The following is a 72,089-nucleotide window of genomic DNA, read 5'->3' on the forward strand; positions in this document are numbered from 1 at the left end:
TAGAACTTTTTCCTCCGCCATGCTGTCACCACACCAGGGTAATCAACCACTAGCTAAAACATGCTACCTCAACGTATCCACAAGATGTAGACTAATTACCACGAATAGATCTAATCTTACTATGAACATATAGATGCATTACATATGAGAAAGAAAGCATGCATTGAAGTAGACCAAAGTCGAGACAACTAGAATAAAGAGTAGATTGATATCACCATCGTGTGTGTGCATACCCCGACGAATGTTGGGGATGACTCTCGAACCCCACCATGGCACAACCTCGCAGGGAGGCCATGGCGGCTAGGGGTGCCCTAAGCCATCTCCTAGGTACCCTCAAAGACTTGCGGCGGCCGTCGTCTCCCTCCGGTTTTAGCCCTAGGTTTTCGTCGAGTTCTTGGTGGATTGTATCCCCTCCCTTGGGCGCATAGGGGGTTGTATTTATTCCCTTGGGGAGCCTTGGGGCGTGTTCCACCTTGCCTTGCACGAGATCTTCCTTGGGAGAGAAGCAAACTTGGTTTCCATAAAATCAGCCTCGTCCAGATTTTCCTGTTTCGCAGCCCTTCCTTGCCGACGCCATATCTCCTATGTCCGGACTCTAAATAATGCAAATTCGGTGTCCAGATTGCGTGCCACGAAATTATCTCCAACTTTGGTATTCATTGCTTTCCTTGGAAACGAAGATAAGATCCCCAAAACAGCCTTGGAAGAAAATCTGTCTGATTTCGGACTTGTCTGCGCAGCAGGTATTTCGGGGGCCATACCTCCTAGCTCCTTAACCAGAATTGGGCCTTCCATTTGTCCAAATCGAAGCTCTCATCGAGGCCCACAACTTTGGTATTCAACCTTTTTCCATTAGACGCCGTTTAAGTCTCTGAATCCGCACCGAAAGATCATGCTGTTTGCGCAAATATCTCTCGGGCTGAGTTGATCTCATGGGTAAACCTCCAAATCTCAAGCCCATCTTCCTTCATGTGGCTTTTATCGACATTTTGACTTTCTTCACCTTTACATGTGGGTTTAGACGTCATTATCTCCGCGATTTAGATAGGGGTGCTTGTCGTCCAAGCTCCAGCATCTTCTGTTTAAGTCCCCAGAGTTTTACGGCTTCGTGCTTTGGTCCTTGGGCTCTCTTGGAAGGTGGATGTGCATGAATGGGCTTCGAATCAACATGGGCTTTGGTTCTTCCTTTGGGCTTTGACCTTCGTCTTTCTCCGTGTTAGCGCTCGATCACGGGCCTCATCATTTCATGCTCCAAAATAGGCCAAAAACCTACAAAAACAAAGTTCCTCCAAAATATATGTGCAAATGTGAAAATGACCAATAATTAGACCGGGGTTAGGACGGTTAGTGATTTTGATATTGAATTCATGCCATTATCAAGGATAAACAAGGGATAAAACGGGTACTTAAGGAGCGCCAACATTCCCCCCATGCTTAAACCTTGCTCGTCCTCGAGTAAGTCCAGGAGCTTTGCTTATAAAGAAATCAGCGTTGCCCCTCAATGTTCTCTCTGCACTTAGTCATACATAACAAGATATATTGCTCTCTCAAGTATTTAGTATTTAAGTTCATGTTGTGACCGGCTACTTTTTCATTATGGAAGATAGACTAGCAATTAAAGAACAAGCCACAATAATAGATAAATGCAATGCTCTCAAAATTAAGCGAACATCAAACCTTTACCTTGTTTCATCGTGAAGAGTTTTCAAAATAATGCATATCAAACATAAGTGAGGTTCTCTTGCAAAAGATCATGGAAATACTCATCTCATCAATTCTCTCAAGCCTACATTAGATTGTCTTCAACCTATTCTACTAATATATAAAAGTGGAAGACTTATGTGGAGCTTGGTAGGTAAAAACAATCCTAGCAAAACATTATATCTGAAATATTGTCAAACTAAGAGAGAGATCTAATGGAATTACCGAGACTAGTCAAAAAGACCATTGGAAAATAATGTTGGAGAGGGAGAAAGATGAAACACACACATTTAGATAGGTGGATATGTGCAAGTGGCAAATGGATGATCCCGAGATACAAATGAAGTTCTCGTTATCGGATTGAACATGGTTGGAAGATTTGAGTATGGAATAGTTCTTCAAAGTAATTTGGAAAATTAATGAAGCCAAAAAGAACTAAGGAGCATTTTATTCTTCTCTTTTTTTTCTTTTTTTCTCCTTTTTTTCTCTTTCTTTCTCTTTTTTTTCTTTCTTTTTACTCCTTAGAACTTTTGATAACATAGAATACTTACCCAGCCAGCCCCCCATGCTTGAACGAATACTCATCCTCGAGTATGAATAGTGGGAGAACCAACTAGCTAGGGTAAGTATCTCAAATTCACCTTCTTCTTCGTAGAACCTCTTGAATCTCCGGGGAGCCTTGTCTCCCAAAACTTTTCTTTATATGGTGCCCTTGATTCTTTTGATTCCGTCAAAATGATAATCCATACTCAAATTGGGTTGTGGTCAAGGAGGTAATCACAAAAAGATATTTTTGGTTTAGGGTGGATATCCAGCGAGGTTTGCAAAATTTCCGAAGTAGAAAATCACAATGTATGGATAAATAGGCTAGCAAAAAGAAGGTTACACAAAAAAAACGGAATGCCCAGCTTCTTAGTCTCGTACCAAAGAAATCAATCTTAATCCAACTCATCAAAATATAAGTTTGCAATCTAAAAGTTTCATCATGAAAGAATATGTATGTATAGGCTTTGGTAGGTAGAACTTTGCAAGTTATTCACAAATGTAGATAGCATAGGAATTAAGTTTTCAAATTAAACAACACATGGTGTAAGGTCATCGGTAGACTTAAATCAAAGAGCAACATAGAATATGTGGGTTTAGAATTTAGTCATTTAACCTCCACAAATAAAAGAGCCAGTATTTAATCATTTAAATTCTATTTAATTGAGAGCAAATGGTCAAGTCATATACAACATAGCGTAAGTAAAAAACAAAGTAGCAACTTTCATCACTTTTCCATAAGCAAGAGCATATAAGAATATCATCGTGGTGAGCTCAAGGTGATGGTGGTTATCATTCATTGAAAACAAAAACAAATCTAGGTTGTACTCCTAGTAGCCATGTTATTATACGGAGAGATATACAAAGGTTGCATCTTTGGTTGAAGGCATATATGTACAAGCATTTAGAAAAAGAGAGAGTTGAGGAAGAATTACCGTCCTTCTCGATGCTCGTAATGAAGTGTAGCGCGGCCTCCTCCATACTTAAGCATTGTGCTAAGCATGGAAGAAGAATCATGAGCATCTTATGGCAACCGTGATTATATTACTCCATGAGATCTTTCTTCCTTGTCCACAAAATCCTCCCCCATGCTTAGCATGATGCTAGGCGTGGAAGGAGAAGATGGACCATCTTGTAATTCTTGAAGTTCTTCCCTCATGTGTATGAATATCATCTTCAATGTATATTTACCTTTGTTGCCTTAATTTCCTTCAACCTCTTCTTGTACTAAATCATGGTCCCAACCCTTGCTTCTCATCGTCGTCGCCTCCTTCAATTCCTCGTTATCCCATTGCTGCCTCATCTTCACGAATTTTTCTTTCAATTTCCAGAACAGAACATATACTGAAACATTTCTCCATTGCGAAGTGCACGAATGTTTCTTTCCAATGAGTATTCATTCGCCTAAAAATTGATTCCGAATAAGAGAGTTATGTCCATTTTATCCCAGCGCTGCAATCTGTTCCGAATTTCAGAACGCGCAGCGTCCAAAGTTTTTGCCAGATCTCCTTGTACGGGTCTTCAAATTCATTGATCTTGGATGCGTTGGAATGGTAATTTCATGGAGCTTCTGAATATCAACTTTTTCTTCCTTGTATGTCTCTGTCCATGTGCAAAATTTGATGAAAACAGCGGGCCTTGCTCTCGAACTTTGGAGATGTTGACGAATTTGATTTATTCTTTGATCACGAATTCATGGGAACACTTTATCATGCCTGCAAAACAATTCAAGTGCACAGTCTACCCCCAAGGTGACGGTCGGGAGTAGAAACAAATGCCAACAAACCTACCATTCCTAAGATCTCAATTTGTAGCATAGCTAGCTTAGCGAAACTAGTGAGTGTACGTGTGTGCTAGTGTAAATGCAAATGAGAGGAAGGTATATAAACAAAGACAACGTTTACACCTAGTTCTAAACACCATGTTTACAACTAGGTTGCCGAACTTCTCCATAGCCAAAAAGACTTATTTAACCAAGGTCAAAACACCATGTCTATCCCAAGATCAATAGGCCTTCATAGCACAAGAAAAAAATAAAGCGCATTGCAAAGCTTATAAATCAACCAAATGCAACCTCATAGCTTGGTAACTAAATGATGATGGTCTTCAATCATGTCTAAACACCATGTTTACACAAGATTGCAAAAGGTAAATGCTATCATGATTAGCACTACATAGATAGGAAAGCACACATCAATAAGATTGAGACCAAGCTAGCAAAATGAGTGCATGAACAATGGAATGGATGCAAAGTGCAAATGCAAAGTAAACAAAAACTTGTGTTAGCAAGATTGAAAGGACCTTTCGATGTCGTTCCGCAACTAGCTTATTCAAAAACAATTGCTAAGAGTGACAAAAAGCCTTCGCGACACTTCATAAGAAGTGAGGTTTTTGTCAATGAAAAGGTTATTTATCGAAAAAGGATCAAGCAACCGAGCTAACAAGGTTTTAGAAGTAGGTTTATGGGTTTCCTATATTTTTGGCTTAAAACAAAAATTTTGAAGAGAGAGTGTTGGGTATAGAAATTCTATGTAAGGTGGTTTCAAAAAAACTAGGGAGAAACAAAAGTTAGATTTTTTTTTGAATGAAAAACATACCCTATGGTTTTGGGATTGCTCTATGAGTGGTTTTCCTAAGGGTTTTAGGATCTCAAAAGCGAGGCTAGTCAATGTATTTTTAGAAAAAATTTTTTTATGCAACATGCAATGCAATGCATGGGTGAGACGAACAACATGTTATGCAATTCAACACGGGGTGGGTAAACAAAATGATATGGCATGATGAGGTGGTCTAAAACAAAACAAAAAGTTAGCCTAAGTTAACTAGCCACAAGTTTAGAATCAAAGGGTGGTGCAATGCTTCATAAATCTCTCTAAAAAGACACAAAGAAAAAGATTCAAAACACTAATAGGCACACAAAAAGGTCTACATGTTTCCCAAGATCAAATAACAAAGTGCTCCCTCCATAACATTTAGAATGAACAACATGAAGTTGTGGTTTTTGTTAGAGCAATGGTACAATGTTACTTGATATTCCGATTAAAGAGTGCAATGTAGACGGTCATATTAATATATATATATATATAAAAAAATAAAAGATCGGGTTGCCACCCGCAAAGAGCTTCATTTAAAGTTATAGAGCTTGACTTTCTCACATACCTTCTAATTAATGCGAAGCCATGGTCCTTCATGCGAGAAACCGAAGTGTCCATGCAGCTTGATGTCGCCTCTTGTAATCCATCGTGGTTTGCTTGCAACATCTTCATTTGTCGAAAGTCGACCGCTTGTGGCTTCATTTGCCAATGTCATTGGGGTTCTTCCTCTGCTCTAAGCCTCTGAATTTTATCATGTACGCTTGATGAAAGCATCGCCCAAGCTCCCCTTCATTGTTGTCATCGTCATCTTCTCTATCTTGTTCTCATCGCGTTGCTCCTGCCTCTTCTTCATAGAATCTCTCCTGTATACTCAACAGAACATATACCAAAATATAGATCTATTGGAATGTTTATGAAATTACCTTTCCAACGAGTGGTCATTCATCTTAAACCAAGTCCAAACGAGAGAGTTATGACCGTTTTACTTTAGCGCTGCGTGCTGTCCAGAAAATTTCAGAGTGCACGACCTTCGATGTTTTGGCCATAACTTCTTGTAGGAAACTTTGATCGACTTCATTCTTGATCCGTTGGAACCGGAACTTCATGGGGCTTTTGAATATCCAAAAATATGCCGCTATTTGCTTCTGAGGTCGAGCTGGACATTGATGAGAATAATATCTTCTTGTGAATTCATCCGAAGATGTCAATGATCTCGATCATGTGGTCTTTGGAGCATAGTGTCGTGCGTCCCTAGGCTTCAAGGTTATCACCATTGATTACCAGAAAATATCGCGGCTTCAATAATGTGTCTTCTCCGTTGTTCTTGCTTTACCCAAGGTGTCGGGATTAGAAGATGCTCCTGTGCTTCGTGTTGATGATCCGAACGGTTTCCTTCCTTGATAGCATCACTTGATTAGAAGTATATCGAGCATCCCACTGGAGAAGATAGGTGGTGTCTTGGTTCTTCTAATCTTGTTGCCTCCAGCTTTGGTTAACTTCAAATCATCATCTTTTGTGTACACAGCCTTCCAATCATCCTTTGACATCATCATCACCTTCTTTGTCGGTTGCTACTGCCTCTGTCCTCGTTGAATTCCCCTTCAACCAGTGCAGAGAATGTACCAAACTTCTACTCCATTGCAAGGTGCATCAAATTATCTTTCCAACAAGTGGTTATTCACCCCGATTGGACCCCGGATAAAGAAGTTATGCTTGTTTTATTACTGCGCTGCAATCTGTCCACAGGGATTTCAGAACGCGCAGCGTTGAAAGATTTTATCATAACTCTTCACACCGATCTCCAAAGCTGATGGTTCTTGATCCGTTGGAAAGAAGACTTGATGGAGTTTCAAAATAATCTATTAATTTCTCATGGTACTTCTCTGATCTTGGACGAAAAACTCATCACAACAGTAACACTTCATAGATGATGATGATCACACGATTTTTTTCACGGGCATGCTTCATACCTATTGCTTGAACAAACAATTCTTCTCAAAAACATCAGTCTTTAAAATCAATTGATACGGCGGCGTACCTTATTTATCATCTTTTGCTTTGGGGAGTGGGGACTCGATAGCGGATGCTGGGCCACTAACAAAAGTTAGCACCTACTACTAAAGAGCGAATCTTGATGTTGTTGCCGTCATGTCGATGTGGACGTTGTCGATGTTCCATATCGAGGTTCCTCGATCATCTTGTTGACGATTGTTGAAATTTGTTGAAGTGGACTATAGACTTCTCGAAGTCCAAGTTTGGTGTCTAGCTTTTTCCACATGCTTTCAAGGACACAAACAAGAAAACAAGGGTATATGCAATAATAAAAATTAGGGTTAGTCCAAAAAAACTAGATAGATCGCCCTAGGGTTCAAGTTGCCGATCCCCGGCAATGGCACCAGAAAAGCTTGTTGACGCTTCTTAAAGCGCCAATTTACGTACCGCAAGCGCACGGATCGTGGTAGCTTTTCCCTTAGAGTACTCCCCCAAGGTTTATCATCCGTGGATCGGAAGCGAACCGACTAGGATTTACCATCTAATCTATCAAACATATCCTAAACATGAAGTGAAGATTGCATACAAAGTGAACACTTGATAGATATGAATGAAGCATAAGTGTTCATCACACCCACAACCGTAGATGAGATAACACAACCAAGGAGCTAGGACCTATCATCTCTAGGTACGGTTCTAGTGAAAAAAGTAATCAAAGCATAGATTGCATCTCGACTAAAGGTACACGAAATCATCTCTCAGAAAGGCAGCTCGCAAGCGCCCTACTTTCCCAAGGTCGCCGGTGTGAGGTGCGTGTCGACGCCTAAGGTTTCCCAAAGCTTTACCCCAAACTCCCATGGTACTCGCCATCGATCCTATTCCACATCATGTCGTCGCTAGAACTTTTCCCTCCGCCATGCTGTCACCACACCTAGGGTAATCAACCACTAGCTAAAACATGCTACCTCAACGTATCTACAAGATGTAGACTAATTACCACGAATAGATCTAATCTTACTATGAACATATGGATGCATTACATATGAGAAAGAAAGCATGCATTGAAGTAGACTAAAGTCGAGACAACTAGAATAAAGAGTAGATTGATATCACCATCGTGTGTGTACGTACCCCGACGAATGTTGGGGATGACTCTCGAACCCCACCATGGCACAACCTCGCGGGAGGCCATGGCGGCTAGGGGTGGCCTAAGCCATCTCCTAGGTACCCTCGAAGACTTGCGGCGGCCGTCGTCTCCCTCCGGTCTTAGCCCTAGGTTTTCGTCGAGTTCTTGGTGGATTGGATCCCCTCCCTCGGGCGCATAGGGGGTTGTATTTATGCCCTTGGGGAGCCTTGGGGCGTGTTCCACCTTGCCTTGCACGAGATCTTCCTTGGGAGAGAAGCAAACTTGGTTTCCATAAAATCAGCCTCGTCCAGATTTTCCTGTTTCGCAGCCCTTCCTTGCCGACGCCATATCTCCTATGTCCGGACTCTAAATAATGCAAATTCTGTGTCCAGATTGCGTGCCACGAAATTATCTCCAACTTTGGTATTCATTGCTTTCCTTGGAAACGAAGATAAGATCCCCAAAACAGCCTTGGAAGAAAATCTGTCTGATTTCGGACTTGTCTGCGCAGCAGGTATTTCGGGGGCCATATCTCCTAGCTCCTTAACCCGAATTGGGCCTTTCATATGTCCAAATCGAAGCTCTCATCGAGGCCCATAACTTTGGTATTCAACCTTTTTCCATTAGAGGCCGTTTAAGACTCTGAATCCGCACCGAAAGATCATGCTATTTGGGCAAATATCTCTCGGGCTGAGTTGATCTCATGGGTAAACCTCCAAATCTCAAGCCCATCTTCCTTCATGTGGCTTTTATCGACATTTTGACTTTCTTCACCTTTATATGTGGGCTTTAGATGTCATTATCTCCGCGATTTAGATAGGGGTGCTTGTCGTCCAAGCTCCAGCATCTTCTGTTTAAGTCCCTAGAGTTTTAGGGCTTCGTGGTTTTGTCCTTGGGCTCTCTTGGAAGGTGGATGTGCATGAATGGGCTTCGAATCAACATGGGCTTTAGTCCTTTCTTTGGGCTTTGACCTTCGTCTTTCTCCGTGTTAGCGCTCGATCACGGGCCTCATCATTTCATGCTCCAAAAGAGGCCAAAAACCTACAAAAACAAAGTTCCTCCAAAATATATGTGCAAATGTAAAAATGACCAATAATTAGGCCGGGGTTAGGATGGTTAGTGATTTTGATATTGAATTCATGCCATTATCAAGGATAAACAAGGGATAAAACGGGTACTTAAGGAGCGCCAACAATATGGAAACCTTATCCACGGGAAGGAGGTTGCTTAGGGGCTACTCCTCTCCAAGGTACACCTGGACTGATGCCTATTCAGGTTTGGCCGAACCTGGGAGTCGGCCGACCCCCATGTGAAGCTTCTGTTGGCAGCCAAAATTGGCAAGCACCGAGCCAATTGAGGGTTTTTTCTAACCACAATCGAATCAATACAATCTCGTTACTCTTTTTCTCAAACCCTAGCTTTTTCAACACTTTTGTTGTTCTTCTTGCACGGTGTCTGAGGGCATTCTAGATGTCCTGCTGACCCTAGAAAAATCCTAGATCTTTGAGTTTCGACGGGGTCCCTCCCGAGCTTGAGGTTCTAGGTCTTCGCGACTTCTCTGTGTTCAACTGGTCTGATCGATTGGCGGGACCGGTTTGACCAGTCTGCGAGGGGAAGCACTGGTGACTTGATCGTTGCGATCCGCGCATTCTCGCACTCGTGTGTTGACCAAGAATGCGTCAACATACTTTTTGGCGACTCCACTGGGGAAGAAGCAATCTGCATCGGTACCAATGGCCGGTGATAAGGGAGATCCTTCCAAGCTAGATCCATCTAAAGCCATCAACATCAGCTATGATAAGCTACCTGAGGAGCGTCGCCAAGAGTTCAAAGCCGAGCTCAAATGACAGAACGACAAGATGATGGCGAGGCTGCTGTCATGCTACGGGAAGATTCGGCAAGGTGTCGTCGAGAAGGAAAAATTCGTCATGCCGTCGATCCCATCTACTAGCCCGTCTACTTCTCCTGTCATCAATGTAAGCTCTTCTCCAAAAGATCTTTATGGTATGTTATTATCTGACCTTGGGAAGAAGATTCAGGATTCTCATCTATCCACGCAAAATATACTTCTTGATCATACTGAGCGTATGGATAGAATTGATAAGGGTAAATCTATAAATACTGCATATTCTACCAAAGATCTTACCCCTACTTCGGCAGTGCCTGCATTTACAGAGGTAGAGTATGGGATGCCACCGAATTATTTTGCTGGGTAGACACCACCGCCAGGCACAGTTCTGCCATCCAGGGCCGAACCGGCCAGGCCGGTCGCATCGACCGGTCAGATCGGTGTCTCGGCGGTAGGAGCCGTCGGACTGGTCAGCCCGACCGGTCAGACCGGTCGGCCTCGGTGCTTGCCAATTTTGGCTGCCAACATATGCCCCATGCCTTTTTGGTGAGCTTTGCAAGCTGAAAAGCAAGTACTAAACACACTCTAAAAATACAAAATTACAACATCAAGCACTGGCCTAAAAATAATGCTAAGGGCGATATTCAAATATCTACCATTTCCGTCTTCAAGCGTCTTGCCAAACACTTGGGTAGCATTTCTTCAAGTATCTTCCATTCAATGCCCTTGGTAGACGTTCACCTTGCAGCGTCTCCACCATATAAGAATTTCCGAAGATGACTTTGACAATCTTGTACGGTCCTTCCCAACTTGGCGACCACTTGCCGAATTTGTTGCTCTTCGTCCCGAGAGGTAGAGTTGTCTTCCAAATCAGCTCACCAACTTGAAAAGATTTGGCTCTTACCTTTTTGTTGTAAGCTCTAGCTACCCAAAGCTTGTCTTTTTCAATCTCCTTTAAAGCTTGCAACCGCTTGTCACTCACCTCATCAATATTATCCATCATCAAGTCATGATAATCAACAGCGGAAAGGTCATTTTGCTTAGCCAATCTATAAGTATCCAGATTTACCTCAACAGGCAAAACGGCCTCTTGACCATAAACATGCTCAAAAGGAGTAACTTTAGTAGCACCATGTCTAGATATATGATGAGCCCACAAAGCTTCAGATAAAACCTCATGCCACCTCCTAGGATTTTCTTCTATCTTCTTCTTGATGAGCTTTATCAAGATCTTATTACTAGACTCGGCCTGACCATTGGCCTGTGCATAATATGGAGATAAATTGAGTATCTTAATCTTGTAAGATTAGGCAAATTCTCGCACCTCTTTTAAAATAAATGATGATCCTTGATCCATTGTCAAAGTTTGAGGGATGCCGAATCAATGAATAGTATGCTCTGTAAGAAACTCAATTACCTCTCTATGTGTCATATTCTTCAAAGGAACCGCTTCAGTCTATTTAGTAAAATAATCCATCGCAACTAACATGAAGTGATGTCCCTTTGAAGAAGGAGGATTAATTTGACCAATGAAATTTGAACCCCATCCTCTGAACGGCCAAGGTTTAATGATAGGATGCAATAACGTAGCAGGCACCAACTAAATATCACCAAATTGCTGACATTCTTCACACCCCTTATAGTATCTAAAGCAATCTGAAATCATACTTGGCCAACAAAAACCGGCTCTCCTAAGCAACCATTTTATTTTAGGAGCCGATTGATGTGTACCACAGATGCCTTCATGAACTTCTCCCATAGCATCACGAGCCTGATCGGTACCCAAACATTTGAGAAGAACATCATCGGCGGTTCGACGATAAAGCTCATCGTCAACCAAAATATATTTAAACGCTAAACGCCGAATATTTCTCTCTGCACCACGACTAGCATCCTTCAAATATGCAATGATCGGCACTCTCCAATCTTGTAACTCGGTCTCAACTTTTTGATTAACTTTATTGGCCGAAGTACAGTTTTCACCGCCCTCGGCGGTCAAACCGGTCTCCTGACCGCTCAGTCCGGTCAGAGCGGTCAGACCGGTTTCTGCGACCGGTCGGACCTGTTCATCTAGAACCAGTGACTCGGCTTTAATTCGCATCGGCTTCCTAATGTTAAAATACTTCTTTGAAACACTATAGCCAGATGCTTGCTGATCCAGAGTGTTATTCTTTTCATTCTCTTCCCTTAGAATGTGTCGAATAACAAATTCATCAAAGTAAGAGATAATATCAAGGCATTTGTCAAGATACACATTTAAAATTCCATTATAACATTGGCATACCTTAGATATTTGCTGCACCACCAGAAGTGAATCACCAAAGGCTTCAATATTTTTCACGCCTATGAATTGCAAAAACTCCAAGCCAAATAGAAGTGCTTCATAATCAACTTGATTGTTTGTGCAAAATTCTTCCAATCGGTTTGATAATTCAAAAACAGCACCACTTGGAGAGATAAGAACATTACCAATACCAACTCCTCTCCCATCATCACAAACTGATCCATCAAAATATAATTTTCATAGTGTGCAAGTAATATAACTGACTTCTAAATCATGCTTATCATTAATCTGATGTTCAACAATGAGATCCGCTACAATTTGGCCTTTTACAAATTTTGAAGACTCATAGGCCAAATCATATTCCACAAGTGCATAAGCCCATTTACCGATTCTTCCACTTACAATCGGTTTTTGTAACATGTGCTTAATAACAATGGCTTGACAAGTAACTATGCAAGTACTAGATAAGAAATAATACCTCAATTTGGTACAAGCATAGTACAAGGATAAGCACAATTTTTCAATAAATGTATACCTTGTTTCTGCATCGATAAGTCGTCGGCTTATATATGTAATAATATACTCCTTTCTTTCGGTCTCTTGAGTCAAAACAGCGTCAATAACTCTATCTTTAGCAGCCACATAAAACCTGAAAGGAACCCCTCTCCTAGACACCTTAAGCACTGGCGGCGAAGATAAATAATTCTTGATCTTCTCAAATGATTCTTATTGTTCTGCCCCCCAAGTAAATTCAGCTTCATTCTTTAACCGAAGAATCAACCCCCTAAGGCACAAATCTCTACTCCTATAATGCAGCAGTAGTTCGTGCGTCGCTCCTCCCCGCACCCCGCCGCGTGGGCCGAACGCAGCCCACTCCCGGCCCACACAACCGGTCGCTCGCCTCGCCTCCTCGGCTGTCGCCCCCCCCCCCCCCCCCCGCATCTAGCTCTCCCTCGCGCCGACGACTCGCCCGGTCGCCCCTCGCCCGCCACGCCGCCCCTCGCCGTCCCTCGCTGTGCCGCGCCGCCGCCTCGCCCCTCGCCCGCCGCGCCGCCCCTCGCCGTCCCTCGCCTCGGATCTGAACCGCTCCTCGCGCTCGCCGATGCCTTACCACTCCCGCGCCCCACCGTACCTCGCCCACCGCGCAGCGGCTCGCCGTTCCTCGCCGGCCGGGATTCGACCACCATGGCACGGATCCGGCACGAGGAGGCTGCCAGCGCCAGCTCCCGCGCTAGCTCCCGCGCCAGCGCCCGCTCCCGCGCCAGTTACAGCTCCCCCACCACACGTCGCCCCCCACGTTGTTGGCAACCGCCGCCTTTACCGTGAGCCACGACCGTGAGCCACGACCGAGCGCACCCGCGAGCCGCGACAAGCCGCAGCTCTACTCAGTGTTCCCATGCTCCTCCGTCGCACACACGAAAGGTGCAGTTCCTCTCTTGCTTCTGTTCTCGTTCCCCCTCCCATGGTGGCGGCAGCTAATGCTTTGTTCCTGTTTATTCTTGATAGTTGTTCATCGGTGTGTCGCCTGCCCTCTTGGGATTGCCTGCTGCGTTGAGCAGGTGCCCCAGTTTCCCTGTCGCTTCTGTTCTGGTTCCCTCTCCCATGATGGCGGCAGCTAATGCTTTGTTCTCTGTTGATTCTTGATAGTGTGGTGCTTCGTTCATCGGTGTGTCCTCTTGTGATTGCCTGCTACGTTGAGAAGCTAACATCCAGGTGCCCAGTTTCTCTGCTTCATTGCTTAATTGATCCTGTGTGCATGCTATGATGTATACAAAAGCTCAGTTTCTCTGCTTGCTTGCTTAATTGATCCTGGTGTTTTTATGACCATGCTCTCTAAAAATTCACTAATTTTCTATCAGTTGCATAACCTTGACAATCTCAGGAAGAACCCAATAGCTGGTTTAAGACATATACCATGCTGATTGATCTAACTATAAACAAGAAAAATCCTGAAGGGAACTCCAGAAAAATAGCGCCTACCTGCAGCAATGCCAACTGAGCTGACAATGTTGTGGCTTCAGTTTGCAGAGTTTGAACCTTGCGCTCGAGTTCAGCAATATAGCGCATCTTCCTTTCCTTCAATCTTGCAGCAGATTGTCTATTAGCCCAAATCCTGTCAAACAATAGATACCGACAATAAATCACCATAGCATGCTTATTCACGACATAAAATTCACTTTATCTTGAAGAATGATGCATCCTGAAATAAGGCAAAAGAAGGACTTAGGACTCTGAGACTGAGGAAGCAGATACTACTTGCGTGTTTTCAGTGTTGGGCTGCGTGCATATGATATTTCTTTGTCTTCTCACCTGCCTATGAAACAACTTTCTTCTAATGTGACCTATTCTGTGAAGCAACACCTTGAATACTTATACCATTTACATTCATTAATAATTCCATAGAACCATCACATAGTAAATTTCTCTTCGCTACAAATCTCTCAGAGAAGAATTTCTAGACACAACCGTTTGAAGTGAAATGATAAAACAGATAATACAGTCATCCAAGGGAAACCTGACCAACCAAACTGAAGATAATACAGTCATCCAAGGGAAACCTGACCATCCAAACTGATTTGCATGTAAAAAGACTATATATAGAACAAACATTAAGCTCTGAGAATCAGACATTTCACCCTCAATACTATTTGTGCAAAGCAAAGCCCAATACAGTCTTTGCATCTAAGAATCAGATCCTTAGCTAAAGTTCACTGTGCAATTTCCCCTCAGTAATACGTGACTGCAATAAGATCAGTTTCTCTGCTTGCATATTGCCTGAATGCTTTGTCCAATATTAACTGTGTGAAATGCATGATTCTTGATGTTAAATGCCAGCATTAGTTCCGTTTTTCGACCTGCAATGAACTAGCTGCATGTAGTGTATGTTTAAGGTTAGTTCCATACAATATACCAAAATCGGTGAAACACCTGCTTCACCCCATTTTATATTTAGTTTAATGGCACCACTTCGCCTTGGTGGAAGTAAGAGGACATATGCGGAGTATGCAGAGCCAAATCCAGCAACGGATTGGTGAGTTTAGTTACACTAATCAGAACACCTAAGATACACACCGATGATATATATATAGCAACCTAAAACGTGTGTCGCTTACAGCTTAAAGTTGTTCGATGATGTTGACGATTCTCGAGGTCTACCTCAGACTTGGACTATAATTGTAAGGATAGATGTTAAATTCCCTATGGAGCCTAGGTATCATGATAAGCAACACTTCATCCTTGTCGACACCACTGTAAGTCACTACAAAGGCTAAAAATAAATTGTATCATTAAGTCGTTTTAGGCATAGTTATCTCGCTCACTTCTCCTGTACTGGGTAACTCTATAGGGTTCCAAAATTGAAGCAATTTCATATGGCAATAACGTCCATCGATTTGACACACTACTTCAGCAAGGATGCAAGTACATTTTGAAAGATGTAGTTTTTGGGCCAAACTGGGGGGGCCTTGAATTCAGAAATATTGGGCATCGGTTTGAGGTGACATTGACCAGAAAAACTCGTGTTGAGCCATACACCTTACCACTTCAGTTCCCTCCCTGCCCAAAGCATCTTATGCCATTTCATGAAGTGATCCGACAACCCAACAAGACATTTGTAGGTACTGCTCCTAACCTACTTTGTTGTAATGGCTCTACAAATATCTTAATATCCATAGTCTTTAAGTTGATAAATTACTAAATGTTTCAGATGTTATGGGAATAGTTGTCCATATGGAGCCATTGGAGCATGTGGGCAATAGGCTATATAGAGAGGTTGTGTTAATGGATGCAAGGTATGCATTCAAATCGGTACTACAACAATATGTTATATATTCACAGCTCACCACTAAAGGGTTTTAATTAATATGCTAAATTTCTAGGTGGCACCTTATTATTGTTGGGATTTGGAGTGACCTCTTCTGCCGGAATTTTCAACGATGGTACAAAGCTAGAGATGAAAAGGAAATTATAATTGCCACTATGCTGCGACGAAACTCTACACACAGTAATTCCTGATCAAATATACCTCTACCTGATCAAATATACCTGTACCTGATCAAATATACCTCAGTCATATCTTCAATTTAACTAACCCTACCCTAACTCTACCCTATTTAACCAACAGGATGCTTGGAGAGCTCAGACCACACATCACTGGACTTCAACCCAAGACATCACACATGGCATCAACTAGCAAGTGAGAAACTGCTACATCCTAAGCTAAATAACAGTTTCATCTGTTAATGCACACATATAGACTAAAACAATATATCTTGTAAATTGCAGCTGTTCGGCGAATAATGATGGAAAGGCAGAATCTTCGCTTCATTAACAGATATCTTGAAGCAAGATGGGCATACTTGGCGACCGTGTTACCACACTGATCGATCTGGGAATCAAGGAAAATTAGATGTAGGGTCATTAGGAAGTGTTTCTAGATTGTTTGTCACTAGACTATTTATCACTGCTATGTTTTCGAAATTTGTATTAATGTTACCAGAAGCAGACTGCATTTCCAATACATTCATGGTTGTGCTATTCAAAAGTGTTTAGTTGAGTGGACAATATACTATGATAGTATATTTTGGTTATCATGTGTTGAACTACTGCTGCATTATAGGAGTAGAGACACAGGGCCACTGTTGCAAGCAGTTCGTCCTTCCTTCCCATGCATCTGTTTGTCTGAAGATGTGGTCCTTCCTTCCCATGTACCTCTGCTTGCTTGCTTGTGATATTAATTGTGCTGATATATTCCAGTTCCAGCGTTTAAGGTCGTCAGCATGTATGCATGTAGTTGATCTAATTCAGTGCAAGGGTGCAGGTTATCAAATAATATTTTGTAGACAAGTAAATTCTTGATAACAAGAGAGCAGCATATAAAGAGCTATATTAGATACCAGTAGATTGGACCAAATGCTTTGACATTCTCATGATCCTCAATGTCTGGGGATGAAGGATCATGAGCAAGGCCATGAGCCAAAAAGGAAAATTGTTCTTTTTGTGGTTAGATTTGTAGACACGTGAACGATGATTCAATGCGAATCACGCACATATCAAAATTTTCTTTGATCCTGCAGATGAACTCATCAACTGCACTAGGATTTCTCTCTTTTCTGCTACTGGGCTGGACTTCCTTACAATGAAATTACCGATCGATCAGATATTCTGATTAAATTAACTGCTTGTTTGATTAAAAATTAGCCTGGCCAAAGTAGTGATCTCTTATAGAAATATGTGGTCATTTTTATTCCTTCCGGATGTAGCTCAGCAAGTCTCAGTCTGTACCATCTTAAGGGTGAACGCCATTCCAGAAAGAAATATTCTCTGCTCAAGTTGTATTCAAACAAATCACTAGCCTGAACATTGTATGTAATATCAATCTGGAACCCTATCTCATGCAAATGTATTCTTTTCTGGCTATCTAATGAGCCATGTACAAGTTTCAGTTTGTACAATGTATATTCTCTGCGCGCTCAGTGAAAAAGCGACAAATTGTGGTGTATATGCAATGGCTAAGCTACTAAAAAGTATTGGGGTATGACAACATCCAGTCGGGATTTAGGCAGATTGCTAAAAATAATAATTAATGTATTTTGCTAAAAAATAACTCACCAAAAAGGAAATCATCCTGAAAGTGAATAGAAATATGAATCTCCAAAGATGATGACCTAATACAAAACAGAACAATAACAAAGGCCTGCCAAGCAGCATTGTCCCCAATGAAATACCTGTGAAATCCTCAGAGTCAAATAAAATACATCAACAGGTACTTTGTGGTCCCATTGTCTTGATAAGCGGAGAACAGCTTTCGCTGCGGCAAGCCTCAAATGGGCCTTATCAGCAGCACTGCAGAGCAGCAAGATAAAATATTATACGGTGCGGAATGTTTACATTGCAATTAAAGGGCATGTATCTACTGGTCGTGCCCCATCGCTGCCGGTAGAGGGGGTCGGACTCGCCCGACCCCTGCGACAAAGGGTCCGGCTCGCCCGACCCCTGCAGAGGGGGTCCGGCTCGCCCGACCCCTATGGAGGGGTCAGCCTGGCTCGACATCTGCGAAGAGGGTCCGGCTCGCCCGACCCCTGCAAGGGGGTCGGACTCGCCCGACCTCCACATGAGATGTCAGTCTGAGGACTGTTTTGCAAAATGACCGAGAAAGCACGATCTGGGCCGTCCGCCCGGCCGATCGGACGGCCGGGAACGACCGATGATGTGGCCACGCTGGGAGGCCTTCTTTTGGTGCGGAAATCGTATATAGAGATAAGCTGCAAAATTCTGTAATATGCTCCATTCGATTTAGGTTAAAAATATTTTGCAGTATAATACTTTTGCTATGCAGTTCGTGCCATAGTTCAAGTGCATGGATGAATTTTGAAATTAAGCTCTAGCTTTATATTCTGAATAGTGTGTTACAAATGCCTTACTTGTTAGGTCTAGAGGCTACAATGTCGGGAGATCCGAACCACCCAAGAAGAAATGGAAAAGAAAGTATGAATTTGTAACTTGTTAGTTAAATTTTCTTTTGATTTTGATTACAAAATTCAATCAATGGATGTATACATGTAAGGTGTTCATTTCATTTATTTTTTATTTATACAAGTTATGAATATACAAATGAAGCGAAAGAGAGTTGAAAGTATGCGGACGCGTCAAGTCTCTACCGGGCTTTCGATTCGAGATCCATCATGTGCCACGCAAGAAAGTTCATCAGAAGATGATGACCATCCATGTGGACTACCTCCCTCAGTTTTGAGCCCTTTCCAAAGTACCCTCACGTCTACACATGTTGAACAAGGCCAAAGCTCTACGGGTACTTCATATAATTAATTAAAATAAGTGGCTGATTTGTAAACAATAGTCGTATGAAACATATAATCATTACTCCAATTCTTTTTACTTTTCAGCACGTCCTACCCTTATGGAGCAGCAAAATCCATCACGAATATCTCGAGCAAGCACTCGTGGTAGAGCAACATACCGTGCAGAGACAAGAAGGGAACGTGAAAGAGCACGTCGTGCAAGCATGACACCTGAACAAGTTGCAAGCAGACGCGCGCGCGCCAGAGAACGGTATGCAAATGAGAGACCAGAACAAAGGCTAGCGAGACAAGTTCGAAGATACCCAAGAGTGGCGGCTAGATGCACCACACATGTTCCTAACTTTTCTGTTGTAACAAATTTCAATGGCACTAATGATGCCGCTGTGGTGGGCTCAAACAACCTTGAGTTTGGTGACATCGTATACCAGAACCTACCTGAAAGCACTCATATGTTGAAGTCGGTGCCAGACTGCTGCCATTGCGGTGCAAAGAGGTTTGAATATGAGCCGTTGGGATTTTGTTGCCGAGATGGGAAGGTCAAGATTGAGATGCCTGAGCCGCCTGAAGAGCTTCGACTGTTGTATACCAGCCAGGACCCAAACTCACAACATTTCCAAGATCATACAAGATGGTTCAATGGACATTTTTCGTTCACAACCTTTGCTTGTGATTACGACCAAAACCTTGCAAGCGCAAGAGATGGAGTATATACCTTCAAAGCGAATGGACAAATTTACCACAACCTACACTCCTTTGGAAAAAGAGATGAGAATTCAAGCCACTTGCAACTATACTTCTACGATGATGACCCTAGCCTTTCACATCGTTTTCGAAAGGCTCGATTTGAGTTGTTCCAAGCAAGAGACCGTTCTATCATTGCGAGTTTGGTGGATATACTAAGAGCCAACCCTTACTCTGAAACATTTAGGAGCTTAGGACAGGTCGAGAACATGGATGAGTGTCGTATTTTCCTTAATACTGACTACAAACTAGACCAGAGAACCTACAATGCACCATTGACGTCAGAGGTGGCCGCCGTATGGGTTGAGGGGAATGAGATTTACCAACATATTGACCGTGGCATAACCCTGTTTGGCAACGATAACAGATGTTACTCCATCAAGCCTCATCATGGATGTTATGACCCTTTGTCATACCCTCTCTTCTTTCCTAGGGGCGAGCTTGGGTGGCATCCAGAAATACCAAAGGTTGGTGTTAATCCTGGCCAGGTCATTAGGCCGTCCACACAACCTGACAATCCAGGTACGTTATGTGATAAATTGCCTTATATTTTCGGATGATTTCAACTCTTGATCCGATCCAATAATTAACTAACCGCATGCATCTTTTATCACTAACAGACACTAATAGCCAGTTGTGCGTCACGATGCGCGAATACTATTGCTACAAATTCCAGATGCGCCGTGGTATATTCAACACCATCTTGCATGGTAAGCGTCTATTCCAGCAGTTCGCTGTGGATACATATATCAAGCTTGAAACAACACGGCTCAACTATATCCTTCACAACCAATCGAGAATACGAGCTGATCTGTACCAGGGCTTAGTTGACACTTTATGTGCTGGAGAGGTTCGAGCACGTAGAGTTGGCAAAAGATGGGTGCTACCGGCATCATTTATTGGTGGAGGAAGGGATATGAGACGGAGATACATGGATGCTATGGCCTTGGTGCAAAAGTATGGAAAACCAGATTTCTTTCTCACTATGACTTGTAATCCTAACTGGGAAGAAATAGTTAGAGAGCTTGAACCGGGCCAGACACCACAGGACCGACCGGATCTTGTTGTGCGAGTATTTAAAGCCAAATTAGAAGACCTCAAACACCAGCTATTCCATAAACACATCCTTGGGGTTGTGGCAGCACAAGTTCATGTCATTGAATTCCAGAAAAGGGGTTTGCCACATGCACACTTCCTCCTTATCATGCAATCCCCCTACAAACTAACAAGCCCAGAACAGTACGATGCTGTTATCTCGGCGGAGCTTCCAAATAAGGACAAGTATCCCCAGCTTCGTGAAATGGTTGCCAAACACATGATGCATGGGCCATGTGGTTCTTTAAATAGACGTAGCCCCTGTATGAGAGATGGTCAATGCAAGTGCCATTATCCACGCCAGTTTCAGGCCACAACTCTCCAAGGGAAGGACTCTTACCCAATATATAGAAGAAGGGAGGATGGAGAGATAGAATTAGTTAGAGGACATGACATGGACAATAGGTGGGTCGTGCCTTATTGTCCGAAGCTATTGAGAAGGTATGATTGTCACTTGAATGTTGAGGTTTGCTCGAGCATTCAAGCTGTGAAATACCTTTACAAGTACATCTATAAGGGCCATGATAGGGCATCCGTGTCTGTAAATGATGCAGATGGCAATCAGGAGATTAACGAGATAGAAAATTTCAGAGATGCTAGATGGGTGGGCCCGCAGGAGGCATTATGGAGAATATATGGGTTTGATCTAAATGGTATCTCACCCCCCGTTCTACAGCTACAACTTCATCTTCCAGGCATGCATCTTGTTTCCTACAATGAGAATGCCGATGTGCGTAATGTTTTGGAAGCACAGGGTGTTGAGAAATCAATGTTAACTCAGTTCTTTAAGGCAAACCAAGAATTCCCATGGGCTCGAACCCTACTATATAGAGAGTTCCCAGAACATGCAGTTTGGGAGAGTAGGCCGAAGAAATGGAAACCAAGACAGCAGCGAACACAGGTTGGACGGATCATTTCTGCACATCCTGCTGAGGGGGAGAGATATTATCTAAGAGTGTTGCTGAACCACGTACGAGGACCGACTTCATACGAACATCTAAGATCATTTGAAGGAATTGTCTATCCTACCTTCCGAGAGGCTGCTGAGAAAAGAGGTCTTATTGAGGCAGATAGTAGCATCGATGAATGCTTGACTGAGGCTGAAGTTTTCCATATGCCTTCGTCTCTCCGAAGGTTGTTTGCTACGATTTTGGTCTTCTGTGAGCCTAGCAATGTGCGAGGTCTCTGGGATAAGCACTTACAAGCAATGTCTGATGACTTCCAGTGGGGCCAAAGCGATTCAAATGCAGTACAACAGATGGTGTTGATAGATATTAGAAATATCCTCCAGTCGATGGGTAAGGATATAACATTATTCCCTCTTCCAGAGATTTCTGGCTCAAATGACGACATGTCTGGTGTGGTACGGGAAATATTTGAGGAGACCAATATTGAATTAGACAATGAACACCTATCAGCTGTGTCATACCTCAATCGTGAACAAAGGCAAGCTTATGACACTATATTAGCATCCGTCGATAGTGGTACTGGAGGTGTTTTCTTTGTTGACGGCCCCGGAGGAACAGGAAAGACATTCCTATACAATGCAATGCTAGCCAGAGTTCGGAGCAATGGAAATATAGCGATAGCTACTGCAACGTCCGGTGTAGCTGCTTCCATCATGCCTGGAGGTAGAACTGCACATTCAAGATTCAAAATTCCACTTAGCATACAAGACGGTGGTGTGTGTAACTTTACCAAGCAAAGTGGGACGGCAACACTTCTTCGTCGTGCTTCACTTATATTGTGGGATGAAGCCACGATGACAAAAAGACAAGCAATTGAGGCACTTGATAAGAGCATGAGAGACATCATGGATAAGCCTGGTTTACCGTTTGGTGGAAAGACGATTGTCTTTGGAGGTGACTTTAGACAGGTGCTTCCGGTCGTACGGAAGGGTACAAGGGCACAAATAATTAACTCAACGCTGCGTAGATCTTACCTATGGGACTACATGCATCAGTTGAAGCTTGTGCAGAATATGAGGGCTCAGTCAGATCCTTGGTTTTCAGATTACTTGTTGCGCATCGGAAATGGTGTTGAGGAAACCATTGATCAGGACTACGTAAGGCTACCTAGCGATATATGTGCCCCTTACACCGGTGAAGAATCTAACATCAATGACCTCATTGATGTGGTTTTCCCAATGCTAGAGGAAAACATGACAAATTCAAACTACATCACATCACGAGCTATTCTATCAACTAGGAATGAGAACGTCGATGGCATAAACATGAAGCTCATCGAACGCTTCCCAGGACAGCAAATGATCTATCACAGCTTTGATTGTGCAGTTGATGATCCAAACAATCACTACCCATCTGAGTTCTTGAATTCTTTGACACCGAATGGTTTGCCGCCTCACATCCTAAAGCTTAAGGTTAATTGTCCAGTGATATTGCTCAGGAATCTTGACCCACCAAATGGCTTGTGTAATGGAACGAGGTTGGTGGTGCGAGCATTTCAGAGGAACACCATCGATGCAGAGATAGTGCTGGGTCAACACACAGGAAAGCGAGTCTTCCTCCCACGCATACCTTTATGTCCTTCGGATGATGAAATGTTCCCATTTAGGTTCAAGAGGAAACAGTTCCCTGTTAGAGTGAGCTTTGCAATGACTATCAATAAAGCTCAGGGGCAAACGATCCCTCATGTTGGAGTCTACCTCCCTAACCCGGTGTTCTCACACGGACAGCTATATGTCGCTATGTCACGAGCTACAGCCAGAAGCAGACTCAAAGTTCTCGCTGCAACGACTAATGATGAGATTAGCGAATTAGATGGCACACTTACCAAGAATATCGTCTACAAAGAAGTGCTCACTTCCTAGATCTTTGGAACGTTTACATCCATATTTAGTTTTTTTATTTGTAATTACTAGCTACGAACGTTTGTGTTTTCCATTGTCCTATTAATTTCTTGAACTGGTGACAATACTAATTATCTTTGTCTTAATGTTATCGCAATATGTCTATACCGCATGTCAACAAATAACGACTTTTTACATATATCGCATTGTAACAAAGGACCCGTAGCAACGCACGGGCACTCTACTAGTCAAATTAAGCTATGACCACCCAGCTTTGTGTCCCCCACTGAGATCCAAAAACTGCAGTGCACTCAGCAAACTGTACACAAAAAAACAACTCCTTCAAAATCTAGGACTGACAAACTCCAGATGAGTGGCTCAACCCATCCAACGCTCCATCTCCACCGGATCATACCTCCCACACGCGCGTCCGCACCCATGCGGACTAACACGTCGCGGGTTCGATTCCCAGGACTAGCCTCGCGTGCCTCTCGACCAAAAAAGGAGAGCCGCCTCTCGCGCTGCCGCCGCAGGTGCCAGCCCCAACAAACGCCGCCGCACCTCCTCACTAGGACGGATCACACAACATGCTGCTGCGGTGACACAGCCTGCAGTCACCGGCCGCCGCCGACGTCAACATCCCAGGCGATCATAGCACCGGCGGCGGGGCAGCTCGCATCCCTTGGAGAGGAGCGGTGTGGGATGGTGGCGCTGTGTGGGCATGCGGAGCGTGGCTCATACGACGTGAAGGCGGCGAGCAGAGCAAGCGTGGGTGGAGAGCGGAAGCCTTGCCACCGTCGCGTTGCCACTGCCCCACCGCATTTTCCTACCCAAACGCCCGATGTTGCAAGCCCGCAAGACCTCCTCCCCAACGTGCTGTTCCATCGCGGCGGCCTCCACATCCCGCCGGCCATGCTGCTGTCCAGGCTCCACAGCCACCGCCCTGGCGCAGACTGCAGCAGCACCCCATCGCGACTCCTGCAGCCCCTCTGCAAGTGAGTGGTTCCAATTTGGTCTCCTTCCATCCATGCTTGGGTTGCTGACCATGTGTTTGCTGAAATGCCCATGTCATTCAGGCAAGTATAATTTTTTTTTGAAAGATCCTAAACCTTACGGTTCAGCGTATATTAATAAGAAGAAGAGAATTGATCCAGTTTATAGGTAAACCAGACCCAAAAACCAAACACCACAACTATAACACCTACAGTTACACCTACAACTAAAACCGATCGGATTGGGACATCGATGGTGTCACACACTGGTCAGTTGGATTGGGACATCAACACAACCACACCACAGCCTAGGTCGGATTGAGACATCAATCCAGGCCTCAACTCACTCTACCATGTCGGATTGGGTCGTCGACTAGAGCCTATGCACTGCTACACACCATGCTCAGTCGAATTGGGTCATCGACACGAGCCACCCCAACACAAGCAACTTTTTTTCTTTTTTTTTGAAAAGACAAAAGAAAGAAAAATGCTGCAGCCATTGCCATTGCCGAGCGCCTACCATCAAGGTTCGGTCTGCATCAGAGATACTCGTCATCGCCTTCAGGAAGGAAATGACGCCAGTGGCGCCATCGACGCCGTCCCAAGGAGGGATGGGTTTTCACCCATATCGTTCATGACGCAAGAGACGGCCGGCGCCACCAGCCCCACCACCATGGTGCTATTGGTGAGCCACTGCACGGTCACATCCAACAACGCCACCACGGCGATGCTCGAAAACGCCGAGCAAACCGTCGTCGGCCACACCACCATGGTGCCGCCGACACACCGCTACGCAAAACACAGGCACCGTCACGAGCTGAAGCCGAGCTGCAACACCATGCAGCCATCGTGAAGAGCTAGCCACAGACCCCGGCACCGCCGCCGGGCCGGCGACACTGCCTGACAGTGATAGGATGGCGCCGCCGTGAAGCTGGTCCGAGCCAGCCGCAGAACCGTCATTGCAGCCGGGCCGCGCCAGCCTCCGCACTATCGCAGCCGAGCCGCGCCGGCCTCCGTCGTTGCTGCTGGGCCGTGCCAGGACAGACACCAGGCATGCCGCGACGCTGCTCATGTCAGCTGTGGCTGCCTTCATCGCCGGCCATGCTGAGCAGGGGGCCCGCCGCGAACCCAGGTGCACCCACCGGCATGCCGAGCGGAGCAGCCACGCGCCAGCGGTGCTTGTGCCCGGAAAAGAGCAGATCTGCTGTGCACACATGGGGATCCGGCCTTACCCCACGCGGATCTGACCATCTCTGGCGAGGATCAAGACACCGACCATGTCTGCAGCAAGCAGAGAGTAGGGGAAGGAAGGATGGGAGGGGTTGGGAGAGGAGGGAAAGGAAGGGGCGAGCTGATGGCCTCGCCGCTGCCCTCCTCGCTGCTCGCCGGACTTCCGGCGGGCAACTCTGGCGGCGGCGTGGGCAGGGGGAGGGGCAGGCAGGGGCTGAGGCGAGGGACGGGGGCCGCCGCCCATGTCGCCCTGCAGGACAACGCGGGGGCAGAGCTGCGGAGGACCGGTAACACAAGAACAGTAATGTATAAAAAAATTACAAGCTTTGATAGCCACTTGATTTATTGGTGAGCCGCTAATGGTTCAATCCAGTGAGCAACGTAGGCTTCGCTTTTGCTTTCAATTAGCTAAAATGTGCTGCCTGCAGTCAAGCTTTTGTCTTCACTTCAGAAATCAAAGTCAGCCTTTTGTTTGTTGAAACTTCTGTTTGTACCTCAGTATTGAGATGAAGTGAGAATTTCCCCAACTAATATTCAGCAGGAGACACAAAGACATGGTGATATGATGATATAGCTTGAATGATGGGGCCTGTGAGTTGTTAACTCTCCCATCCAGTTGTATTGGGATAATGCAATTTTCCACTGGTGCATATTGTCACGTATCTACAGAGCAAGTTGGGAAAAATATATTTGGACTGAAATTGCAGGAAGTACCAACTTTCTCTCTCAGCTGTTACTCTTTACTCTTCCACATCCAATTAGATTGGCAGTAACCATTTGTCATTTCATTTGAGCATCTGATTAACTGCAGGGTAGATAGATTGATCAAGAAATAATCTGTTTTCCCATGTTGCCATTCCTTACTACATGGCAACCTCTTTCAATCTCCTAGGTTTCCATAAATAAGAATTTGCAATCCTCTTTTGCAAAGTTAAAATTATCCTTTGAATATTATTTACCTTTCTGATGCTTGCTTATGTTTTCGGCTTGTCTTTACACATGATTATTTGCAATCACTCTTGTGGAAATATTTGATCACCAACTATCCTTGTTCCTCTGCAGTTCACAAAATTGCAAGGCTCAATTTAGGCTGACAACCCCAAGGACCAAGGTACACGCTACAGGCTGGTAACATGGCATTCCAAATCAATGATGACGTATAAACATTTAGTTTTCTGCATCTTGTCCATATATTGTTTATGTTGGGAAAATAGAGATGGACCTTGCCCATATATTTAGTTTTCTGCACCTTGCCCATATACATATACAGTTTACTTGGACATGTGTGTTGTCACTGAAATAGAGATGGAGAGTCTACAGGGATGGAACAAGGCTGCATAGGGAAGTATCTTTGCTGACAAGATGATTGGGATTTTGATTAAAGACATCGAGCGTCGCTGTTTCTATGTGTATTTATGGGGGTCCTTTTTTTTGCTCTCCACAAAATTCCTGTGTTCATCACTTGAACAATTTCTAAAGTTGTTACCACCATGGTTTTGTATATTGTTAGCTGTAATCTAATGAGATTATTATTTTTTAGAAATAAATAAATACCCGTTTTGAGCTATATAATTTTAAATTTCAATGGTATTTTGCAAAACTACAAAAATAGGTTGTGCTTACTTTAATATAAACTACATACTTGATTATCCGTATTTTCATGTTTATTTTACCTATGTTGTTGTTTTCATGTTCATTTGGATGACTAGATGGATGCTCTTTCGCTCTATGCCTCTGGGTCAGATGATGAAAGTATCATCTATCTATACTTCTATAGGCGTGAAAGTGTCACCCGTAGAGTTAGCACAGGCAAACTAACTAGTAGAAGTAAAAGAATCAATCTTCCCAGACAAGTTAAATATAAATCTTCTCAATAATTCACCTTGCCTAGATCTTTGAGTTTAGACGGGGTCCCTCCCGAGCTTGAGGTTCTAGGTCTTCGCGGCTTCTCTGCGTTCAACCAGTCTGACCGGTTAGCGGGACCGGTCTGACCGGTCTACGAGGGGAAGCGCTAGTGACTTGATCGCTGCGATCTGCGTGTTCTAGCGCTCATGTGTTGACCAGGAACACGTCAATAGCTTCCCCGGCTCTACCTTCCCTGGCAGGCTGACATGTGGACCCTAAGCCTTATCCTCAGGTGCATCTTGCGTGCCGGACCCGTTTGCTCTGCCAGGTGAGCCTCCTTGTAAGTGACACATCTGGGTAGCAAAATTTTGCATGTGTTCACTTGCATTTCTCCCGTAATGCAGCTATGGGTGCCTGCAAATGAAAATTCACCAAAACTCGTGGAATTCGATTAGTCATATGCCCAATATCAAAGTTTGGTGATTATTCATCATGAAAAGCTGCAGGTGTTGACGGTTGATTTTAGCATTTAAGGACCATCAACACTCCCCAAGATATTGGTACCCAGGGTTTGAAGTCATACATGCCAACAAGGATTCAAATGGAAGCTCTTGCTCGTGAAAAGCTAAAAGTGAGAAAGCTGCTCTGCAACAACGTGTCATGGAATTAGAGGAGCAAATGGTTGAGGAGACGCTGGCACGAGAAAGTAAAAATCATGAATCCAACTCACAACATGGTTCTAATTCATGACACCAAGTGGTAAGGGTGTTTAATTTCACCAAGCAATCTGAATTTAGCATGTATTAGCAACCATTACTACAAGTTGACTGATGTGTTCTAACATGTTCCTCCATTTTGTTTAAATATGTCATTGTAGAGTCCGAGGCCTGAAGAAGTTGCGGATGAGTCACAGCATGACAATGCTCAAGATGAAGAAGGTAATTGCACACACAATGAAGATTATGACATATCTGATGGGGAGAACTTGCTTAACCAAAGGCATGCTGCAGCTCCATTTGTGCCTGCCATGACCAATACACCCACACCATTTGTGCCCATCGCTATGCACATGATGCCCTTGTAATTTTCTTATCCTCTAGCAAAAATTTTATTTGTGATTTGCTAGTTGATCATCCATCTTATACTCGTTTGAAATAATTGCATCGTCTGCTGCAGGTTGGAATGACTGTCATATTATATTGTATGCTCAGATCCCAAGCTATATCTAAGGGAGCAATCATTTCAACTAATCCAAACACCATAGTATGAGGCCAGCCTCTTGGAAAGCAATTTTGTGAAGTTATTGTGAATTTGGTGCTGAAAAGAGATGCAATGCTGCCCCGCCCTTATGATAATATGGAATCTATGGCTGCTGCATATATGATGTCAATCGCATGGCCATACAAGAGGCTAATAATCAATTTGGCTTAATTTTTCTTTGTTTCTTTGATCTGGGAGTAACCAGCATTTCCTAATTGATTCTACTTGCCACAGCTAAAGGTTTGTGATGATAGGACATCAAACCTTTCTCATGGTGCTGCAAGTACATTTTCATCAAACTGTGAGCTTCAAGTTGGCTTCCCATATGTCTTGAATGTTGATTATTTCTGTTGGCTGCTAAAACATGTGGATTATTTTTGTTGGCTGCTGCAAGCAATTTTTCAAAAATTTTCATTGACTACTAGAATATTGATGTACTCTATTGTTGGATCTAAATTATTTGTCCATGTCGACTCATTAATTAGTATTGGGCTGATTATTATTCCATATTGATCATTATTTTCAGGAACCACTCGACATTTCTAATTAACCATATTGATCTTTATTACTCCATGTTGACCTATTAATTAGCAATTGCGCCATATGATCTTTTGGAAGATGTGATTTCAGTGGATCTTTTGGGAGCTGTGATGACACCACTGAGGAAGCACAGTACATCAATCATTGCACTTGTCTCATGTGTGATTTTGGTGGAAGGTTAAACCTCTGAATTTGATGTCTTGTGTACAACAAAACTAATGGCTGTGTAGCTAGACTATAGATATATGAACGGTTAGCTGTTATATCTTGACTACTCTTGGCTTATATGGATGATGGGCTCCTATATTAAGAATATGTTAGTCTAATTATGTGGAGTAATATATAACTATATGTTGTATGGACCACTCATTGACTCGAATGTTTGTCTGGAATTACATTGGGACCTTGTTATGAATGAATGTTCTCAATGTACTAATTAAATTGCCATTAAATGAGCTTTTATTTTTTTACAATTGAAATTATCGCGTTAGGTGGTTGTTGGCGCCTACCAACGTCACCTAGCGATGACGCCCGCAGACGCCAATTTGGGACAGCAGTATTTCATGAACCACGAATAGATCCGCAAGCGCACAGAATACCGTTGTAGCATTTTACCCGAGAGTATACCGGAGTGTCATTTATATTTCCGCAGGGAAGGCGATGAGTGAGAGAATATATAGATCAGTTGGTGAACTCAATCTAGATGGGATATTCTCATGCATAAACAGGGGTAAGATAATAGCATGGTAGGTGGTAGTGTGACACACACACAAACTACTCTCTTGGATAAAAGAATCAAGGTTACTTTAGGCCGGGAGCAAGGTAAAAGTCAGAGCTCGAGTCAGCTGTGCTAGGCTAGCTATATCTACATTTTCTCATTAGTTAGCTCGTCAGAGATTAAAATACACAACAGGGAGATCGCTATCGAAGTAACGGGAGGAGCCCGTACACCCCGGCGACTTTATGTACCTCCTACCCCCCATACCGAATGTGGAGGATTACTAAAAGGCACGGACAGGGCTGTCACCACCTGTCGACTACCTCTACAAACCGTGGCTATAGTTGACTTCCAGCAACTCTTAGCTAATCTAGACACCATGTCCACACTAGTAAGGGATACTCTAGTGTCCCGAGCGGAGCCCCCACCCTCCGGGTGGACAGACATCACACTAGAGCAATCATAAGAATACTGGAGCAGTTGATAGAGTTCTAAGAACAAAAGACTAACCATCTCCAGCACAGGGCGATCATACAATGCAAGCATTGAATAATAATGCAACCATGACAAGAAGCATATACTCGATAACTCAGAATATACTTCAAGTAGATATCGGTAACCATAGTCTAATTCTATTACAAACGAACGAACATTACAAGAGAGAGCTAGAGATGAACCCATACCAGACTCTCGAGCAACTCCGGCGACTCGATGACCCCTAGACTTCTCCTAAACTCCACTAAGCCTAAAGACTATGCAAGGAATGCAAGAGATGAAGAGGTGTGTGGTGTGTTTGTCCTATTCTCTACCCCCCCTTCAATTTATAGCAGGGAGCCACCAGTCGCAGCATGCCAAACCGACGTTGTGAGCCAACATGGAAGCGCCACGTGCCTTGGTTGAGGCGGTGGGGCCCACGGGCCTGGCCGGCCGACCAAGTAGGTCGGTCGGCCTGCCCGGGTCACCAACCGCCCCCAACTTCTTGGAGTTGGCTTGTCTTGGTCTCCCCTTGTCCTAAAGTTGAGACACGGCCTGCCCCAGTTGGGTTTGCTTCAGTTCTTGGGCTTTACTTGGTCCATTTGAGCCTGAATCGGTACTCTGATATTTTCTGTGATTTTGTGTCGGGCCAAAGTGTGCTTGTAACCTGCATATTAGCTTGAAAACACAACTTGCATTTTCTAAAAGGTAAAGTGTGATTTAGGAACTTTATTGGATAAGGATGCGTATAAGAAATGCAAACTCTCATGATTTTCTGATCAAGTTGACGCCTGAAAATGGTCGTTAGTGAGCGTCAATAAGATCCCCCAAGCTATCCTTTGCTCGTCCCGAGCAAAGTAGGACAAATCAGGTTGTTGATCAGAAAATCACTTTGACTCGTACCTTACCTGTCATTTCATAGTCTGAAGCAAAGAGATTCATCTATAAGCTTAAATAAGTTGGTTAGCATACCTTTGCTCAATTACCTTACTCCCTCGTGAGGCTTTTTAGCTGTCTCCTTGTCTTGGGCTATTGAGAGTTAGAATGGTGCATAAAGTAGTACTTACTTGTTCATAGATCCTCAATCCATCTGGAGACACTTTTTTGAAAGATTTTTGAAAACATGGCAAAGCTCTAGGATAACTCTCTCGAGGCACTCATCTTGTATTTCCTTACCAGGGCAGTGTTTGCCTTTGATCTTCCCTACTACTACAAGCCTTTGTGGAGCTCAAGGTAGGATAAGAACAGGGCACACTTGTATTCTATTTATTGTAAAGTCAAAGAGAGGATCCATAGAGAAACAAGTCATTAAATCTGGATCAAAAGGTGCAAGTGTATGAATGGATGGATAGATGGATGAATAGTGCAAGTGTATGAATGGATGGATAGATGGATGAATATGGCTTACTCCTTGAGGTAATGGCTTTTCTCTCTCAAATCATCCCTGTCTCTCTCTCTCTCTTTTTGAGACATGGTTACCCCCTTTTTCTCTCCCTTTTTTTGGGTCATGCTTCTTTGGCATGCCATCTTTTCTCTTCTTTTTAGGGCAACCATAATCTGACTTTATTTTATTTCAGAAATGTTCTACGAGAGAGATCACCAAGACATGGAGCATTTATAGATGTGAAGTGGATGGTGATGCTAATTCCCAGTGTAGGAATATAACAAATGGATGGGACGTGCACGTGCTTATGATCGAGAAAGCATGAAGAGCATCTTACTAGGGTCACCCAATTTGACAAAACTCAATAGAATATTAAGCAGCATATTTATAAGGGTTTTTCATTGAATATGACATATGGCTCTGGTAGGACATTGCATATCGCTGGGAAACTTGCCTTTTAATTTTTTTTAAATTTTTTTTCGAAAACAACTCCAAACTTCAAGCATCACTTGAACAAGCTTGCATAACCTTATTTACCATATCTAAACTCACAACAACTTAGACTCGGATCAAGCATATGCAACCCATGGAACTTTCAGGTTTATTGGCAACATATTTGTATAACCAACGAATATAAACTCAAGAGAACTCTTATTTTCAAACTAGGCACAACAAACATGATAGAGCAAAGCAAAACTCATCCTTTCAACTTATCAAAATGGAGTTAAAACATTCTTACCGCGTATCATGGAAAAGGGAAATAAAGCAGTAAATTTTTATTTTGTTTTTGAAAGTTTTTATCAATTTTTATTGAAAGCAAATAAAGGGATACAGTTGACTTAGGGGAGGGAACCTCCCCCAAGCTAGCTCTTAGTTTAGGGTCAAAAAGGAGGACCTTTCTCCATACCTGATCAGGTTGAGGTCGTTTCGTCTGTACCTGGAGAAGTAGTAGCGGTCGATGATGTCTTGTTCTTCTTGCGCCACACCTTCTTGGTCTTCTTTGGTGGCATAGGCGGCGCAGGAACAGGATCCTCGGATGTTGGATAGACGATTTCCAGATCTTCCCATACTGTATTGGTGATGAAATCAGGGATCTTCTGATCATCTTTCACTGGCTCGGTTGGTGGGGTATGAATTTCCCAATCCTCCCAAGCTGGCTTGGAAGAGGGGTGACAGTCTTGATCATCCCAACCGGGCTCTGCCCATAGCCCTTGTTTCTTACTATCCTCATGAATCAGGAATACCTCTTTCTTGTTTTGGAATTTAAATTTCATGGTCGTTCCCATGATACGGAGGCTGATTCTTCCTCTCCCTGCATCAATTCTGGCATTTGCATCCTTGAGGAATGGTCGCCCAAGTATGAGCGGAATTCCAAGATCTCCTTCCATATCAAGGACTACGAAGTCCACCAATATGCAGGTATTCTTGACTTTTACCATTAACCTTTCCACAACTCCTTCTGGATATCTTGTCGTGGAATCCGCCAGCTGAACACACATAGTGGTAGGGGAAATTGATGGATAGCCTGGCTTATATAAAGTCACCTTGGGCATGATGTTAACGCTGGCTCCAAGGTCACAAAGGGCGTGATCAAATTCATAATCAAAGATTGAGCAACTGTTCATGGGGTTCCGGGATCTTCTCTTATTGTGGCTGCCAACTCGCCCCACACACCTCTTCTTGGGTGTGTGAGCTTCTCTGCATAGCTAAGGGATGTCCTGCTAAGGGGCTCTTTCCACATAGCATTGATGACATTCACGCTTTCTAGAGTTGATTCGGGTTGCCCCGGAATCTTCCCTAGTTCAGCAGCAGGTGTAGCAGCACCTAGTTGAGCCAATTGAGTTTCTAGCACCTTATTGAAACTTAGCTGGTTCTTCATAGCAGTGGAGAATCCATCCATCTTGGCATGGATGGTCTCCATAGATTTGTCTATAGCAGCCAACTTCTTCTCAAGGGACTCATTGATCTTCGCTTGGCTGTAGACAAGATCTCTCAAGGTAGGCTGGTTAGGAGCGAAAGAATTCGAATTCCCATTACCTCCTTGGTAATATTGGTTGATTCCACCCCTGACCTCCTTGTGGACAAAACCCATTGCCATTGAGGAATAGAGCTTCTTCTTGGGTTTCTGGGCAATTGTCACCCGAATGTCCAACATTCCCACAGACGTCGCATGTCATGCGAGTTTCCAAGGCTTGAAGTGTTTGCATCTGAGCCTTATCTTAGGAATAATCCTCAAATTTCTTTAGGAGGAGATCAATCTACATAGCGAGCATGTCGCCCTCCTTGACGGAGTGCATACCTCGCTGGCGTGGTTGGAGGCGATCATCACTCCAACCTTGGTTGGAAACCATCTTCTCGATCAATGATGTAGCTCTTTCAATGGTCAGTGAGAAGAAAGCTCCACCCGCAGCGGCATCCACATGATCACGGGATGACTCTGTCAACCCGTTGTAGAAGTTCTGTAGAATGAGCCAATTATCCATTCCATGGTGCGGACACGCCAGAATATACTCCTGAAGCCTCTCCCAAGCTTCCGGAATTGACTCATTTGATGCCTGCTGGAAGTTCGAAATCCGACTATGAAGAGCATTGGTTTTGCTCGTCGGGAAGAACTTCGAGAGGAATGCCTTGGCACATTTGTCCCAAGTATCCACAGCAGCCTTGTTAGCATAAAACCATTGCTTTGCTCTCCTCAAGAGAGAAAACGGAAACAGACGGAGTCGAATTGCATCATGCGATACACCCTTGATAACAAAAGTACTGCAGAGCTCCAGGAACTGCTGGAGATGAGCGATGGCATCCTCATTGGCCCTGCCACAAAATGGGCTGGCCTGCACCATCGTAATGAGACCCGTCTTGATCTCGAAATTTTCTCCTCCGGTGTTAACCTCGGGTCCGGTCGGGACCTGGCTAGCAAACGGAGCAGAGTAATCACGGAGTGTCTTCTGGGCCATAGCTCTAGGAGCTGACGACGATGCGATGACTGGATCAACTTCCGAGAGTGATCTCCGAGGTGATAAGAGACGAGCTCGCATCCTCCTCAAAAGTGACTCTGCGTCGGAATGAAAGTTTTGCGGCAAGTCGAAACTGGTCATACACTACCCTATTTTCATATCAACGAAGACAAGAAAACAAAGCCAAGTTAGCCTGTTTAGCAAGCGAATACCAATTTCGATTTTGTTCACAACTCTGTCTATATATTTCACTCTGTGCCTTCCCCGGCAACGGCGCCAAAAATGCTTGTTGGCGCCTACCAACGTCACCTAGCGATGACGCCCGCAGACGTCAATTTGGGACGGTAGTATTTCATGAACCACGAATAGATCCGAAAGTGCACGGAATACCGCTGTAGCATTTTACCCGGGAGTATACCGGGGTGTCATTTATATTTCCGCAGGGAAGACGATGAGTGAGAGAATATATAGAGCAGTTGGTGTAACTATATCTAGATTGGATATTCTCATGCATAAACATGGGTAAGATAATAACATGGTAGGAGGTAGTGTGACACACACACAAACTACTCTCTTGGATAAAAGAATAAAGGTTACTTTAGGCCGGGAGCAAGGTAAAAGTCAGAGCTCGAGTCAGCTGTGCTAGGCTAGCTATATCTACACTTTCTCATTAGTTAGCTCGTCAGAGATTAAACTACACAACAGGGAGATCGCTATCGAAGTAACGGGAGGAGCCCGTACACCCTGGCGACTTTATGTACCTCCTACCCCCCATACCGAATGTGGAGGATTACTAAAAGGCACGGATAGAGCTATCACCACTTGCTGGCTACCTCTACAAACCGTGGGTATAGTTGACATCCAGCAACTCTTAGCTAATCTAGACACCATGTCTACACTAGTAAGGGATACTCTAGTGTCCCGCGTGGAGCCCCCACCCTCCGGATGGACAGACATCATACTAGAGCAATCATATGAATACTAGAGCAGTTGATAGAGTTCTATGAACAAAAGTCTAACCATCTCCAGCACAGGGCGATCATGCAATGCAAGCATTGAATAATAACGCAACCATGACAAGAAGCATATACTCGATAACTCAGAATATACTTCAAGCAGATATCGGTAACCATAGTCTAATTCTATTACAAACGACCGAATATTATAAGAGAGAGCTAGAGATGAACCCATACCAGACTCTCGAGCAACTCCGGTGACTCGATGACTCCTAGATTTCTCCTAAACTCCACTAAGCCTAAAGACTATGCAAGGAATGTAAGAGAGGAAGAGGTGTCTGGTGTGTGTGTGTGTGTGTGTGTGTGTGTGTATGTGTGTGTGTGTGTGTGTGTGTGTGTGTATGTCCTATTCTCTACCCCCCCTTCTATTTATAGCAGGAAACCACCAGCCGCAGCACCCCAAACTGACATTGTGAGCCAACAGGGAAGCGCCATGTGCCTTGGTTGAGGCAGTGGGGCCCACGGGCCTGGCCGGCCGACTAGGTAGGTCGGTCGGCCTGCCCGGGCCAACAACCGCCCCCAACTTCCTGGAGTGGGCTTGTCTTGGTCTCCCCTTGTCCTAAAGTTGAGGCACGGCCTGCCCCAGCTGGGTTTGCTTCAGTTCTTGGGCTTCACTTGGTCCATTTGAGCCTGAATCGGTACTCTGATATTTTCTGTGATTTTGTGTCGGGCCAAAGTATGCTTGTAACCTTCATGTTAGCTTGAAAATATAACTTGCATATTCTAAAAGGTAAAGTGTGATTTGGGAACTTTATTGGATAAGGATGCGTGTAAGAAATGCAAACCCTCATGATTTTCTGATCAAGTTGACGCCTGGAAATGGTCGTCAGTGAGCGTCAACAATGGTCAGTCGGTAAAGAAACTTTTAACATCGAACTGTCCATTGGTATAACGTTTTATGCACAGTCCGTCGGCATAACCGCATAAGTAAAGTCCATCGGTATAAGTAGAAGTCCGTCAGTAAAACTTTTACCAACAGGACTATCACCAACGAGATCTGTCCGTTGGTATAAGTTTATACCGACAGACTCTTCATCATTATAGCGGCTTATACCGACGGTCTGCCCATTGCCGTTGTGAGGCTATGGTGTAGTGTCTTGTCCGGAGACCCCGGGTATGAATGCTTCTAAAGGAAACCTAGGTACTGAAGTAAGTAAAGTAGATCGAGTAAATTTGCAGGTACCAGGCATTGCTTCTAAGTGTTTCTCAACAGTTGGTTCATGCTAGAAACTTGAGTATAAGTAGATCGAGCTCAAACCATAGCAAGTTAGTCTCACAAGCACAAAGCCAATAACTTCAAGTAAAAGAAACTCAAGAGACAGAAATTTGTTTCCCGAAGTTTACTCCCAAGGAGCTATGTCTCCGTTGAAGAAGAGTTCAAGATATGGCGTTGAAGAACCCCTATGCTCCTCACCCAAGGACGAGACCAACGCTCAAACCCTAGGTCACTTACTATGAGTTCCTCCAAGAGGAATGGAGATTATAGACTTCTTGTGATGCTCACAATCACAGCTGAGCACTCACAAGCACGCCTAGCCGTCTAGGAGCTCAAAGCTCCAAGAGTAATAAACTTGGATCCACCGGCTTGACGAAGTCCTAGTGCTCAAGGATTGGAGTGTATGCTCACTAGCACGAATCTTACTCTTGCGACACTCTCACTTGAATCCCTCAAGCAAATCACTCAACTATGGAAGAGAGGGAGTGAGAGAGCTCTTTCTTAGATTAGGAGTGTTTTCAGCTCGAAATGGGCAAGAGAGAAGTGACTGAAGGGATATGGGGGGTATTTATACCCCCAGACACAGAAAATAGCCGTTGCCGAAAGGGTGCCCGGAGACTCCGGGTATATGTCCGGATACTCCGGACTTGGTGTCCGGACATTCCGGACAGTAACCCGTACTCTCCAAGTTTAGCAGAATTTCTATCAAAACATCAATTTGGAGTGGTTTCTGTGGCTCACAAGTATTTGTATAGGATCTCTTGAGCACTAGTTCCATGTCAACACCTGTAGACCAAAGTCTCTCTTGATAGTACAGCGTTCCTATACTCAAATTTAAAATAACATTCTATTCTTTGAGTAAATTCCAAACACCGCTTTTCATTTCATTTTAGGGGACGTGCTTCATCATAAGATTCACCTGTTCAACTTAAGCACCTGCACACATGCTAGATAATGAGATTAAATGTACATGTGTTTTTTCATCCAAACACCAAAACCCACTTAGGGGCCTAGATACCTTTGAATGATTAGCTTGCATACATTTTATTCTTTGCTAATCCTGAACTTGTGAATCATATCTTAGGGAACCCATAATTGTTAAGTTGTTGAAAAGTGAGACATAGTTTGGTAGAAGAATCCTTTCTTTGTCTGCTTGTATGTCTAGAATATTTTTTATCGAAAGGGAAACCTCCATAGCTTCACAACTCCACGTGCTTGTCCTACCAAAGCCATATGTCGATATTCTTGAAAGAAACTTTGTACATATGTGCCTTGCTGTTGCATTGAGCTTCATCAAATTTTGTGACCCTAGTGAGATGTCTTTCATACTTGCTTGATCAAGATCATGTACAGACCACCAGCTGAACTTCTACACCAGAAGTTAGCTATTCCATTCCGTCCATCCACAAAATAAAACTCCATGAAATGATCTCTCTCTCTAGTATCTCTCAAAAGAGGCATGGTCTATCAAGAGAGAGAGAGAAAGAGAGAGAGAGAGGGGGGGCCATGAAGGTCCAAGTGGACGAAAAAATTGGAGACATGAAGGTCCAAAGAAAATAATAATAATATGGTCATGTCCTCATGCCTTTTATATAAAGAAGAGAGAGATTCAAAAAAGGAGTCTTTCATTTTTTATCATCCACCTTCCATACATGCACAGTCTTGATCAGACTTGTATGACATGTCATCTCCATGGATCTAATGTTTGATTTGGCAATATACGTGACATAGGTGCATGCTTCAATTTCTCCTACCATGAGTGTTGACTCTCGATAATGACTGTTTTCAAGCATCAATTTGATCAGAAAAATCATGAGAGTTTCATTTCTTACAAGCATCTTTATTCAAAATAAAGGCCAAAACCCATTATACCCTTAGAAAATATGCAAGATTGGTATTTGAGCTAAAATACAGGTTGCAAGTAGCTTTTGATCCAAGGTAGAATTCATCAACCAATCAGAGCACGAGAATCAGGCTCACATGGATCAAAGGGCCCACTTTCGGACACAACCGACTTAGACAAGAGCTATGACACGTGGATTAGTTAAAAGGGCCCATAGGGCGGTCACCAGAAGGAAGTTGGGCGCGTTTGGCGCCAGTGGGCCGTCGGCCGACCGGCCCGGTCGGCCGACAAGCCCACTGCTCCACCGACCTTCCCCTTTGATGTGACAATTGATGATTGGCTCCCAAAGGCAGTTCTTGAAGGCATAGCTGCAGCAAGTGCCCGTGTAACCCATGGCTCCCTCCTACAAATATGAGAGGGGGGTGAGAATAGAGACACACCACAAGTTCACAAGCTCAATGTCTTCTTTTGTTTAGCACTATAGGTTAGTGGAGTTTAGGCTGAAAGTAGTAGTCGACGGGTCCCCAAAGTTGCTCAGGAGTTTTGGTATGAGTTCATCTCTAACTTTCCTTTGTAATTCTCGACAATTTGTATCAGACTTATCTTGTAGTTATTTATGTTTGTATGACTTATATCTTGCGGTGTCATACATATACTTCATGATTAGTTTGCATTATTGTTCTAAGCTTTACATGATTAGACAATTAGCTTTAGAACACGGGTACCCATTCTAGTATTCATATGTTTGCTCTAGTATGATGTCTATCCATCTGAAGGGTGGGGGCTCCACGCGGTATACTAGAGTACCGCTTGTTAATGCAGACATGGTGTTTCAGTTAATTAAGTGTTGCTGGATGTCGTTCTTTCCCACGGTTTCTAGAGGTAGCCAGCAGGTGGTGACAGCCCTATTTCGTGCCTTCGTAATCATGTGTAAAGTGTGAAATGAAATTTCAACTGTATAAATAACTGAAGAACAATAAACCCGAGCTGCTAAGCTCATCCTTTCTCCCTGCCTTTATCTTGTTTTGAGCTGAGTATGAACTTATGTGTCACACTACCTCTTTATACCATTTATTTTACCCCTGTTTATGCAATAGAATATCCAATCAAGATTAGTTCATTAACTAGCCTATAAACTTTAACCGCCGCCTTCTCTACGGAATTATAAATGATACCCTAGAATACTCCCATGTAAAATGCTACAACAGTATTCCGTGCACTTACAGATTCATTTGTGGTTATGAAATACGGCACAACCCTTGACACTTGCGAGCGTTGCCGCCTGGGGGCACCCAACCTAGCGGTGACGCTGGTAGGTGTTAACAAGCATTTTTGGCGCCGTTGCCGGGGAAGGCATAGGTTAATAAAATAAGAAAAATTATGAACAAAATCAAAATTGGTATTTGGTTGCTAAATAGGCTAACAAGGCTTTGTTTTCTTGTTAATGTTAAAACAAGGTAGTGTATGACCGGTTTCAACTCTGCCGCAAAATTCCACTCCAAATCCAGAGTCACTTTTGAGAAAAGTTTGACCTCATGTCATACGTCCTCAGATTTCACTCTCGGCAACCGAACCAGTCACCCCGCATCATCTGCTTTTCACACCCTCGCCTAGAAAATGCTTCGCGATTACTCTGCTCTGTCTGCTACCCAGGTCCCTATTGGGCCTAAGGTTAACATTGGAGGGGAGAATTTTGAGATCAAGACGGGTCTCATTTTGATGGTGCAGGTCAGCCCTTTCTGTGGCAAGGCCAACGAGGATGCTAGTGCTCATCTTCAGCAATTCCTGAAGCTCTGCAGCACTTTTGTTATCAAGGGAGTTTCTCAAGACATGATCTCTGACTGTTTCCGTTCTCTCCGGGGGAGAACGAAGCAGTGGTTTTATGCTAACAAGAGTTTAGTGGACACCTGGAACAATTGTGCCAAGACATTCCTCACGAAGTTCTTCCCAATGGGCAAAACCAATGCCCTTCGTGGAAGGATTTCGAGCTTCCAGCAGGCATCTAATGAGTCTATTCTCGAAGCTTGGGAGAGGCTTAAGGAGTATATCCTTGTGTGTCCTCACCATGGGATGGACAGCTGGCTCATTCTATAGAATTTCTATAACGGGCTGACTTAGACAGCTCGTGATCATGTGGAGCGATGATTGACTCCAGCCACACTAGTGGGGCATGCACTCCAACAAGGAGACAGACATGCTCGCTGGGAAAATTGATCTCCTCCTCGAGAAGTTTGAGGATTATTCCCAAGACATGGCTCAAATGCAAACACTTCAAGCCTTGGATGCTCGCATGATGTGTGAGGTCTGCGGGAACACCAGACATTCGGGCAATGATTGCCCGAAAACCCAAGATGAAGCGATGTATCTGAGCAATAACAATGGGTTTCATCCACAAGGAGGTCAGGGGTGGAATCAACCATGCCCATACTACTAAGGAGGTAATGGTAATTCAAATTCTTTTAATCTTAACCAACCTACCTTGAGGGATCTTGTCTACGGCCAAGCAAAGATCTACTCCCTCCGTCCCAAAAACAAGTCATTCTAGGATTCAAATTTTGTCCCAAAAAATAAGTCATCCTACACTATTTGGAAAGTACATGTGCATGTAATAATCAATTAGTGCCAAATATAGAAAATAAATAGGGGCAAACATGGTCATTTTAAATTCTTGTTAATCTGTTCTAAAATTTCTAGGATGACTTGTTTTTTTGGGACGGAGGGAGTATGAGTCAATTCAGAAGAAGTTGGCTGCCAATGACAAATCATTGGAGACTATCCATGGCAGGATGGATGGCTTCTCCACTGCCATCAAGATCCAGCTGAGTTTCAACAAAATGCTTGAAACTCAACTTGCTCAGGTGGCCGCTGCCACTCCTGCTGCTGAATTAGGGAAGATCCCTGGGCTACCCGAATCTACCCTAGAGAGCGTCAATGCTGTGACTACCAGATGGGGTAACCCGTCTTCAAAATCATCATTAACCAGCTACATAGAAAAGCTCACATGGCCCAGGAGAGTATAGTGTGGAGAATTGCCAGCAAGAATACGGGAGGATCATAGAACCCCGATGTTCAGTTGCTCGATCTTCGATTGCAACTTCAAGCAAGCTCTGTGCGACCTTGGAGCAAGTGTCAACATTATGCCCAAGGTAACCTATGAAAAATAAGCTACCCTGCACTTTCCCCTACTATGATGTGTGTGTCGTTGGCCGACTCTACCGTACGGTACCCCGAGGGAATTGTGGAAAACCTCTTGGTACGAGTCAGAAATATATTCATACTCATGCACTTCGTGGTTCTCGATATGGAAGGCGATCTTAGAATATCGCTCATACTTGGGCGCCCGTTCTTAGGAAATGCCAAGGCCATAATTGATGTTGGAACAGGAAAGATCATTTTCCGCATCATGGGAAAGACCATGAAATTTAGGTTCCAAAACAAGAAGGAATTGTTCCTGATTCATGAGGATAGCGAGAAGCGGGGATTATGGGATGAGCCTGGCTGGGAAGACTGGGACATCAATGATCCTCTAGCTAACCTAGAATGGGAAGATTGGGAAATCCATGATCCACCGACTGAGCCTGCAAGGGAAGATTGGGAGAACCATGATTCCCCAACTGAGCCAGCATGGGAGGATTGGGAAATCCACAAACTAACACCCAAGGATCCAGCTCCCACGCCACCAACAATGCCCAAGAAGACCAAAAAGGTATGCCGTAAAAAGAAGACGTCAACGTCCACTACTACTTCTCCATGTACAGACGATTCGACCTTAATCTGATCAAGTATGGAGAAAGGTCCTGCTCATCGGACCCTAAACCAAGATCTAGCTTGGGGGAGCTCCTCTCCCATAAGTCAATTGTACCCTTTATCGCTTTCAATAAAATAAAACACATAAAAATAACACAAATATTTACTGCTTTATTTGCTTTTCTTATGTGCGGTAAGAATGTTTTAACTTCTCTGAAGTTGAAAGGATGAAATTTTTCTCTATTCTGCTTAGCTTGATGTGTCTAGTCTATAGCTTAGTGTTCTCTTAAATTTTAGTTTTTTGGCTATTTTAAAACCTTAGCCATTAATCTAAATATCTTGTGGGTTGCGAATGTGTGATCCAAGTCTAAGTTGTTGTGAGGCTGGATATGGTAAATAGAGCTCTACAATCTTGTTCTAAGTTATGCTTGAAATCTGGAGTTTTGGTTTTCAAAATAAAAAGGAAGGCAAGTTCCTCAATAATGATAAATACCTACCAGAGCCATATGTCATACATCATTCAGAAAACCCTTTACATATGGTGCTTGTTATTTCTTTGAGTTTTGTCAAATTGTGTGACCCTAGGGAGAATCTTTTCATGCTCTTTCAATCAAGATCACGTACACATCCATTTCCTCTTGCGAAATTCCTACACCGAGAATTTGCATGATCCACCATCCACGACATAAATGCTCCTTATGTTGGCGTTCTCTCTCCCTAGGAAATATCCCTGAAATAAATATAGTCATGGTTTATACCAAAAAGAAAAGCAAGGCATGCCAAGAAGCATGGCCAAAAAAGTGTGTGAGAGAGAAGGGGTAGCCATGACCAAAAAAAATGGGGACAAACTAAAAGAGAGAGATAGTCAATCCAAGTAGGAGTAAGTCATACCATCATCCATCCATCCACACACGTGCACCTCTTGATCTTGATTGTATGACTTGTTTCTCCATGGATCCGCTCTTTGACCTTACAAAATATGGAATGCAAGTATGACATGTTCTTATACCCTACCTTGAGCTCCACAAAGACCTTATCACTAGTAGGGAAGGACAAGAGGCAAAGGCTGCCCTAGTAAGGAACCATACACTTCGAGTGATTTCAGAGGATCATTGAAGGAACTTGGTTTTTAAAAATCTTTCCAAGAAAACCTCCAGATGGATTGCTGATCTAGGAATAAGTAGAGTGTTGCTCTATGAACTGTTCTAACTCTTAACAGCTCAAGACCAGGAGAAGGCTAAAAGCCCATGGATGAGTAAGGAGCTAAGCCAAGGGTACGTAAGCCTACTTATTTAAATTCCTAGATGAACATCTCGCATCGATAATGACCATTTTTAAGTGTCAATTTGATTAGAAAATCATGAGAGTTTGCATTTGCTACACGCATATTTATTAAAAATAAGGCCAAAACCCAATATACTCTTAGAAAATATGCAAGAATGGTATTTGAGATAACATATAGGTAGCAAGCACCTTTTGATCCAAGGTAGAATTCATCGACCAATCAGAGCACGAGAATTAGGATCACATGGATCAAAGGGCCTACTTTCATACACGACCGACTAAGACGAGAGCTATGGCATGTGGATTAGTCAAGAGGGCCCTCAGGGCAGTCACCAGAAGGAAGTTGGGGACAGTTGGCAGCAATGGGTTGTCGGCCGACCGGCCCGATCGGCCGACTAGCCCACTAATCCACTGACCTTCCCCTTTGACGTGTCACCTGGTGATTAGCTCCCAATGGCGGTTTTTGAAGGCATAGCTGCAGCAAGTGCCCGTGCAACCCATGGCTCTCTCCTATAAATATGAGAGGGGAGTGAGAATAGAGTACACACCACAAGTTCACAAGCTCAAGCTCTTCTCTTGTTTAGCTTTATAGGTTAGTGGAGTTTAGGCTGAAAGTAGTAGTCGTGGGGTCCCCGAAGTTGCTCAGGAGTTTTGGTGTGAGTTCATATCTAACATTCCTTTGTAATTCTCGGTTGTTTGTATCAGACTTATCTTATAATTATTTATATTTGCATGACTTATATCTTGCAATGTCAGACATATACTTCATGATTAGTTTGCATTGTTGTTCTAAGCTTTACATGATTAGACAATTAGCTTTAGGGTCTGTTTGGTTGAGCTTTTTGGGGCTGTGACTTTTAGCCACAGCCTAAAAGCCAACCAAACGGAGCAGCTGTGACTAGGTTTTTTCGTGAAAGCGGCTTTTTGCCTATACAATTCTCACAGCCGGCGTGACCCTGCTTTCATCATCTATGAAGGGTAGTTTTCATGGAAATTACCCACCTGCCATCGTTTATGGGTACTGTTTCGTTTGTTTCTCCTCTCCCCTCCTCCCTTCCACAGCCCGACGCCTCTCCCCGAGTCCCGTCGACCCATCCTCTGCCTCGCGGCTCCGCTAGCGTTTCGCCCGACCAGTGTGGCGGTGCTTTTCTGCTCCGGTGGAGGTGGATCTGGGCGGCTCCAGCCAATTTCTCCCTTCCCCAACCCTCTCTTGCACGGCCAGGTGGCCCGAAGGAGCAAGCGCACGAGCACCCGGCCGCACCGGCGTGAGGCCCCCCAACCGGCCCCGCTCAGGTCCTTGTGCGGCGCCAGGAGCCTGCGGCTGGCCCCGCCTCACATCTCCAGCACGGAAACACGAGGGCATCAGGGCGCCCCCTCCGGCTCTACTCACTGACCTCCCCACCAGTGCAACAGGTATTCCTTCTCTCTGTGCAAAATCTGAGTTATATCTTCACCTAGTCATTACATGGAAACATGAATGTGCATCATATCCATCAGTTATGCTATATTTGCAGCGATTGGTTGTGATGAGCGAGGTTAATTAGTTTGCATAATCAATCAAGCAATACACATTACATATAAATGCTTGTATTGAATTGAATGAACAAATAATTTACTGACATATATGTTGATACAAATTGCTGTATGATTCATTGTTTTGCTTGAACGAAGAATGGCTGATAGGGCAGATTGGTGTGATGCCAATTTGAGACATTTCATTGATATCTGCAAAGGAGAGATAGAAGTTGGGAATAGCCCGTTGGGAATTTTATATTTTTATTCGTGGTAGTAAGTTGCATGATGAGGAGTTTGATAGATGTGATGCTGATGAGGACTACCTACTAGAAGAGACATCCCTATCATAAGAAGATGAGAGTCCAGATGGTGAGATCGAGGATACCATTCGTAGTAGGATAGCTGATGATTTGGTTTATATGAGAGGTGTATAAATTATGGTGCAAGCAGATTGCCATTTGAACCATATTTCTTTTGTTTTACTATCTTTGTACATTGTACTTATGTGAACCATATGCTAATTGTGGATGCAAAACTTATAAAAAATTAAATTTCTCTTCCAACTATAGTCAATTATATGCGAATCAGTGAACAACAAAGAATTTTACGATCAATTTGCATATAAACAGTCTCACAGGTCTTTAGGGGCATTACAGACATTTTATATCAAAGTCACAGCCCACAACAGCTTTTAACCAATCGGCTTTCAGCTTTTCCGCAGCTCACAGCCCACAGCAGCTTTTTTCGCAGCCACAGCCCACAACAGCTTTTTACACAGCCACAGCCCAACCAAACAGACCCTTAGAACACCGATACCCATTTTAGTATTCGTATGTTTGCTCTAGTATGATGTCTGTATATCCGAAGGGTGGGGGCTCCACGCAGGATACTAGAGTATCGCTTGTTAATGCAGACATGGTGTCTTGGTTAATTAAGTGTTGCTGGATGTTGCTCTTTTCCACGGTTTGTAGAGGTATCCAGCAGGTGGTGACAGCCCTATTTCGTGCCTTCGTAATCCTCCATGTTCGGTAAGCAGGGTAGGAGGTCCATAAAGTACCACATGGTCGGCAGACTTGTCTGTTGGACATAAGCGGTCTCCCGGTGGTACCATGTTAACTAGAATAGGGATAACCATGTGTAAAGTGTGAAGTGAACTATAAACTATATAATTAACTTAAGTACATTAAACCCGAGCTGCTAGCTTCTTCCTTTCTCCCTGCCTTTATCTTGTTTTGAGCTGAGTATGAACTTGTGTGTCACACTACCTCTTTAAACCATTTATCTTACCCCTATTTATGCAATAGAATATCCAATGAAGATTAGTTCATTAACTAGCCTATACACTTTAACCGCCGCCTTCCCTGTAGAAATATAAATGACACCCCGAAATACTCCCAGGTAAAATGCTACAGCGGTATTCCGTGCGCTTCCGGATTCATTCGTGGTTACGAAATACTACACACACCCTTGACACCTGTGCGCGTTGCTGCCTTGGGGCACCCAACCTAGTGGTGACACTGGTAGGTGTTAACAATGAGCTCCACATAAGCTATCTTTAGAAGTAGGATGAAAAAGAGATCCTATGGAGAAGTAAAGCTATTGTTGGTCTTTTCAAAAATCTTTTCAAAACCCCATTCATACAACAAGGAAGTGGAGGAGACTGATGTTAGCACCATTCCACTCTTCAACTTCCCAAACAATTATGGTAGACACATCAAAATTCATAGGTAAAGGTGAAGACTAGAATAATCTGTATGTAGGTATCATATCAAAAGGAATCCAGGTCTGCCTTTGTCATAACCTTTACTTGAGGAAGAGCAAAGCTTTAAGTGTGGGGGAACTTGTTGACGATCGATAATGACCCATTTGAAGCGTCAATTTGAGCTCAAAATCATGAGAATTGAAACCTCATGCCTTTATATTTTATCCAAAAAGGGCCAATTCTGTGTTTCCTCTTAAAAATATTGCTATATCAGAAATTGGGCAGAAATGCAGGTAAAACACGCTCCAAGCTCCAAGTTACAAAACCCGACCAGTAAGAGTATGCTGGTGGCCACTGTTGACAGCTCTCACATGTCGAATCCAAGTCATCAGCTCCTGCATGGACACACAATGGACGAGCATCAACATTAGTGGTAGGAGTTACTGCTAATAAATTCCACAAAATGTTGGTGAATATTTGTATGCAGGTTATTTATGCTTGGCAGCCTTACATGAGAAGAGAATACTGCCCATGAGAAAGTGACACATCATGAATCCGAGGCAACATCTTCTTGACCAATCAAGCACAAGAACGAGGATTCATGGGCCCACTTGGCAGTCGTACATAAGGAGAAAACATGGCATGCATGCTTACCTGCAATGGGGGGCTACCTATCACAACCAAGACTGAAGGCAGTGGGCCACCAGACCTGGTCGACCAACCACCTAGCTCGGCCATGCTAAAGTCGGTTCCACGGACCTTCATCCTCCATGTGGAGTTCCCTCATTGGCTCCCCATGGCGGTTCAAGGAGGCTCGACCTCCAACTAGCGTCCAAGAAGGCCATGGCCCCCTCCTACAAATAGTAGAGAGGGTGATAATAGAGACATCCCACACAGCTCACATCCAACTCTTCACTCTCTATTGGAGTTAGGAGCTCACCTTAAGAGGTGTAGTGCTGCCGAGGTAGTGCTAGAAAAATAGGGAGAGAGTGAGGGGAAGTCGGGGAGGTAGCGAGCTTTCCGGTGCTCAATGCCCTCCGTCTACTTGTATCTCGACGAATGCTTATCAATCATTGTACGTGTTCGTGATCTTCTTTGTGCTTTAGCTTCTTAGTTAAGTAGTGCTAGTCCCCCTAGTTGTTTACGGACCATCGTTGACTAGTTTAGTGGATGCCTCTAGAGTATGACTCCTAATAGTGATGGATGTTCTGTACAACTGTAGATTTAGTAGAAGATGGTGTAGATGTGGTGTCTAGACTAGATACTACCACTGGTTGGGGAATAGCCCAATGGTTTGTAGAGGTAGCCAGAAGTTTGTGATAGCACTGTTTTGTGCCATCAAAATCCACCACGTTCGGGTATATCGTAGTAGCTGTATTACAAGAAACTCGCTGGTCTTATCTAGGGGAAGCTGGAAGCCCAAAGTAAATAACTAGCTAGCTTTATCGTACCTTTGATTCTGAGCCTTAGAAATCCTCTCTACCCAGTACCTCTTTGGTAGTTTGGTGTCCTTGGATAAGCCTTAGATAATATATTCTCGTTCTTCTGTGGATACGATACCCTAGAATACTCCTGGGTAAAAGCTACGACGATATTTGTGTCCTTGCGGATTCATTTGTGACGCTCGAAAACATCAACAGCAACCATCAATAGCTCTATAAATTATCTACTACATCATCACAGGGTTGCGCTTGTGTAACCATTTGTGTTATTCTTGCTGGCTGCCAACACCTCCTCCTTTGCATGGAAAGAACATGTAAGAACATGGTTGCACAAGATTGAGAAGATGGAGTTTGGTGTCACCTAGTTCCACTTATTGATCGTACATATTCTTCTTGTGAATATTTTTGCTGCCTACTAACCATGATAGGCAAAGGCAAAGAAACAGGAGCTAGCAGCCTTCTCCATGGTAATTCGCTCGCTCAACAATATATGGGAACATTTATACTTGAGCTACATAGTGATGTTTTAGCAATGGTCAGTTCTGCCCTACCTTCTTTTGAGGGAAATTTTGACCCTCATGCATACATTGATTGGGAGCTTAAAGTAGAAGCAGAATTTGATAAGTATGATTTGTCTGAGAAACAATTGATTTTTGCTGCTTCTAAAGCTTCAACTAGATTTGCTTTAAATAAATGGAAACATATTTGTTGGCATAATAAAGTTCCTCAGTCATGGATAGATTATAAAATTATGTTTAGAGATGTCTATATTCATGCATATTATTCTGACCATTTGCTTGACAAATTAGAAAAATTGACACAGTGTAGTAGGATTGTGAGAGAATACTACCATGATTTCAAAATTTGTGTCTTGTTTGGAGGCTTTAATGAATGCATGGAAAATGTTATGAGCATGTTCATGAGAGGGCTTAATTCTGAAATTCAACTGTTGTTGTTAAATGAAACATATAGCCATATCACTCATTTGTTTTTGCTAGCTTGTAAAGCTGAATGTCAGATTTTATTATCTGCACATATACTTGCAAAACTGTTGCAAAGAATGATGAGTCTTTTTGTCCACTTTACATGCTAATCAATAGCACCAAATAGTGGAAACCATTGCTAATTCAACTTTTGTCACAAGATGAATTACTTGATGTTCCTTATGATAAAGAGGACTTGTGTGTTGATGCTTCTTTTACTCAAATGGTGAATAACCGTGATACTATTGGTTTGGAACCATACAAATGTGCTGAAGATAAGCCTTTTCATCCTATTAATATGCACAAGATGAACTGAAATTGTTGTCCTCTTTTAGTACATTAGGTCATATTGAATTTGATATTCTTTGTAATCTGAATTGTCTAAAAGAGAAACTTAAATTTGATTCTGGTTTGCTAAGTTTTCATCATTGTTCTCTTCATATGCAAATATGACAACAAAGGAAAATACTTGGTACATAAAGTTTATATTTGCTCTAATCTGAAAACTTCTTTTGGGCCGCAACATGATCAAATAATGGACTGCAGTAATGTAAGTGATGTCTTGTAGTTCATCTACTTTTGTTCTCATCCAACAGGTTCAGCCACAAGAAAGCGGACAACATTCATTGTGCCATGCAACATTGTCATTGCTCCACATGCCGACAAAACAAGTTCCTTAGCTGCCCATTGGAGCATGCCAGGGATGGCTTGTTATCAAGATGCGGAGGATGATGGGAGCATGCCCATCATGGCGGCACACACAAGGTCAGCATTGCAGCAGTATGACAACTTCACCATATTTTCTTTCAACAGCAACTTGGCTGTAACAACCTCAACATACTCTACATCAACCTCTTCCCATTCAGTTTGGGATGATGGGTCCAAGCTCCGCACATCCCTATCGCTTGGTGTGTGTTTTCGAGTGCCCCCCTGGCCTCCTCCTTGCAAGCATATTGGACCTATAGGTGGTGTGATTGATTTTATGCCACAAGCAAAAATTCAGATTGAGATCGAGTCGAGGATGACTCAAATGCAAGAAGGGGAGCATGTTGTGGACGTCCCGGCAATTGATACAACCACACCTATGGGACAAGATTATATGACTAGAGATCGAGCTTACATGCTTTATTCTCAGATAAATTCGTTCCTAGTTGTCCATACGTATTATTCTCAGAATTGGATGCTACTAAATCATGATGATGGTTTATTTATATTTAGGAGCAGTGGTGATGAATCAGCCAAGTGTAACCGTGCGAGCAGCAAGTTCGGACCTTGAGAAAGATCAGACAACAACTAGTTCGAACCAGCCTTTCGGACCACGCGTTCGGACCTACAGGAAGTGCCAGATTGAGATGGGCATAAATCTTCACTTCGGAGGATGCTCGAGGCCCATGAGAACTCGTTGGAAAGATCTTGAAGTCTACTTTTAGATGAATCTAACCTTATTATCAGATTCATCCGCAGATAAGAATAATCGGCAAAATGGCGTTTGCACAAGTGGAATGTTAACTTCAATTTCGTATTAAATTTTTTATTTCTCCATGTACAAGTGGAATATTAACTTCAATTTTTGCACGCCCTATGCTACAAAATATATTATGAATATTTTATGATTACTATTCATGAAAATTTATCTGTATGATCAATTTCGTATTAAATTTTCCTAAACTCTGAAAATAACCATGAAAAGTTCTTATTGTACTTTTTAGCATAAGGCATCATTTTCTCCATCAACTTACAATTTGAACTTAAAAATTCAATTTGTACGTGAAGAAAAACTGGATTAGTGAGGGAATAAACTGGACTTTTTCCTCAGAAAAGGATTCAAAAAATTGTTAAGGTAATGTGCGTTGGATTGTCCAAGGATGTTCATCTTTGTGACAACCAAACTTCAAGGACCGCCATGCACTGTACTCATTAAAAAGAAATGTGGTTCACCACATCGCCACAAGATGTGGCAAAGCCTGTCTATAAATTGACCAAATACACAGTTGATCATCGAAAGAGATTTGTCTTCTGAATATAGTTCCAATGTCTGAGATAATAAGATTAAAGATGTCACTAGGAGAGCAGTATTTGTACAGACATTGTTTGACTGAAATGCTTGAGGAGCAGCCATAGAAAAATGGGGAAACTGACTGTCAACAAATTAAAAATTCACTTCAAACGCATGCTGCATAATCATTACTCTATAGCCAGAAAGCGAGTTAGGATTTACAAAAACAGCAACCCCACTCATCCTTTGGTGAACCAATGGTAAGGATGAGATCTCATCGGACATGCTAATACAGCCAACAATGCTAAAACACAAGTGAGTATACTACCGATTGCAAGTTGAGTATGCTTTTGCAAGTTGAGTATGCTTCACTTCCTTATTGAGCTTGTGTCACCGAACTTGGGTAGTGTCAGTAGTGTGTTCAACCTGGTGAAGCTCTCTAAGGACCTCTCATCACCACTTACATTTGAGTCACTTCCATCATCTGCATCTTCAGGTCTTACTCTTTTACTACTGAGCCTGGGCTTTGTTGACCGGCCTTGTGCCTTTGAACTGAAGCCAATTCCCTTGCTACTAACAGAAGATCCTGATAAACCACCAGCACTGTCATCCTTGTAGAGAAAAAGACATATCGTTGCGCAATCATCAGTTTTGGAGGTTGGATATTTGAACCTCCAAGCTTGATTTGCTAAGTCAACAACAGAACGAGCTGCAAAGGAACGATCAGAGCATGAAGCAACAACATCTACGACTTCCTGATTGGTTAAGACATCCCACACCTGTACGCACATATCAGTGCATTTTAGGATCATATAGTTCAATTAGTGCTTATTTCAATGACATTTGAAAGCCAAATAAGTAAACAAGTGCAAATATTTTAATTACCCCATCTGTAGCAAGGACAATGAACTCATCCTTCTCTGTGATTTGTCTGTAGGTGACCTCAGGCACACAAATTAGCCCAAAATCCTTTAGACAAAAATCACCAAAAGCTCGTGCCATTGCTAGACCAGGCGAGTTGCAATTAGGAAGCCAAAGACGAGCCACATCTGGTTCATCCTGATGAGCAAAGACCCTTCCATTACATCGCTTGATTCTCCTTGCCTCCCCTATAAGATAGTATATTGTATGCTGAGTTTTCACCATTATTATCCATATTAACAACATCTACATAAAATGTGTATGGCATAAGGCCTATTGAAACGGGTAATGAATGTATCACTTTATATTCTTTTAAAATATGGATCACAAACAATCACAAGACATGCCCTGTTTTGTTGATATGCAAACAAGGTTTGGTTCACAAATCTTAGTGATGATATACTAAAAGAAAACCTTACATTATTGCTTAGGTGCTCCATGGGATCATTGACTGATTAAAATGTACGCTAGTGACAGTAAACCGGCGCTCAAGGTTTAGATCTTGTTTGAGTTGTCTCACTGTTTTTCTGGTTATAGCCTCTAGCTCAATGTTTGCTGGTTGTGGAGGCGGTTGCATGAGAAGTGTTTGACAAAGTACTCCTAAATAAAACGCTTTTGTGAATTATAATATGTTTCCAATGGCAAGCATTTTGTCAGTCATGATAAAAATGCTCCCATTTTAAAATATGATGAGGCTTGAAATCGTTGTTGCTAACATGGCCAGTATGCAGCTTGAAAATGTTGGATAATTCTGAAGAAACACGGGGAAAATGTAATGCAATTGGCATTAAAGCTGTACGGAGCCTTGGATATGATACAGCCATATGGTAACAGTGTAATTACAAAAAATGACATTAAATAAATTCTTCTAATGTTCATACATTTTCTGTTTCATTTTCCAAAAGTCAGTTTATGCAATAACTTATGGTTGTTAGATAATGATAGATATCAAGTGTCTTGTCACTCAATGGCCCAGATCATTTAGACACAGGGGCTCCTATCTACCTTCTAGTAGGTAGGTAACATGTACATCTATAATATAGTAGTCGATAGCATGTACATCTACAATCTAGTAGCAGCCCAGTAACCAACCCAAAATAGCCTACAAACTAAGCCGGCCTTTTTTTTCTTTTTTGCACGCGCCATACATTTGCTTCAACAAAAACAAAGGCATCATGGATAGACTGCTGGACCGCTGGGCACGTGCAGTGCACATGACACATGAGGAGCATGTGGGCATGTTAGCAACTTTTTCTTTGTATTCTTTTCTCAGCCTCGTTATATTCTCAAAGCTGTTGATATTAACTTTATTTTGAAAAAAACATAAGTAAAATGTGAAGTTAGTTTGTTCAACATTTTAAAGTACTACATTCAGCGTTTCTTTAAATCTAGTTCAACATTTTATATGGCAATGTTGAAATAGTATATCTAAAAATCTCCAGGTAGTATATCTTAAATGCTGAAGTACCTCAATCAAAATGTTTACATTCAAATAACAAATTAGAATAGTCACACTGAATATCATTTTGCAGAGAAAATTCTAAGAAACATCATGATTCAAACTGAATTGAAATTGAATGCACCATTACCGAGAAATGTAAGTTTAAAGACAAGCCTCAAAAACCAACCAACACCAACCGGCCACCTGTCTTATCACTGTCAGACAACCTCTTAGTGGCAACACTGCAACATGTGCACATAGCACCATGCCTGGTTGTGTTCTCTGATTCTCTCGCGCACGCACACATCTTTAAGGGGATGATTCCTTCATCGGTAAGAAAGTTTCTTCCGCAAGACATCGTATTCCTGTTTAGACATGGAGGTGGCCGGGCAACTAAGACCGTAGCCCAAGTCTTGGGCCATCTAATAACTGGTACCATCCTTATATTTCCGACTTGCGTAGCTTACGGACCTAGAGTTCTAGGCCACAAGCCAAGTCCAGCAGCTAGCAGCCTATATGCATCTGGCCCATTCAGTTGAGGCTGGGTTTAGGGATTGCTGAAGGTCGACACGAGGGATTGCTGGTCCCAAGAGGGCAGCCCGACCAGGGAATGCACCAATGAGCCTAGGGCAGCTGCTGAGGCTGTTGGTGTTGCTGCACCGCTATGGCGGCCTGGGTGGGAGCGGCGGGAAGGTGGGCCGCGGACCGGGCCACATTGTGATGGACCCTGTCCACAGGTTCTAGAAGGACGGCCACTGGGAAGAGGCCTGTCGAGCACTGGCAGGTTGGCCGCCGGCTGAAGAAGCACCATCGGTGGCGGGGCGGCCTTGGCGGAGCCGTTGCCACCACACTTGGAGCGCCAGCTCACTTGGAGCCAGGGCAGGGGGGATGGAGCCGGGCCCTCGGAGCCCGCAGCCGGCTGGGGGGTGGCCGCGGCAACGAATGCCGTGAAGGACGAGGACTAGTGCGCCATGTTCATCTCCTCGAGTAGCAGATTCGCCTGAACCTCCTGGAAGGTGGGGAACGGGAAGCCCCGTGGAAGATGGATGCCGATGTTGGTGAAGCGCCCGCTCAAACCGCGAAGGACGTTGAGGACAAGGGTGCGGTCTTGAACGGGAGATCCCAAATCGGCGAGCTGATCGGCCATCTTCTTGAAGCGCCGACAGTAGTCAGCGACGGTGAGGTCGCCTTGGGTGAAGGCATGGAACTTGACGTTGAGGAGGAGTGTGCGTGTCTCGCGGTTCCCCAGGAAGTGAGTCTCCACAGCGACCCAGAGGTCGCGAACAGAGGAGTTGCGGCTGGAGATGGCCTCGGCGAGATCATCGCAGAGGGTGGCGATGATCCAGGACTGGACCATGTAGTCCATGCAAGTTAGGTCCAAGGAATCAGGGGCCCGGGCATCCAGCAGAACATGGTCCTGTAGGGAAAACTTGCCGGCGGTGAGCAGGAACTGGTCACGACAGCGAGCCTAATTACCGGAGTTGACGGCGAGCATAGTCAGGATCAAACTCCGGATGTTCTCGCTGGAGACGCCCAAAGTGTGGAGGTTGAGGACGGCGGCTGCCTCGTGCAGCAGCATAGCCTCGTGGACGTCATGATGCTATGGTGCCTTCGGCCTCGCGATGGGTGTCAGAAGAGGGCGCTGGAAGACCAGGACCTGGATGCGCACGGCAACAGTGTCGCGTTCATGGGCCGCCGCTCGAGCCTCGGCCTCGGTGATGAGAGCGAGGTTTGCGTCGCGCGCCTCATTGACGCCTTGGCATCGGTAGAGGGCCGGCATGCTAGGGCAATGGAAGGTGAATCCGAGGGGAAACCTGGACTCGTGATACCATGAAAGCAAATATGGCTCGAGAAATTGGTGATTGATTAATGAGAGTACAAGGAGTACATTATACAGGCAAGGATCATATAGGGTTTATACGAAACACCCAATCAACGATGATCCTTGCCTAATCTAAATCAACTACCATAAAACCCAAAGGGCAGCCCTAGGCCAGCCTACTAAATGCCTTGCTTACAATAACCTCTATTCCGTTGTTAGTGTAAGGTTCATACTATTCATTATCTCAATCTCAAAAAATAGGTATTCTCAGCTGTCTCACCAGATTACTAGCACAAAAAGGATGCTCAGGGCAGAACCGTCCCACCTACCACAATAGTGCATCGCCTGAAGGAATTAGACTAGCTGCACCATTAATGGTGCTGAGACTTACAAAGTGGCCCCTCCCCCCCAATCCATTGGTGCCACGCATTGTTTCACCACTTTCTACCAGGCATCATCACAATATAACTGTTCCCTCCCATACTCCGCCATCAACACCCTACAGCACAGAGCTGTCTATGATATGAAAGAAGAATAATTGTGCCATAGTCCATCGAACAAATATTCCAGTTCTGGCAAAGGCTTTGCTGGCCAGTGGTCACTTAGGCTTCTTTGATATTGCAAGTGTACTTCAATGACAACCGGTCGGGTAATCTTACAAAATCAAAATTTTATTTGTAACCATTAGGCAGGCCTCACAATGCAATAAAATAATTTGCCTCTGTTGAACATATGAATATTCTAAAGGTCAGAATTGTGATCTGAGAACACATAACAAGAGAAGTGTTCTGTGTCAATGGAGAAACCCACAAAAATTTGTTACGTTGCTGCATATCTTATATACTATAAAACTTGAAAGAACTGAAATTCTTTCTCACCAAGATTAGGTCCACCAAACTTCTAAAAACTTGTCAGGTCAAGATGTTTGATGGAAGGGGGGTGGTGACCCATTTTTTGATAGAAGGAAAATGTTTCTACCAAAATCCTAATACATTTTACACCAACAATTTTCTATACCCACCTCTTGTACCCACTTATTACTTTCCTATGGCACACACTTTACTTTCCTTTGCACATGTGTTCACCTATAATTCGCTTCATTATTTGTTTTTGGAAGGATAATAATTGACATCATTGTTTTATGGAAGGAAAAGAAAGATGTGTATTAGTTTTGGAAGGAAAATAAATGACATCGTTGCTTTATGGAAGGAAAATTAAATACGTGCCTGTGGCACGTACATCTCCACTAGTTTATCATAAAAGAATGATAGATACAAAGTAATATGGAAAAAATGGTGCTCTAAACCAATGACATCAGTGTTCAAGAAAAAAAAAACCAACGACATGACATAGTCACTAGTAGCTGCCTAGCAGGAGCTACCAAGCTAGTCAATGACTCAAACTGGAACTGAAAAGTAGAACATATTTTAAATTTGTGAAGAGAGGGAGAGTTACTTGGATGATCAGGTTTCAGGTCAACTGTCAACTGATGAGCCACCAAGCGACCCTTTTGATCTCGGGTGCCTAATACAGCCCTAGAGTCACCTAAATTCCCAACAATAAGGTCCTGACCCTGATATACAGAGGGAAAGCTTAATTGTCAACTTATGGAACTCAAAAGTAAAACTGATCCATTTTTTAATAAGAAACAGCTACCTGCTTGATTAAAGTAACTGCTGTACTTCCACTGCAAATGCTATCAATATTTCTGTGTAATTTAAGTTCTTTATCTGTTACTCTAAAGGCCTTTCGATATGAATCTTTCATTGTGCAAAAGAATTCCCGATGTTCTTGTTTCTGTTCAGACATGGGAGACTTGTCTTCTGCATCTGCATATGGAGATAAAGTCTCTTCTAGAATTGAGCCATCTGAGTTGCTGATAGGGCTTTCCCCATAGTCTTCATATATCAAATCACACAGCTTCGAAGGGAGAGTATCTCTAACTTTCCTTGCAACGATATGGCCATGTGGGCCATGCCCATCAAAAACTCCACAAAATACTGTGTCCGCTCTTCCATTAAAGCTCTGTACATAATGAAAATGGTGTTTCCAAGGTATGATCATATATCATGAGAAGGCAAAGAAAATATCAAAATTTTCAGAGGAGGCAAACATAACTTTTCATTGAAAGGCTATAGTGTCAAAGATGGAGGACTTTTCCATTCTCTATTGTGCTCATTTGATGCATATATACAGGTCAAGCTTTCCTAATATTTCAATATGGTGACCAATATACATCTTTGACAGCAAATTTCTATCATAACATATTTAACATAGAAAAAATAATTATTTTGAAGATATTTCTCGGGACAAATTATAAACGCTGTTTTCAGATAAAATTCAACTTACAATAAGAAATTTGGTTCAAAGTTCAGTTCTTTGACTGCAAGCAACCAAAAGTGATGCGCTTTTGTGACAAGGTAAATAATAAACAACAATCCTGTTTCTCAATGAACAAATCACAATACTACGAGATTTTTCTTCGAAAGAAAGACGCATGCTGGACTGCAACATCCAAATTTCCAAACCTTCAAAATTCATTGAAACTGTTGGGAGATACTGCAACATGCCTAGTGTCAATGTCAACCACTTAGTCATTCCATTGTGAGTTTTAAAACATTTGATAGATGCACCAGATCAGAATCTGATAGTTGACCATTTTAGAAAAATAAAAAATAAAAACAGTTGGATGAGCCCGGCATCATTATTTAGCTAGGGTGTCAAAGATGGGATGATAACACAATTGGAAAATTCAACATTCACTATTTTGCTCTGTGGAGTTGTACGCAAGTGGAATAGCTATTTTGGTGCTGCATTGTCAGTACACATTATATTATTCAGAGTTTGAACCATGGACCATTTCAATAAGAACTAACTTTTAAGTCCAGAAAACACAATAAACCGTGACATTATTTCATATGAGCACAAGACATAAGGGTTATGACACTAAGAAAGATGGTTTATTGCATACAATGATTACTTGATCTGCAAACATCACTATGGTAGCAGGGAAAGATGATGATCGATGAGCCATGCCAAGACAGTGTGTCATCCAATTGTTCCTATGAAAACACATCACACTTCAGGAAAATTATGCAATGTTATCCCGAAGATAGAAGGGTTGGCAGATCAACACATAGTATTCTGAATGTAAGCTTATCCCATTAAAAGCATGGATTCGTTCCTAATACTACTGGACAGACAACAAACTTTGCCAACAGGGTTTTTAAGGCATCGCCTAGGCGACGCCGACAAGGCAGTTCCCCATCGCCTTGCTTAAGGCTCGCCTTAGCCCGCCTAGGCGTCGCCTAGGCGACTGAGCGGCTCCACATTGCCTCGCCTCGTCTCGCCTTACCGCTTTAAAAACCTTGTTTGCCAATTAAAGAATGGAGAGACAGTCTCAAGGCAAACGATGTCATAAAAAGAAGGGAGATCTCAGGAGACCAGCAGATACATTACATACCTCCATGACGACCATGGCGTCCTGGTTGGTGCCCTTCCTCCCCTGCCGCGTGAACAGGCAGGCCGCACTGCCCACTCCGTTGCCGGCGATCCTCCCAGGCACCTCCTCATCCGTCGTCCTCCCCTCTCGCTCTTTGCCCCGGGGCGCCGCCCCTGCTGCCGTGGCTGGCCGCTGCTCCGCCGTCAGGCACGATCCCATCGATAGCGCCCGCACCATATCATGCAGGCAGTCAAGGCACCCGCTGCCTCCGCCACCGGACGGCGCTGCCGTCGCCACCGTTGCCGCCGTAGCCGCCGCCGTTGTGCCTCCTCTATCAGAAACAACACACCTGTCTCCGGTCCGCCCCCAATGCCGTCCAAGATCCGACCTCCCCGCGGCCCGGCGCCGCCCAAATCGATCTTTGCGCGACAAAGCGGTGGTGGTGGCTCTTCCGATCTTGATCGGGTCGCGGAAGCTGTGGAGGAAGAGGGCCGACCAGCACAGATGGATGCACGCCAGGCGGCAGTGGCGAAGGCGGGCAAAGAAAAAGGGTGAGCGGACAAGAATAGGGTGCTGGGGGATCCGACGGCGAAATCGGGGAGGGAAAATAGGGGAGTACGAGGGGCAGGGAGGAACAAGTGGTTGCGCGCGGTTTGGGCGGTGGCCGGTGGCACAGCCGGTTGGCTGCTTTTCGGCTGCTTCGGTTAATCCCTCCCACAATAAAGGGACTGTTTAGTTCAAAAACAAAAAATTTTGGATGTCAAATCGCATGTTTGATCAGATGTTGGGAGGGTTTTTCGGAACATTAATTAAAAAACTAATTTCAGAACTCACTTGGAAATCGCGAGACGAATCTTTTGAGGCCTTTGACCGCATCATTAGCACATGTGGGTTACTGTAGCACTTATGGCTAATCATGCATTAATTAGACTCAAAAGATTCATCTCGTCGTGTACATCCAAACTGTGTAATTAGTTTTGTTATTTAATTACATTTAGTGTTTCATACATGTGTTCAAAGGGGAGGTGAAAATTTTTGGGTGAAAATTTTTGGTAACTAAACGGGCTCAAAATTGAGGAGGATCGGAGAGAATTAAGGGTCTGTTTAGTACCACCCCGTAAACGCAAAAAAGCCGTAAACGTATTAAAGTGAAAAGGAATCTTGCTAATTTGAAGTACTAAATGAAGTCTATTTACAAAATTTTTTGCATGGTTGGGTTGTAAATCGCGAGACGAATCTAATGAGCCTACTTAATTCATGATTTGCAATAGTGATGCTACAGTAACCAACCGCTAATTATTGATTAATCATAAATTAATTAGCATCATTAGATTCGTCTCGCGATTTACAACTCATCCATGCAAAAAGTTTTGTAAATAGACTTCTTTTACTACTTCAAATTGGGAAGATTCCGACGCAAAAAAAATTTGCCTTTACAGGCCTCACGAACTAAACACGGCCTAAAAGGATTTTTTTAAACCAAAGGCAGCAGCTCTGCTATTCAATTAAGACGAGAGAAATTATGTACTCTCTTCGTCCCAAAAAGAATGTAAATCTAATTTTTCGAGTAGTCAAACAATTTCAATTTTGACCAAATTTATACAAAAAATTCCTAACATTTGTATCTCCGAGTAGATGTACTATAAAAATATATTACATGATCTACACTGCAGCCCTACCCGCCCGACGTACCCACCCCATCAATCATGCACTGCCGATGCCTCCGCTCCGCCCTCCTCCTTAAGAAAATTGCAATTTTAGGACTCCAAACAACGTGCTTCGCTATTATAGTACTCCAAACATCGATTTCACTAAAACGACCTTTGAAACATCGGTTGTTTGCCACACATGGCATTTGGTCATTTTAATCAATTTGTTGCCCACAAATATTGGCTGAAGCCGTGCTACACTCAAGGATGCCTATGGTGGAGGAGTCTCAAGTTGAAGTTGGCTTGATGCCTAGCTACCATTATGTGACACCCCGGCCGAGGGTTTAATAAGATTAATAGGATACTCATACCAACAAGTTGCAACTTCTTTTCCGGAAGCCGATCCCCAAAGAACTCCGAGGTTAAGCGTGCTTGGCCCGGAGAAATTTAGGGATGGGTGACCGATCCGGAAGTTATTCCCGAGTGCGCACGAGTGAGGACAAAGTGTGCAGAAAATATTGGTGTTGGCCTGTGAGGACAGTCTATGTCCTAGAAAACAGCCAGATGTAAGCGGGCCCGGCCTCGGGGAGGCGGGACATTACACATTACACTTTATGTTTGCTTCGCATTTGGCCCAGCGGGCTTGTAATGGGAGATTCGTACTGCATATCCACTGGATGATGTAATAATTAGCCCCATGTATGCACTGTTGATCAATGGTATGACTATAATTACTGCCTGAGATGTATTCTGTATGTGATAGCGACTGATCCATGGACTATCACGACGATACACGGAGTCGGGTTGTCCGTACGGAAACTCGGTTCATTTCAGTTGGTATCAGAGCCATACTTGACCCTAGCATGAGCCTTAGAAACTATCGTTAGACTACGAATGTTCTAAATGATTCTATCTACTTTCTATATACCCCGTTGAACTATATACTACTACTTTTCGACTCTTCTCTTCTCTTACCCCCTTTTTCGACTTAACTTCTCGCCTTTGCTGATGTTTCTCTTGCGTCCTCACGCAGATAGAGGAGATCGAGCAGATCACGAGAGAGATTCTCGTCCACGACGAGGAGGCCTACCAGCTGCACCGCACCGGGGCCCTCTGTTGGTTCGAGCGAGTCCTGAAGCAGACTAACATCAAGCAGGACCGTATCAAGTTCGCCGTGCAAAAGGAAGACGTGCGACTCTACCACAGCTACACCACCTTTCTGGTCGTGATGCCAGACCCAGCTACCCCTAGCTCGACCGGATTGTCAGCTAAGGGCACTACTACCACGGCCGCTGTCAGTGTTCAGATAGCCGCCTACAGGATGGTGAAGAAGTTTCTAGCTCGGTTCTAGGAGAGCAAATTCCAGAACAGCAGCTACCACCTTCTTTCTCGAGCTATACTACCAGGTGAGGACCCAGACGTCTCCTGTTTGGAGATGTTCTCAGCACCAGTTCAGGAGAAGAGGGGAGGCATAGCCCTAGTTCACACCACAGGGTCATACCTGCTTGGTACTGACAGCCTATTGGAGAGTACCACTGAGGAGACACGTCGACTGCACTACAACCTACACTGCAGTGACAAGCTGATACCCCAGCTGGAGAGTGAGATCCAAACATGGGCCAAGACCCACGACCACCTGACCTGGGTGCTTCACCAGTGCTGTAACGCCGCCTAGGAAGCCCGACAGAAGAGGAGCCACGATAACGCCGCAAGAGCTAAAGCCGAGAAGAAGCTGAGCAAGTCTGAGGCAGAGCGTCGCCGCATGGAGATCTAGATGGATGACCTTCACATGATCATCGCCGACAGGGAGTACATGGAGTCCACGGTGAGCGACAAGGTCACCGAGCTCGAGACCCGGCAGAAGGAGAACCAGAACAACCTCATTACCCTACTTCGCACAGTTGCATACTACCACGACAAGGCCACTCGCTTGGAGGAGACTTGGAAGCTATCAGATGCAGTGAGAGTGAGTGAGCTGCGGGACTTACAGAGTCAGCTACTTGAGGGAAGTCAGTCAGAGATCCGTGAGGAGGACTTTCAGCTGGTCCCTACTGAGCTACACCTGCACTACTGCCCGTACGAGAGTCTACCGCCCCCAGTCGAGACACCAGAGGTCATGAAGAGCTTGGAGACCATCAAGGAGATCTTCCCCGCCGACTACCCCGAGAAGTACAAGAGAGTGCTTCCGTTCCGCAAGCGCCCTCGCACCGAGTAGAGTATAAGCAGGAGAGTTTGGAATAAAGTAGTTGTAAGATAGTAGCTGTCGATGTCCCATTCCGGCGAGAAAGTTCATGAGTTGTGTTGAGCCGAGGTCAAATGCCGGCAGGGTTGTCGTTAGATGTCATGTAAATGATAAGAGTCACCCCTTTTGAGTTCTTTACGATATATCTTTAGAGTGTGTGTTGGGTGTGTGGTCCAAGGACTAGGTGGTAGACTCAGATAACACCAGTGTCTCTTGTACTACATGCATGAATGACTGAGTGCTTGGATTATATGTCGGAGTTTTATGTTATTTACCGTTCTTCCCATTGAATGCTTTCTAAACTAATTATTGTATTTAAACCTTTTACGAGTGACATGCGCTAAAGCAAAAACCTTTGTCTATCCTTCTCGGAAGATGTCGATCCGCCGGTCCAACCGAATCATGGCTCGGTTCGAGGAAGCCGCCCGCGAAGAAGCTGTTGCCGTAGCACGTGGCCGTGGACGTGGCCGACCTGCTGGCCGCGGATGCGGACAGGCCCCCGCGCCTGTTCTGCCTGTGGGGCGTGACAGGGGCGCAGCCCCAGCTGCCCAACCCCCTTATCACACAGTGGGGCAGGCAAAAGGAGGAGAGGATGAAGATGAGGAAGTTGACGAGGAGATTGAGGTGGAAGGAGCACACTAGCAGCAACAAGGTGCACATAAACAACAGCAAGTACCACCCCGACAGGAGGAAGTGCTACTACCGCCACCGCCGTTGCCTAACTTCGCCGAGGTGATGGCTGTTGGCGCCAATTGGGGACGGCAGTATTTCATGAACCATGAATAGATCCGCAAGCGCACGGAATACCGCTGTAATATTTTACCCGGGAGTATACCGGGGTGTCATTTATATTTTCACAGGGAAGGCGATGAGTGAGAGAATATATAGATTAGTTGGTGAGCTCTATCTAGATTGGATATTCTCATGCATAAACAGGGCTAAGATAATAACATGGTAGGAGGTAGTGTGACACACACACAAACTACTCTCTTCGATAAAATAATTAGGCCGGGAGCAAGGTAAAAGACAGAGCTCGAGTCAGCTGTGCTAGGCTAGCTATATCTACACTTTCTCATTAGTTAGCTCGTCAGAGATTAAACTACACAACAGGGAGATCGCTATCGAAGTAACGGGAGGAGCCCGTACACCCCGGCGACTTTATGTACCTCCTACCCCCCATACCGAACGTTGAGGAATACTAAAAGGCACGGACAGGGCAGTCACCACCTGCCGGCTACCTCTACAAACCGTGGGTATCGTTGACATCCAGCAACTCTTAGCTAATCTAGACACCATGTCTACACTAGTAAGGGATACTGTAGTGTCCTGCGCGGAGCCCCCACCCTCCGGATGGACAGACATCACACTAGAGCAATCATATAAATACTGGAGCAGTTGATAGAGTTCTAAGAACAAAAGACTAACCATCTCCAGCACAGGGCGATCATGCAATGCAAGAATTGAATAATAACGCAACCATGACAAGAAGCATATACTCGATGACTCAGAATATACTTCAAGCAGATATTGGTAACCATAGTCTAATTCTATTACAAACGACCGAATATTACAAGAGAGAGCTAGATATAAACCCATACTAGACTCTCGAGCAACTCCGGCGACTCGATGACTCCTAGACTTCTCCTAAACTCCACTAAGCCTAAAGACTATGCAAGGAATGCAAGAGAGGAAGAGGTGTGTGGTGTGTGTGTGTGTGTGTCCTATTCTCTACGCCCCCTTCTATTTATAGCAGGGAGCCACTAGCTGCAGCACCCCAAACCGATGTTGTGAGCCAACAGGGAAGCGCCACGTGCCTCGGTTGAGGTGGTGGGGCCCACGGGCCTGGCCGGCCGACCAGGTAGGTCGGTCGGCCTGCCCGGGTTGCCAACCGCCGCCAACTTCTTGGAGTGGGCTTGTCTTGGTCTCCCCTTGTCCTAAAGTTGAGGCACGGCCTGCCCCAGCTGGGTTTGCTTCAGTTCTTGGGCTTCAGTTGGTCCATTTGAGCCTAAATCGGTACTCTGGTATTTTCTGTGATTTTGTGTCGGGCCAAAGTGTGCTTGTAACCTGCATATTTTCTTGAAAACACAACTTGCATATTCTAAAAGGTAAAGTGTGATTTAGGAACTTTATTGGATAAGAATGCGTGTAAGAAATGCAAACTCTCATGATTTTCTGATCAAGTTAACGCCTGGAAATGGTCGTTAGTGAGCGTCAACAAACACCCCAGTGGGAAAAAGATAGAGGTAGAACCCCTAAAGTCCCAAGATGTACCATGGGTATACAACCTAGGTGGTGTGGAAGAGAAAACACTCTTCGGTGTGCCAGTAGTGTGTGAGTACCCGGATGTCTTTCCAGAAGCGTTGCCAGGACTACCACCCGACAGGGACATCGAGTTTGCAATTGACCTTGTGCTAGGCATAGCTCCGATCGCCAAACGGCTATATTGAATGTCGGTACAAGAGCCGGTAGAACTAAAGGAGCGGTTGAAGGAGTTGCTAGACAAGGAGTACATCCGACCTAGTGCTTCCCCATGGGGATCACCTGTCTTGTTTGTAAGGAAGAAAGATGGACCCATGAGGATGTGCATTGATTACCGCTCCTTGAATGCAGTAACGATCAAGAACAAGTACCCGTTGCCAAGAATTGATGACTTGCTAGATCAACTCAAGAATGCCAAATTCTTCTGCAAGATTTATCTGTGATCCGGCTACCACCAGATGAAGATTCGCCCCAGCGACATTCCAAAGACAACGTTCATGACCAGATATGGCCAGTATGAGTTCACTGTCGTATCTTTTGGGCTGACCAATGCACCAGCCTATTTCATGAACATGATGAATAAAGTGTTCATGGAGGAGTTGGATAAGTTTGTCGTAGTCTTCATTGACAACATTCTGATCTACTCCGAGACCGCCGAGGAACATGCTGAGCATTTACGGATCGTACTTGAGAATCTGAGACAGAACCAGCTGTATGCCAAGTTCAGCAAGTGTGAGTATTGGTTAGAAAAGGTTGCATTTCTAGGCCATGTGTTGAAAGCAGACGGTGTTGTAGTGGATCCCTCCAAGATAGAAGTCGTGATAGAGTGGCAACAGCCGAAGGACATCACAAATATCTGATGTTTTCTAGGATTAGCAGGATACTACCAGAGATTCATCGAAAACTTCTCTAAGATAGCTAAGCCAATGACTGAGTTGCTAAAGAATGGAGTACCGATCATCTGGTCAGAGAAGTGTGAAGCCAGTTTTCAAGAGCTCAAGTCTAAGCTCACTACCACCTCAATCCTTACTCTCCCTCTTGATTGCCCAATGGAATTTGAACTCAAGTTCAACTGGAAAATGGCAAGTCTTGCCATAAACCAGTTGGTACGGTATCATTCCTATCGACGTCTTGTAAGCTATTCGATATGCCCATAGTGCCTCAAGTAGTTTTCTCTTCCATCCCTTCCCCATGACATTTACTATCTTTTGCAGAATGTTCTTGATCTACTTGTTTGATGTTTCTGCTTGGCTACTTGTTTGGGGATGGTATGGTGAGCAACCCGGTGGTCTACTTCCAACTCGCTGAGACACTTTATGAATGTCTTGTCGATGAAGTGTGAGCCTCCATCACTGATCACGACTCCAAAGTGAGGAAATATAATTTTCTTGAACATTCTCTTCGAGCTCCTTGAGTCGGCCGCAACGCAGGGAAGTGCTTCAACCATTTTGGACATGTAGTCCACTGCCACCAGGATGTATTCGCACTGCCCTGACATAGGGAAGGGACCCATGAGGTCGACTCCTCATACGTCAAAGATTTACACTTGAAGATTGCTCTTTAGTGGCATAGCATCTTGGGAGTTGATGTTCCCGTGCTTTTGACATCTTGGGCATCGCCGCACAAACACTTTGGCATCTCCATACATGTGTGGCTAGAAGAATCCACTCTGCCAAATTTTGGCGTCGATCCGGAATGCTCTGTAGTGTCCTCCATATGGCGAGGAGAGACAACGCTCTAGAATCTTACGGGTCTCACAAAGCGGGATGCAGCGGCAGAGTAAACCATCAGTACAAACTTTGAATGGATAAGGGTCATCCCAAAGGTGAAATCTACTGAGGTGAATCAACTTCTTCTTATCTTCTTCTGGAGGTATATATCCAATCACCATGAAATTTACCAAATTTGCATACCATGGACTGGATGAAGTGACTTTCAGAAGAGTATCATCTCTCAAATAATCATTGATCGGTAAATCCAATCCTTGCACTTGCATCCTTGAGAGATAATTAGCTGTTGATGGTCCTTAAGTGCCAAATCTAACCGTCAACTCCTGTGAAGAACAGTGACAAACAAACACCAAACTAGAGATAGAGATTTTAATTCTAATTATTTTCACAAGTTTTGGTGAGTCACTGTTTACAGGAGACCACATCTGCATACTGGGAAAAACCGTGCTCAAACATAGGAAATAGTACACTTCAGAGCATTCTGTATGAGCACGAGGTTTGGAGGGCCCACACCCTGAAGCAAATAAACTCAAGAAGCCAAGAAACGTACCTCCGACCAATCAGAGGCTCTCACATGGATTCAAGGGCCCATAAACACAAGGAAATCGCCTAAACTTACCGCCAACCACCATGTACCCACTTGGGGACCCACCTGGCAGTGTCCCAAATGAAAGGCAGTGTGAGAGGCGGTGCCTAGGGGTCGGGGCGACCCCCAAGGTCGCCTGACCCTAGACAGAGTCCCGTCCAGATGAGTATTGGCGGATAGCCCCCTCGCTTCCTCAAGGCGGTGCTCATATGCTTCCATGTATACCTCAGTCCCAAACCAACCTTAGAGACTATAAAAGGTGGAGAGGAGCCCCTCATACACCAACATAACAAGATACACTTGAAGAAGAAGAGATGTAGAGGGACTCCACTTTATACCTACTTGTAGGATTAGGATAGGGAGTAAGGGAGAAGTGTGGAGGACTGCTGGGCTTGTCGGCAACATTCTTCGGCTTGTACCTCATTAGGTACGAAACATTTGAGTAAGTACCTGAGTTTATCTATAGTGGTAATGTTCTTGGTAAAGTTATTCTCTCATTATTATTCATTTATGGGTTCATTGTCCGTTCTTTAACAGATGCTCTAGTAAAGGGCCCCTGATAGAGATGAGATAACCCTGTACGACGCTAGAGCAGTAGTCGAAGGCATAGATGTGGTGTCTAGGCCCTAGATCACCTTTGTTTGTTGCTTACCCCACGGAGTAGTAAGGGTAGGTGGCAGGTGGTGACAGCCCTATCCGTCTGGCACGCTTCGGCAGGTCTTGTGAATTCCCTCACGTTCGGGGTGGTAATAGAGGTTCTGTATACCGAAATCGCTTGGCAGACCAGGTGAGCGCCGATGCTTGGAGTAAAAACATCTATCAGTAGAGTCTATCTTTCCTTGCTCCTTTCCCTTAGATGAACCTCACTACTAGGCCATTCTACCTCTTATTCTTCTGGGTAAACTAGCCAGAAGACCGTTACACCTTCATTCCCTGAGAAAATATGATACCCTAAATACTCTCCAGGTGAAATGTTACAACAGTATATCCGTGCGCTTGCAGATTTATCTGTAAATGTTAAAAGATACCACAGGCATTTCTTGGCAGCGTTGCTAGGAACACAAAACATAGTGGTGACACTAAGAAATGTCAACATCAGTGACACAATTACCTGCTCCTTTCTTATCTCTGATTTCCAGATCAAATTCTTGCAGGAGTAGAATCCAACAGATGAGTCGTGGCTTAGCATCCTTCTTGGTCAAGAGGTACTTTTGTGCAGCTTGATCCATATATACTATCACTTCAGCACTAACCAAGTAAGATCTGAACTTATTAATGGCGAATACCACTGCTAAAAGTTCCTTCTCCATTGTCACATAGTTGAGCTGGGATCCTATCAATGTCTTACTGGCATATGATATGGCATAATGCTGCTTATCACTGCATTAATCCAACACTGCACCGATGGCGTAGTCGCTTGCATCCCACATGATCTCAAATGGAAGACTCCAATCGGGAGGCTGTATGATGGGTTCAGTAATGAGTTCCTTCTTCAGGGTGTAGAAGGCTATGAGGCAATCCTCATTGAAGTTGAATGGGGTCTCTTTGGCAAGGAGATTTGTCAAAGGTCTGGCTATATGGGAATAATCCCTGATGAATCTCCTATAAAAGCCAGCATGTCCTAGAAAACTTCTAACTCCCTTGACATTCATCGGGGGTGGCAATTGCTCGATAACATCGATCTTTGCCTGGTCCATTTCTATCCCTCTTTCAGACACGCTATGTCCGAGGACAATGCCTTCTTTGACCATGAAATGGCACTTCTCCCAATTAAGGACCAAGTGTGTTTCTTGGCACCTCTTGAGAACTTTGTCCAAATTCTCAAGGCATTTGTCAATACTCTTGCCATAGACTGAGAAATCATCCATGAAGACTTCCATGATGTTCTCGATCAGGTCAGAGAAGATCACCATCACGCACCTCTGAAATGAAGTTGGTTCATTGCAAAGACCAAATGGCATTCACCTGTAGGGACGGTTGAAGGTAATCTTACTCTGGTCATCCGGATGAATGGGAATTTGATGATAACCAGAGTATCCATCGAGGTAGCAAAAGAATGAGTGTTTTGCCAACCGTTCAAGCATCACATTGATGAAGGGGAGAGGAAAGTGATCTTTTTGGGTAGCTTTGTTGAGCATCCGGTAATCAATACACATCCGCCATCCAGTAACTGTCCTCTGAGGTATGAGCTCATTTCTCTCATTCTAGACAACTATCACGCCTCCCTTCTTTGGGACTACTTGAACTAGGCTGACCCACCCACTATCTTGCACAGGGTAGATGATGCCCACATGTAGTAGCTTCAGAACCTCTTTCTTTACTACCTCCCTCATCGCATCATTAAGTCGTCGCTGATGTTCTCTTGACGGCCTATGGTCCGGCTCCATAGGAATGCGATGGGTGCATAGGTTGGGGCTGATCCCCTTCAAGTCTTGCAGAGAATACCCAATGACTGATCGGTACTTCTCAAAGACTGCAATGAGCCACCAAGTCTCACTCTCTGTCAGCTTGTCACTGATGATGACTGGCGTACTTCTGTTGTTGTGGAGGAAAGCATACTTCAAACCAGGAGGCATCGGCTTCAACTCAGGAAGGGGAGGTTGCGATTTCTCCTCTTCGTTGAGCTTACTCTGGCTGTCCGGATCTATTTTCTGGGTGAGTCTGTTGGTATTTTGTAACGTCACGAATAAAATCCGCAAGCGCACGGATACCGCTGTAGCTTTCACCCAAGAGTATTCTAGGGTATCGTATCTACAAGGGAACATGAGTACACTATCTACGGGTTCAGAAAGTCCAAGGACACACACTGGTGTAGGAGGATAGGAAAGAGAGGACTTTCTATATCTAGAATCCATGCCTAGAAGAAGAGATCACATCGCCATTATACTTCAAGCTAAATGTATCGACCGGCTTATACAAGCCAATAGTTCCAATATGATGCTCTATCCAATATCCGAACGTGGAGGATTACTAAAAGGCTCGAACAGGGCTGTTACCACCTGCCGGCTACCTCTACAAACCGTGGGACTATCAGACAACTGAGTGGTATAGTCCAGCCTAGGCACCACGTCTACGCCTTTCCCTACTAACTCTAGAGGCGTACAGGGTTATCCTTTTCTATCCGGAGCCCACTCTAGAGTCAAATGCTACTCTCTAGCATACACATCAGCTAATATAAGGCAGAGATGATAACTTGCGATCTGGACTCTAATTCTAAATAAGCAAAAAAAGTCTTGAACACTTACAAACGAATAAGCATCCGTCGAGGTACAAGCAGAGAAGAGCGCCGACAAGCCCGGCACATCCCCCGACTATCTCCCTCACTCTCGTAGAGGTACAATTTGGAGAAGAGCGCCACTACCGGTGCCACTCCTGAGTACCTCTACTCCTAAACTCCTACTAAACACAAGCTAGAGAGGCTCTACACTTGGAGGTGAGTGATGTGTGAGTTGTGTGTTTCTATTCTCACCCCCTCCCCTTGTATTTATAGGAGGGAGCCACCAGCCATTCGCCCGAGGAATGAGCCAAACCACCATTGGGGATCAACCACACCTTGCCACGTGTCATCTGAGAGGCAGTGGGGCTTGTGGGCCGTCGCCACTGGGCCGGCCGACCGTGGGCTGGCTCCGTTCGCCCCGGTCTTTGGTCAGAAGACTATTAGGTGGGCCCCCATGTCATGTATATGGGTAAGGGCCTGTCTTGAGTCGGTTTTGGTGCTCTGGTGGGCCCGTAGATCCTCGTGAACGCGTCTGATTCGTCGAGAAGTTGTTGCCTCAGATCCATGACGCGTCACGCGTGTGGGCTGAGTTTCCCTCTCATGTGCAGCTGCCAAGTGGGCCCTTTTGGCCTTTGGGCTTGCTTGTGCTTGGCCCAAGAATTTAAGCCTTGGATAATATGCTCATTACCTGCAGTTTTGGCCCAAATTCACCTGCACACATTCTCATACCAGCATCTGTGGAATATGTCAAATAATCATCCTATGCTAACATTAATTCCTTCTGATGCTCGACTTTTGCACGATAGTTGACGGTCAAAATGGGTCATTAGTGAGCATCAACAAGATCTCCCACACTTAGTTCTTTGCTCATCCTCGAGTAAAGGCAAGAACTAAGGTGGACCCGGCTTCATATGATATGGTACCTGCATATAGATTATTCTAAGCTTCACCCTTACTTTTGAATTTTGATGTGTCTACCATAAATGTTTGGGAAGTTGAAGAGCGGAATGGTGTTGACTTCGGTCTCCTCCACTTTCCAGCTATATGACTGGGGTTTTGGAAATATTTTTGCAAAGACCAACCATAG

At 44.0% G+C, this 72,089-nt stretch overlaps 3 protein-coding genes and 1 non-coding gene across 6 annotated transcripts; 2 read left to right on the forward strand and 2 right to left on the reverse strand.

Moving 5' to 3' along the window:
• The first annotated feature begins 13,740 nt into the window (after positions 1–13,740).
• Positions 13,741–16,654, forward strand: LOC120644505. Its single transcript, XM_039921134.1, has 8 exons — positions 13,741–13,802; positions 15,043–15,120; positions 15,205–15,340; positions 15,436–15,706; positions 15,796–15,880; positions 15,968–16,092; positions 16,213–16,284; positions 16,374–16,654. The coding sequence occupies exons 2-8, from the start codon at positions 15,047–15,049 to the stop codon at positions 16,469–16,471; spliced, it is 861 nt and encodes a 286-aa protein (XP_039777068.1). The 5' UTR covers positions 13,741–13,802; positions 15,043–15,046; the 3' UTR covers positions 16,472–16,654.
• A 3,203-nt stretch (positions 16,655–19,857) lies between these two features.
• LOC120645668 lies at positions 19,858–23,573 on the forward strand. The gene is made up of 2 exons (XM_039922432.1): positions 19,858–20,170; positions 20,269–23,573. The coding sequence occupies exons 1-2, from the start codon at positions 19,858–19,860 to the stop codon at positions 23,571–23,573; spliced, it is 3,618 nt and encodes a 1,205-aa protein (XP_039778366.1).
• Positions 23,574–40,989: 17,416 nt separating this feature from the next.
• Positions 40,990–41,096, reverse strand: LOC120646596. The gene has a single exon (XR_005664498.1). It is a non-coding gene; the product is annotated as a small nucleolar RNA R71 (small nucleolar RNA).
• Positions 41,097–51,688: 10,592 nt separating this feature from the next.
• Positions 51,689–59,927, reverse strand: LOC120644504 (probable protein phosphatase 2C 75). Of its 3 annotated transcripts, XM_039921132.1 has the most exons (6): positions 59,341–59,922; positions 58,858–58,939; positions 57,534–57,902; positions 57,333–57,450; positions 52,579–52,802; positions 51,689–52,472 (listed from the first exon to the last, which is right to left on the reverse strand). In XM_039921132.1, exons 1-6 carry the CDS (start codon positions 59,448–59,450, stop codon positions 52,062–52,064), a joined length of 1,314 nt encoding a protein of 437 aa, XP_039777066.1. In that variant the 5' UTR covers positions 59,451–59,922; the 3' UTR covers positions 51,689–52,061. The 3 variants fall into 3 exon arrangements, with proteins under 3 accessions (XP_039777066.1, XP_039777067.1, XP_039777064.1); XM_039921133.1 differs by lacking the exon at positions 58,858–58,939 and having other exon boundaries at positions 51,689–52,402; positions 59,341–59,927; XM_039921130.1 differs by lacking the exon at positions 58,858–58,939 and having other exon boundaries at positions 59,341–59,919.
• Positions 59,928–72,089: the final 12,162 nt, after the last annotated feature.

This window comes from Panicum virgatum, chromosome 8K, assembly GCF_016808335.1.
Source record: "Panicum virgatum strain AP13 chromosome 8K, P.virgatum_v5, whole genome shotgun sequence".
In the NCBI taxonomy this organism is placed as follows: Eukaryota; Viridiplantae; Streptophyta; class Magnoliopsida; order Poales; family Poaceae; genus Panicum; species Panicum virgatum.

Excerpts from the sequence above, each read along its gene's own strand:
- LOC120644504 (XM_039921130.1), bottom strand. The coding sequence starts at position 59,556 with ATGGTGCGGGCGCTATCGATGGGATCGTGCCTGACGGCGGAGCAGCGG. Across the intron at positions 57,903-59,340 it reads ACGCCATGGTCGTCATGGAG|AGCTTTAATGGAAGAGCGGA; the intron begins GTATGTAATGTA and ends CATTATGTACAG. Across the intron at positions 52,473-52,578 it reads TTGTCCTTGCTACAGATGGG|GTGTGGGATGTCTTAACCAA; the intron begins GTAATTAAAATA and ends ATGTGCGTACAG.
- LOC120644505 (XM_039921134.1), top strand. The coding sequence starts at position 15,047 with ATGGCACCACTTCGCCTTGGTGGAAGTAAGAGGACATATGCGGAGTAT. Across the intron at positions 16,093-16,212 it reads GCGACGAAACTCTACACACA|GATGCTTGGAGAGCTCAGAC; the intron begins GTAATTCCTGAT and ends TTTAACCAACAG. Across the intron at positions 16,285-16,373 it reads CACATGGCATCAACTAGCAA|CTGTTCGGCGAATAATGATG; the intron begins GTGAGAAACTGC and ends TGTAAATTGCAG.
- LOC120645668 (XM_039922432.1), top strand. The coding sequence starts at position 19,858 with ATGGATGAGTGTCGTATTTTCCTTAATACTGACTACAAACTAGACCAG. Across the intron at positions 20,171-20,268 it reads CACACAACCTGACAATCCAG|ACACTAATAGCCAGTTGTGC; the intron begins GTACGTTATGTG and ends TATCACTAACAG.